Source organism: Phascolarctos cinereus, unplaced genomic scaffold, assembly GCF_003287225.1.
Source record: "Phascolarctos cinereus isolate Bilbo 61053 unplaced genomic scaffold, phaCin_HiC Scaffold_5;HRSCAF=322, whole genome shotgun sequence".
Classification (NCBI taxonomy): domain Eukaryota; kingdom Metazoa; phylum Chordata; class Mammalia; order Diprotodontia; family Phascolarctidae; genus Phascolarctos; species Phascolarctos cinereus.
Window position 1 is genome coordinate 298,782,486 of NW_027555958.1, and position 69,385 is coordinate 298,851,870.

The 69,385-nt window shown below is 45.7% G+C and overlaps 4 protein-coding genes across 11 annotated transcripts; 2 read left to right on the top strand and 2 right to left on the bottom strand.

The window, feature by feature from the left end:
* The first annotated feature begins 3,133 nt into the window (after window positions 1-3,133).
* On the top strand, window positions 3,134-10,100 carry PRR15L (proline rich 15 like). Of its 3 annotated transcripts, none has more exons than XM_020997765.2 (2): window positions 3,134-3,408; window positions 8,910-10,100. In XM_020997765.2, the coding sequence occupies exons 1-2, from the start codon at window positions 3,308-3,310 to the stop codon at window positions 9,244-9,246; spliced, it is 438 nt and encodes a 145-aa protein (XP_020853424.1). In that variant the 5' UTR covers window positions 3,134-3,307; the 3' UTR covers window positions 9,247-10,100. The 3 variants fall into 3 exon arrangements, with proteins under 3 accessions (XP_020853424.1, XP_020853425.1, XP_020853426.1); XM_020997766.2 differs by having other exon boundaries at window positions 3,319-3,626; XM_020997767.2 differs by lacking the exon at window positions 3,134-3,408 and adding an exon at window positions 4,172-4,261.
* A 2,028-nt stretch (window positions 10,101-12,128) lies between these two features.
* On the bottom strand, window positions 12,129-16,581 carry PNPO (pyridoxamine 5'-phosphate oxidase). Its single transcript, XM_020997723.2, has 7 exons — window positions 16,324-16,581; window positions 16,052-16,176; window positions 14,987-15,086; window positions 14,511-14,564; window positions 14,110-14,238; window positions 13,873-13,943; window positions 12,129-13,628 (listed from the first exon to the last, which is right to left on the bottom strand). Exons 1-7 carry the CDS (start codon window positions 16,480-16,482, stop codon window positions 13,463-13,465), a joined length of 804 nt encoding a protein of 267 aa, XP_020853382.1. The 5' UTR covers window positions 16,483-16,581; the 3' UTR covers window positions 12,129-13,462.
* A 230-nt stretch (window positions 16,582-16,811) lies between these two features.
* LOC110215683 (uncharacterized) lies at window positions 16,812-23,971 on the top strand. Of its 2 annotated transcripts, none has more exons than XM_020997317.2 (7): window positions 16,812-16,902; window positions 17,393-17,644; window positions 19,221-19,858; window positions 20,594-20,664; window positions 21,457-21,705; window positions 22,116-22,362; window positions 23,254-23,971. In XM_020997317.2, the coding sequence occupies exons 2-7, from the start codon at window positions 17,430-17,432 to the stop codon at window positions 23,361-23,363; spliced, it is 1,530 nt and encodes a 509-aa protein (XP_020852976.1). In that variant the 5' UTR covers window positions 16,812-16,902; window positions 17,393-17,429; the 3' UTR covers window positions 23,364-23,971. The 2 variants fall into 2 exon arrangements, with proteins under 2 accessions (XP_020852976.1, XP_020852977.1); XM_020997318.2 differs by lacking the exon at window positions 16,812-16,902 and adding an exon at window positions 17,196-17,258.
* Window positions 23,972-25,818: 1,847 nt separating this feature from the next.
* Window positions 25,819-48,689, bottom strand: SP2 (Sp2 transcription factor). Of its 5 annotated transcripts, none has more exons than XM_078156004.1 (9): window positions 48,616-48,683; window positions 47,224-47,333; window positions 37,841-37,917; window positions 35,099-35,178; window positions 33,102-34,076; window positions 30,196-30,508; window positions 28,691-28,865; window positions 28,181-28,374; window positions 25,819-27,181 (listed from the first exon to the last, which is right to left on the bottom strand). In XM_078156004.1, exons 2-9 carry the CDS (start codon window positions 47,289-47,291, stop codon window positions 27,081-27,083), a joined length of 1,983 nt encoding a protein of 660 aa, XP_078012130.1. In that variant the 5' UTR covers window positions 47,292-47,333; window positions 48,616-48,683; the 3' UTR covers window positions 25,819-27,080. The 5 variants fall into 5 exon arrangements, with proteins under 5 accessions (XP_078012130.1, XP_078012131.1, XP_078012129.1 ...); XM_078156005.1 differs by lacking the exon at window positions 48,616-48,683 and adding an exon at window positions 47,827-48,386; XM_078156003.1 differs by lacking the exon at window positions 48,616-48,683 and adding an exon at window positions 47,691-48,386.
* Window positions 48,690-69,385: the final 20,696 nt, after the last annotated feature.

Sequence of the window (69,385 nt, forward strand, 5' to 3'; positions counted from 1 at the left end):
GGCAGCCACCGGAGTTGACTAAAGTTGGGGGGGGAGGTGGGAATCTGAGTCAGATCTGAGCTTTAGGAAGATCAATTTGATAGCTCAGTGGAGGATAGACTGGAGTGGTGAGAGACTTGTGGCAGGAGAAACAACCATCTGGGCTATTGCAATAGTCCAGGCATGAAGGGATGAGGGCCTGCACCAAGATGGTGGCAGTGTCAGAGAAGGGGTAATGAATGAGAGGAGCTGTGTGAAGGTTGACTGACTCAAGGAGGAAATATGTTAAATGTGTCCAATAGGTGGTGCTACACACAAGCCATCATTCAAATAGTTTCTTCAGATTCTGGGGCACATTTATAATCTTACCACCTTTAGTTTCAAATGGCTTGGTCAGTGACAAATCCGTGCTGGCCAGGTTCTGGATTTTAGCCTAAAGGCTGATGTAAAATATTGTTCACAACTTTACAGTTGCAAATAGGAAAATTTTATGGCTCCAGCTCCCATGTTGCATTTACAGAATTTTCCCTTTTCAAACAGCAATCCTCTCTATAAGGGAGTCTGAACCCTTTTCTATTACAGACCTCTTTGGCAGTCTGGTGAAGCCTGTGGACCCCTTCTTAGAATCATGTTTTTAAAACCATAAAATAAAATGAATAGAATTATAAAGGAAATATTCTATGGAAGTATATTTATGAAAATGTTAAAAAACAAAGCCAAATCATGAGTTCATAGACCCCAGGTTAAGATCCCCTGCTCCATATTTATATCATGCAGCTAATCAACTTTCTGACGCCTCGAAGTTTATTTAACATAGTGAATATTCAAGAGGAAAAAAGCTTCCACGCTCCTGTCATCAGTTAAATCAACAAGCATTTGTCTCAGTTGTTTTCAGTCATGTCCAGCTCTTTGTGACCCCATTTGGGGTTTTCTTGGCAAAGATACTGAAGTGGTTTGCCATTTCCTTCTCCAGCTCATTTTACAGATGAGGAAACTGAGATAAATAGGGTTAAGTGACTTGCCCAGGGACATATAGTAAATGTCTGAGACTAGATTTTAACTCAGGAAGCAGAGTCTTCCTGACTCCAGGTCCAGCACTCTATCCACTGTGCCCCCTAGCTGCCCTAAGCATTTATTAAACACTTACTACATTCCAGACACCCTGTTAAACTCAGGGTATGCAAAGAAAGGCAAAAGACAACCCCTGCTTCCAAGGAGCTCACAGTCAATTGGAAGAGACAACATGCAAACAGTTATGTACAAACAAAATACATAGAGGGTGAAATGGAAATAAGCTCAAAGGGAAGGCGTTTTGTAGAAGGTAGGATTTGAAGTGGGGACTTGAAAGAAGCCAGGAGATGGAGATGAGGAGGAAAAGAATCCCACGTATAGGGGATAGCAAGTGAAAACGCCTGGACCTGGGAGATGGAGTGTCTTGTAGGAGGAATAATAAAGAAGCCAGCATCTTTGGACCACAGAGCAGGTGAGGGGAGTGAAGTATAAGAAGACTGGAAATGCCGAATGGGGCCAGGATGTGAAGGGCTTTGAAAGCCCAACAGAGGATTATGGAGATGAAAAGCAGCCACAGAATTTATTGGTTGGTCAGATGATTCCAGAACGTTCTTTCAAATGGGCACGCTATAGAAAGCGGAGCAGTGGTGTTCTGGGTCCATCTCTGGAAGCACAGGAGAAAGCCAGGCAAGTCCTGAGAGATGGATCAGTCTCCCGGTCTCATCAGTTGAAGAGACTTTTGGAAGTTGGTGCCCAGTGGGCTGTATTCCTCTGCTTGAGAAGCTTCATTCAGCTGGTCTAGAATCAGTCTTCCCTCCATTCATCCCAATTCAGACTGCTGGGGTCACTGCCTGGCAATCTCCCACTCCTCAAAAGTCTAAGTCTTAAAAGGCTAAAAGCTAAAACTAAAGAGGAGGAAGGCAGACCTGCATATGCCTCAGGGCAGATAAGTAGAGCAACACAGAATGAGCCACAGTTACAGAGGTTAAGGATTATTGTAATTTCCAAAGGGGTTTACCCAGGTTAAGCCCAGACCTTAATGTTTGTCCTAATAAAACAGGAATTGAGGGGATGAGAAAAAGAGGACTGGAGAAGAAATGCTGGTGTTGGGAGTTAGCAGCAAGTGCCAGACACAGGGCAGAAGGGCTTGGTATCAATTTAATTCCATTAGATTCAAGATTGATTAAGCACTTGTTATGGGCAGAGCTCTGTAGACCAAAGGTACAAAGGCCAAAGATGAAAAGATAAAAATAAAACAGTCCAAGTCAATAAGGAGGTTATAACCTAAGGGGGTGGGAGGCTGAAATTAAGGGCATAATCTCATTAAAAGAGATCAAGATATAAACTAGTAGGACCCAAGATAGACTGTGATGAGGAGCAATTCATAGTATCATAGTAGAATATGGAGAGAGACAAAGACAGAGACACAGAGAGGTGGACAGCACTGAGAGGTGGGGGTGAAGAGGAAATCAGTAAGGTTGGATCCAAACCAGGAAGAGTTTATTAAGTGCCTACTGTGTTTAAGATAGTATGCTAAGTGCTGGGGGTCATAACATTAGATAAGTCCCTGCCCTCTGGGAGTTTACAGTTTTTATGGGGATGTCATAGGCACTAATAACTACACAAAATAATGCATAGTAAGCACGTGAGATGGGTGTATGTGGAATTCGACCTGGGTAGGGTTGAGTAAGATATCAGAAGTTGAGGCTGGAGGAAAGATTGGCATGGAGAAGGGCCACCGCGTGCCCTTCCCATTTTACGGAAGGGAAAGCCAAGATGGGGGGGGGAGTGGCCAGGCAAAGTTGCTGGAGGGAGTGGTGGCTCTGGCTATCAGGGCACCTGCAATAAAGAGAACAGGGGAATTGGGGACAGCCTGGGAACCGGTCCGCTAACCAGTTTAACCAGGGACTGGTTTCGACTTTGTGAGTTCAAAGGCAGCAAGAGTACACCGCATGCAAAGGGAAGCAACAGACTTAACCCCTTCACAGCCTTGCTCTGGCCAGGCTTGGGTTGCCTGGTGGGGTGGGTGGAGAGTTCGGTTGAGCCAACTTGGTCCAGCCCCTTTTGTGTAGGGGGTGGGGTGGGGGTGGGGGTTAATAGGAGAGAGGTGATGTTAGGTCTTGGGGGGAATGCAGTTATGCTGTGGTGAAGCCAGGCACACCAAGGGTAGGGGCGGGGAGGCGGGGTTGAGACCTTTCTCCTGTTACTAGGAACCCCCTTTGGGATCCCTTCCTTCCCATTATGGATCACCAGCTCATCCCCATTTGCCCCTGGTTCCAGTGGGTGCAAGTAGCACAGGGATTGGGTTTCCTGTGTTATGAATATTCAGTGGTTTGCACCCAGCCTCGACTCCTGTTTACTTAGCCGGGAGGAGCTGAGTTTCAGTTCACCTTGGCTCAGAAGAAGCAGCTGGAGCAGGTACCTGGCTTTCGCACCTGTTTCTCCTGCACCTGACATGCAGCTGCTGCTCCTGTGGTCACTCCTGCTCCAGCCCACCTCTCCACTCAGCTCTCCTGCATTCTGGGTTCCAATCCTTGCCTGACAGCCTCAGACACACTGCTGCCTCCCCGTTCTCACTCTCCTGCCCTCATCCCCTCCCTGGGAAAGGTCTCCACCAGAGAACTCTGGATTAACAGGTACAGGTAGAAGACAGGTTGGTGGGCGGATCAGGGGAAACCAGGGACGTAACCCTTTCCCAGCCCAGAGTGCCCACTTTGGTTCCAAAAGGGACTCGGGCATCTCAGTTCTCCGTGGGCAGGTGGGCAGACACAGGGCTCAGTCTACTGGGTTCTTGGAGTTGTTCCAGGTCTCTGGCAGAGTTTTTTTCCCCTGGGAGTTTCATAGGAAGTGTTTCTCTTTTAACTCTTACTTTGCTTGGGTCTGTCAGACACGAGTGGATGAGATCACCATTCCCCTCTGTAGGACACCTCTGTTCATACTACCCATGGCAGGAAAGTGCAATCGGGCTGTTGCAGATTGGTGGTGCAGGAAGAATGCATGGGGCTCTTCTAACCCTGAAAAGTTATACATCCTGTCCCCAGCCCCACCCTTCACCTTCACTCTGAGGGCCCATTTTAGTCAATGGTTAACTTATTACTTATGGCCAGTAATATGTAAGAAGAGCTGGTGCCTAGGCTTGAGGGTGGGTGGACGGTATAAAGATTCGAGCAACTCAACTGGGTGGGGCAGAGCCTGGATTGAATCTGCCGGAGCATCTTGGTGGGCTGTGGGTCCTTTCCTGAAGTAATTTCTTCCATGAAGGCTTGTTTGGGTATGTGTTTTATGTGGCATTCTTGGCATGCTGTGGTAAGTGCTACCAGAAGAGGGTGGTGAGGACAGGGGCTCCTGCCTTCCCTAGCTCTTTATCTCTGGATAGGTTCCCTCATAGGTTATATTTCCCTGTAGGCTATGTCAGAGCCCCTGGGGCTTTGCAAATAGTGGTCTTAATGGGGATAATTTTTATCTCTGAGGTGGATTCCAGGGCCCTAGGGCAGGGGTCAAGTCTTTTGCTTTGCTCTGCACATTTCAGAAAAGGCCCCTCTGTGTTGCATAACATCTTAGACCCACAAACACAGGGCATTTGGGTCTTAGAGACACATAATACCTTCAATCCTCTGTATTATGCAGGTGCGTTAGATGTGAGCATATACGAAGGTGCAGTCTATAAAGTTGTCAGATTTTTGTAAACTGAATCCCAATCTAACTGCCCTTATGCAGCTTACTGCAATGCTGTAAGGAAATATGCTTTTATCATTGAGTCCTCCCTCCATGAAAAGCATATTGCAAAGCCCCTCTGCTTTAAAAGAGGATTTGCTTCAGTTATTGTGGTCAATAAGTTGATCATTCTACATTCATGGCTGCAGATGGACTTAGCTAGATTGGTCCTCAAATGATGGTCATACAATTTGCCAGAGCTTATGAACTTGCATAGCCTTCAAGAACCTGGGGTCACCTTCATGGCAGAAGGAGGCCTCAAAGGGCATTGGTGGAATCCCATCTACTGCACTAATGCCTACTGTTTAAAGGAATCTTGTGAATTGCTCTTATAATGTAAAGCATAGGGTTACCCCCTAAATCAGGCCTGCACAACCTGCAGGGAGTCAAAGGATTTCCTCTACATACAAATGATGTTTTCCTCTACATTTTTTGTAGGCAGCCTGAAATCCTATGGTGTCAGGTTGTGCAGGCCTACCCTAAATTTATCAATTTTGTAAATGTAGATTTTCTCACTTCAGGCTTGCTAAACCAAGACTCACTTGTATTATGGTGCTCAGATGTCACCCCCAAGACAGATGGGGCTGGGCGTAAGGGGGCATCTCCAGGAGGCATGCCAAGAAGTGATACCATAGGACAGTGGGCACTTAACTCATGGTGCCATCTTGATGAGCCCCAGGAAAACATCTGAGATGAGAGAATTTTCTTTCTTTCCTTCTTCCTTGCCAGGGATGAGACCGCATAAATATGAGCTATGCACTGATTACAAAGTATCAGCCAGGTGGTTATATTTTCACAGCAGCAGGAAGATGCTGCTGTCTCCAAGAGGAATGGGTGTAGGGACTGTTGAGTGAAAAAAGTCAATGCAGTGAGCTAGATCCTCCCTCTGTCGTCTGGGTTCTGTTTGACAATACTGGGACACTAGAATTTGTCCCTGGTCCCACAATGGCTGGGGAAGAAAAGGTATACAGGGGCAGCTAGGTGGCGCAGTGGATAGAGCTCCAGCCTTGGAGTCAGGAGCTTAACTAGCTGTGTGACCCTGAGCAGGTCACTTAACCCCATTGCCTAACAACAACAACAAAAGGAACAAAAGAAAAGGTATATGGTATATTGCCCTTCCTGCCTCTCAGGCCGCTTCTAGGAGTTGTTCTGCAACACCTAGTCCTGGTCAAGGCTGCACTATGCCCAGATTTTGGGGCAGTTTGCCAAAGTAAACCTCTCAGACTGTCCCCTTGGTCTCACCCTCCATCCTAGGTGGGCACTTACCTTTGAAAACATTAATTTGGCCACTCCCAAGGATAGGCTCTCTTTATTTCCTTCCCCCTTCCTCACTGCCCCCAAGCTGTCTGAGACTCAGATTACCTCCTGGTACCTGGGGTTGACTATAGTCTACAAATGGAGAGGGGAGGAGGCAGAATGGGGAACACTCACCCTGGACAAACAGGCCAAAGGGAACTATCGGTTGTGGGGAAGAGTGTGGGCATCATGGCTGGCTAGAGGGCTTCAGCACGGGCACACAGACAAGGGTCAGCTGATTCCCTAGCCCATACTTGGGTCTCCGGGTCTCAAGGGGAGAGGACCCATTAGCTTTCTTCACTCTGGCAGGCATCTTTCTGGTCTAACCATATGGCTTTCCTCCCAGTCGTTCCTCAGCTTTTCCCTGGTGTTTTCTGTATCAGACTCCCAATTTCTCCCTTTGGATCTTAGGGTTTCATGCTATGCTACATCTCTTACCTTTTTGCCTGTTCCCAGCTTGGCTGTTTCTCAATTTATTTTGTCTCCTTTTTCCTTTTCCCATCTCATCTTTCTCTGCCCCTCACCCCTCATCATCTCTGTTCAGGATAGCCTTATCCTAGCCAACACATCCTTTAAAGATGCCAAATTTGACAATCCTTTTCAAAGCCCTTTTGGAAAATCTAATAATCATCATTACCCATACTTACTTTTCATAGCTCTTTCAAATATAACAAATTTCTAGGGCACTGTGGCTCATCGAGGTTAACACAAGGTCACACAGCTAGAAGCCAGATCTCTTCTGATCACAAGCCTAGCATTCTCTCCCTTACATCCTCTTGGCCTTATCTAATTGTATCTTGTGAAAAAGGCTGGGCAAATAGGCTTTAAAAATAAACAAAAACCAAACCAAAACAAAAAAACAAAAAACCCTCTTTGACTATGTTTAAACCCCACCCCCAATAGTTTATCTAATGCTTTATTAAAATTAAATTGAAAACAATTCTGTTATTAATGCTGAAATTTCCACCAACAGGACTTGACTCCATTATAGTAGTCTGTAAAGCCTCAAATGATTCTCCTTCATTCAGCCTTCAGTCTAGCACCAACACTGCAATGTATTGGGGAAGATTTTAGAGAGAAATATTTTTATATCTTCCCCAGTGCCTACCATGGGGCATTTCAAGGGAAGAGAGAGAACGCACCCAAGAAATGTCTCCTGAAGGACTTAAGAGAATAGGACTTAAGCCAGCTCTAGTTGGCTTGGGCAATAGGGTTCATTTAGTTTGAGGCCCTTGTTTGACAGAAGAAGAAGCTGAGGCAAGGTCACTTAGAGTCAGGTGTGGGGTGGGGCTAAAGCCAGGGTCACCTGACTTCTGGCCTAGGGGTCAGACATCTTGGCCATGGGATCAGACACTGCCTTCCCTAGCTGAGGAGGTCACCACTGAAAGGCCTAAAGCTTAGACTTAGAGGAAAAGAAGGGAGAGAGAAGAGAAAGAGGTGTCATTGGGCAGGGAATGGTTGGAGGCCACCACTAATCCTCTTAGAAGGCATTTTTACAACACTTCTGCTAAAGGTTTCTTGCTTCTTTATTGCTCTAGGCGTCTTGGTTGCATAGCAGCAGAAGAGCTGTGTTGCTTATACAGGAATTAAAGTAAAACAAATTTATACAAAAAACAAGCCATGATACAAGCTGTAGCATCTATCTGTCTGGTGTCAGACTCTCTGAGCCCTGCTGGTACTGAGCCTCGATCACTGTGTGCCCGTCTCCAGCAGTTTATTACATTCAGAGCTTCTTAAAACTTTTTCTCCTAACTATCCCTTCAGCACTGTGGGTCTCGACCCCATATGGGGGTCTAATCCGCTAATAATGATTAGATAATGTGTTGGAAAGTCTTGAAAAGGAGACTGACACTCTAGATCAGGGGTGGGGAATCTGTGGCCTCAAGGCCACATGTGGCCCTCTAGGTCCTCAAGTGCGGCCCTTTGACTAAATCCAAACTTCACAGAACAAACCCCCTTAATAAAAGGATTTATTCTATAAAACTTGAACTCAGTCAAAAGGCCGCACCCAAGGACCTAGAAGGCCATATGTGGCTGTGAGGCCACAGGTTCCCCACCACTGCTCTAGACCCAACCCTGTCATTGACTGTCTATGTGATGTTAGGTCACTTTCTCAGAGAGAGAGTTGGACTCCATCAGAGATTCTTTTTTTTTTTTTTGCTTTTAGGCAATTGGGGTTAAGTGACTTGCCCAGGGTCACACAGCTAGTACGTGTCAAGTGTTTTGGTCTGAGGCTGGATTTGAACTCCGGTCCTCCTGACTTCAGGGCCGGTGCTCTATCCACTGCGCCACCTAGCTACCCCTACCATCAGAGATTCTTAACCTGGGGATCGTGAACTTATTTATAAGTATGTTGATAATATTTCAATATAATTGGTTTCCTTTGTAATCCTACGTATTTTGCTTTTGTGCATTTAAAAACAGTATCCATAGGTTTCACCAGACTGTGTCCTGGGAGCCTTTGTTACAAAAAAGGGATGAGAGTTCCAAAACTAGATAATTGCAACTTCCTTTCCAACTCTTATGTGAGTTGATTCTCTTTGTATGTCTTACTTCCAACTACTTTTCTACTTGCTTCCTTGTCTATACCTTCCTGTTTGCTTTGGCCAATTCTTTCAGCTGGCCAACATGTCACATCCTCAAATCACTGTGCTCACTGAAATCACCATGGCAATGGCTTTGTCCATTTGAAAAGCTTTCTGGAAATGTTTAGCATTTTCACTCAAACGCTTACTTCTCTGTATCCCAATTACACCCAGGTTGGCACGTTTTTTAGGCCCATGCTAAAATAGACTGAGATTCTGAGAATAGGCAGTTAGGCAAGGGGGAAGAGAGAGGAGACTTGGGATTCTGCTGCTCAATCTTGTCTCTTGACTGATGTTCGTATCTTTCCCTTACACTGGTGCCAGGAGGTCTCCTCTGAACATTCTGCACCAGGGAATCATGGCAGATGTTGTCTGGTGGAAGCTGACCTTTTTGCGCAAAAAGAAGTCAACTCCCAAGGTGCTGTATGAGAGCCCGGACACTTATGCCCACCTAGACGGAGGTACTGAGCCCACTCGGCCCGAGGGAGTGAGTCCCAACAGCAACTTTAATGCCCGGCTAGAGAAAATTGTGGACAAGAACACCAAAGGCAAACATGTCAACGTCTCCAATTCTGGCCGATTTAAGGAGAAGAAAAAGGTTCGAGCCACGCTAGTGGAAAATCCCAAACTTTTTGATGATGGAGATGGGAAAGGACAGTGAAGGGTGAGAAGGGGGATGCTAAGTACCTCCTCCTTTCCTACCATCAGCTGGATTCTGAAAAGGAAAACTGATACTCCAACCTCTCTGTACTGTCCTCCACACCTGTGGGCAAGGAAATGTCTCTATTATTTATAGATGCATGACTCTCTACTTGGGAAGGCTGGCCTTGGAGGTCTGGGCTTGTCTCCACTCCCACATGGAGGGTCCTCCTTAGTTCAAGGGTCGTATCTCTGGAAAGAGAAAGAATAATAACCCAGGAAGGGTCAATCCTCATTAAAACCCTAGGCAGTGCCTACTGGGAGGGAGGGAGGGATGAATGGATGGATGGGTGAAGGTGGGGTGCTATTCCTGTTCCCCAGGAACAAGGATCAGGATCAGGTTTGAATTGCTGCTCTTTCCTCCACGTTCACCCTAGCCTTTTCCCTGTGGGAACTTTTTCTAGAAGCTGCATGGAACAAGGATGGCATAGTCTTTTCCCCAAGAGTCAGGGGAGTAGGGAGACTCAATCCCTTATCTCACCTCCTTTTGCACTTCCTGGAACTTTGCTTAAAACATGTGGCCAGAGGAGGTTCCCTCCAACTTCCTGTAAGACTCCAAAGGGATAGACTGGCTGACATCGGATATCAGTTTCTGCTAGGGACACTCCCTTCTAGGTGTGTCAAGATAGACAGTGACAGTGGGGGAGCTACATGGCTCTAAGGATTCCTGCTCAGGGGAACCAAGATGGCCCACCTATCTACTCTCCCTGTCAGAACATGTAGTTAAGAGAAATGCCCCGGATGACATCCTGGGTCTTGAATTTTTAAGTTTGGTCATAAATTTCTTTTTGGTAATAAACATGAGTTGAAACTGGAGGGTCCTCATGATGGCAGTTACTACTATCACTAGAGGTTGGGCAGATTATCGTCTCTTCTATATGCCTGGACTGGGGTTTGGGGGCACTATCAGCTTTGGATGAAAAAGAGAGCGAAAACTGAGATGGAAGAACAAAGAAAGCTACCACAATCTGCACCACATTTTACCATATGTGGTGCTCTGGCTCTGACAGTGGCAGTGGCCTTAAGACCTACACTGTCCTTACCAGTCAAGAACATCTGCTGTTCCAGCATTTCTCACTTACCCCTCATGATCTTTTACTAAAGCGCTTTTTTAAAAAAAAAAGCTCTATGACCCATGGCCTGGGTCATCTGTGTGTATATGTATAGGATTGCTGGAGGTTTTTTCTCAGCTTTGTAAAGTGATAGCTCCTCTCATTTGCTCTAAAACTACCTCCTAGCTAGCATCAGGCTGTGAGGGGCCTAGTTCTAACGTCCTCCAATTTGGTGACCAAGGTCATCCCCTTTTATAACAAATATACCTGGGTCTGGAAAAGGAAGGCTAGATCTTGGGAGATGAGGTTCCCTTGAATAATAAATTCCACTTCTCACTTCCAATATCTCCAGGGGCAACTTCTCATCACTTTTTAACAAAGAAACATATTCAAAGACACTGCCCAGTGACATGTTCCAATCTCTCCCAACCAGGTCCTCAGGCCCAGGCTTCACCCATGTAAATGGAAAGGAGCCAAGGATAAGAAAGAATGAGCCATATCTCTGGAGCTTGAAAGGAAGGAACAGCAGGGAGGGTGACCAAACAATGACACCCTGCAGCTTCCACTCAAACCTCACTGCCTACAGGGCCACCCTACCCTGGGGAATAGCTGCTCAGAAGTCGTTTCCAGGGAATTTATTATCAAAACAAACTGGGATCTATGGTACAAGGAGACCTTTGTCATGGTGCCTCACCCTGGCCAGTGGGGAACTTGGGGGTGATGGGAGGCAGAGGGAGGGGTTAGGCACGGTAGCTTTAACATCCCCTTTTTTTTTATACCTTGGGGTTCTATAGCAACTCAAGCATGGGGCTTCCCTTGGAGGACTGCCAAACATTTCATTTGAATTCACATCTGAAAGCACTCATCCCATTGGCTTTACTATAAAAGGGGAAACCCCCCCATTTTTCTAGGGGGAAAATTTAAGAAGGAGAAGAAACTCATAAACTTAAATCATTTACCCAGGGGTGAGTGTTGGTAGCTTTTTTTGGGGGGAGGAGTGGAATTCTTGCACATGAGTTATCTCCTTCTGACTGAATGGGTCCTGTATGGGAACAGGTGACAGAAGCTCCATTTTTGGTTTCTTCTGGGGTGCTGGAAAAAAGCCAGGTTAGAAAGCAGAGGAGATGACTCCCGACAAGAGAAACCAGATCTACCCTTTACTGGTTCCCCAACCTGGAGCCCAGCAGCTGATTGTGACAGGGAAGGTAGAGATCCTGGGGTCAATCTAGCCCCACTACTAGCTTGAGCTCCTACTGAAATCTACAGCCCTCTACCTGTCCTACCATTCCTGCTCCCACAGAGAGTCACTGGGCCCCAGGAAGAATGGCACCATTTCTGGTGGAAGGTAACTGTGGCTATTCTGCCAGCCTGTCCTCTGTCAGGTGCCAGTTACACTGAGCCCTTCCTTGGGGACAGGGTGACAATCTGGATGGCCAAATCAGGCACAAGATTGGGGAGAAGGAGATGAAGAAGCAAGAGGAAGGAGGGGAGGAGGAGGAGGAACTGAGAGTGCAAATATGCACTGGAACTGGGAGAGGCCAGGGGTTATCTGGGCAGCAGTTTCACTGGGACAGGACCCAACCCTACTGGAGGGGAACCAGACAGAACTGGAATCCACCTGATATAGACCAATGCTGGGCAGCTGGCTCCCCCTGCTGGACAGGGAAGGAGGTTCCCTTAGCCTTGACCCTCCTCAACTCGACCAGGAAGGAGAAAAGAGGTGGGAGGACAATGACTCCCTGTATCCCCACCCACTACCACAGGGGCAGAGAGCAGGCCAGCCAGAACAAGGTGAACATTAAACACTGAAGATTTTATTAGAGGATTGGTACAAGAAGTAACAGGATACAAGAAGGGTACAGAGCGGTACCCAGGGACCTGGCCAGGGTGAGAAGGGATCAAACAGGCCCTGACAACCAGACCATATTGCACAGCTAGATAGATATACACTCACACACACCCAGCCCAGCTGGTAAACTACTCAACAAGACATAGTTCAAGCCCTAAAAGGAAGAGCAAGGGCAAGAGGACAGAGCAATCTCCTTCTCAGAGATTAGGCAACTATGCTCTGCCACCAGCCCCAACAATGAACTCGGAGCCCCTGCCCCCAGCACGCACACAGCCACCCAGGGTAGATGGAAACTCTGGGCTTTTGAGCAGGGGAGGGTCGAACTATGGCCTGAGGATCCAATCTGACCCCAAGGACCTGGAAGCTAGGAATATTTTTTACATTTTCTAAATACAATATGACTTTAAACTATTCTTAGCTCCTGGGGCCCTAATCATACCAGGCTCGAGTGGGTGTGGGCTGAAGTTTGCTGACTCCGGCTCCAGAAACTTGTAATCTAGGTGGGGAGACAGACCAAGGCAGGCTCGGCCATCAAGGAACACATACACATATTTACAAAGTAGTCAGGGCAACAACAATAGTTCAAGGGGCAATCAACTTTCTCTCACACAAGGCTGAGTCACAGTGAATGTTTAATCCCAAGCTGGATTCTTCCCAGCCCATTAGACCCACTCCCACCAGGATCTGGCCCGACAACCCAAACTGATTTCATCATTGTGCAATTCTTTAATTACTATTGGTTCAAGTCAGGCTTAGAAGGGGAAAAAATAGGTCTCCAGAGCACATCTAGTTGACTGTTTACTCCATTTTGGAATTCCCACTAAAAGATTCTTACAGAAGATCATTCACCTCCTTCTGACCTCTATCCACTGGCTCTAGGTCTGTCTTTTAGGGATACATTGAATACGTGTAATTTCCCTTCGTTGTGAGTGACAATCATTCAAATATCTGAAGTCAGTTACTGGGACGTACTTGTTCCCAAAAAATCTACACGAGTATATCTCATAGTTCTGAAAACACTCAAATTCAAATGGAAATGATTTTTGGATTATCCAATTTTGGGTTTTGGGGTGCTCTTTTCGTTACCCGTACACAAAACAGGGATAAATGAGAGTTGACTTAGTGCAAAGGGCTTAGGTGACAAAGTTGGCAAGGCCCTCAATGTAGGGTTGACTGGGCTAGGTTTAAAGCCTGATGGGAACTCCCCTACATTTCTCACCACTCTGTTCCAGGTTCCAGAGTGAGCTGAGAGGGTCCAATCACCAGCAGTCAGACAGTCATGGTGAGAGTCTCTCATACAGCCAGTCATTTGCCCCAGGGTGAGTCATAGGCCCTGATGCAGGCTCTCCAGGCTGCAGCCTCCGGAAGACAATCCGGTCATGCAGACGGTTGGTTTGACCCTGCCAGAACTCTACCACTTGTGGGTACAGGATATAGCCACCCCTAAAGGAGAGGGAGAGGTTTCATCGTTGTGGGGCTGCTTTCTACACACTTTGTTCAAAGCCACTGTCAGAAGTGGCTCGGTTGAGCATCTCAGGCCCGAGATACTGTTGGAAGGCCAGGTTTAAATCCTAGCTTTGCAACTTAACTGTGTGACTTTGGGCAAATCACCTCACCTCTTTGGGGTTACACTAGACAGTCTCTAAGGTTTTTTCCATCTCTGATCCAATGGAAGCTGTGCACTCACCAATATTTAGGCTTGGGCACATTTTGCTCTTGGTACAGCCCTTGTAACTCCTCATTCTTCTTCCTCAGGTACTGTTCAGGAGGAGGGGAAATGTAATGAGTACCAGGATCGCTAGGCAAAATCTCAGCCCAGGCATCTAAGAGAGGTGGGCCCTCTGCCTGATTAAGTATGCATGAGTAAATCTGGAAGAGGACAGGTACCCCTTCTCTCCTCCTTCTCTTTCCCCGGGTCACTCACCTCCCGATCTGGAATAACAGAGCTCTGGCGACTGACAACTGCACCGATTTGGCTGCTTTTAGGGCGGGAGTGGAAATACAGTTCAGCCTCCTCCTCTGGCAGCCTCTGCACTCGTCCTTCGACACGCACCTGCTCAGACAGCCACAGGTGGAGGGGAATGGAGCCTTTCAGACCAACTCTTCTAGCAGATGACCCAGTCCTCTTCATTTTCCTCATCTACCTCCAAAACACAACCTAGTCTGACCCAGGAGCTGGCTCCTCTGTCTTTCTATATTGGTGGACTGACACTAAAGACAAGGAGAGGTTTCCTGGGAAGGCTCTATCCAGGGTACCCACATTTTTACCATCTTTGCTCACAACTCCCTTGGTCCATCTCTGACCCTGTCCCAAACACTGCTCACCTGTCTATTGAGGGGCGCCCAGTAGAAGACGAGGGAGGCAAAAGGGTTAGAATCCTGAGGATAAGAAAACAGAAAAAGGCATGAGGACAGGTGAAAAATGGAGCCTCCTCCCAACGAGGGGGAATCCAACTTAGCTTCATGGGGCAGGAGGGAAGAAGAGAGATGACAATGATGCTTTCTGGGAAGAGCAGCTATCTGTGATATCTCACATTGCTCATTTGCTGACCACAAGGGCTCAGCAGAGTAGCCTCTTTCTACTCTGGCCTGGGAATCCAGACTTCTATGCCTGAAGAGTGAAGAAACTAATTGAGAGACTGTAAGAGGGTAAAAGGGGAGGAAGAACATACCAGAGTTTAGGATCTGGTCTTCTTTCTTCATTTTTATGGAAGGGCACAAGAAGGGAGATGTGAAATGGCTGTCATGTTGGCATGGATAGAGAGAGAGCTTTTGGCTTTTTTCTTTATAGAAACCCTCACCAGCTCTTTTCCTTTTCGGCTTTCAAAGTTAGTGAAGAAACGGAAGCCATCCTGGTCAAAGCCCTTTAGCAGCAACATTCGGGCAGAAGGCTTTCCATCCCTAGGAGACACAGGAATAGGAACAGGGGTCAGTACCCAATCCTGATGCCCTTATTTACCTCCTATAAAGGAAACATGAGGCTGAGAGGCTAAGTGACTTGTCCAGGGTCATAAAGGTAGTATCAAGATTTGAATTCAGGTCTTCCTTACTCCAACTCCAGTGCTCTAATCACTACGCCAAGTAAATTAGCCAAATGAAGCAATACATTCACTGTGAAGGAAATAGACCTAAGGCAGGTGGCTATGTAGTCAGATCTTGGTTTCCCCATCTATAAAAACTGGGTGTGAATAGAAATAGTAACTCATTGTGGTGACAAAGAACTGGAAATTGGGGGCAAGCCTGTCAATTGGGGAATGGCTGAACAAGCTGTGGTATGATTGTGATGAAACACGACTGTGCTGTAAGAAATGATGAGCTCCATCATCTTAGAAAAACACAGACTTGCATGAAATAATGAAGAGCGAAATGAGCAGAACCAAGAGGATGTTGTATACAGTAACAGCAATATTGTTTTAAGAACAACTTTGAACGACTAAGTCATTTGGACTTACAAATACCTTATGACTTATACATATTATAAATACCCAAATTAACTACAAAGGACATAGGAAGATGCTGTCTGCATCCTGAGAAAGAACTGATGAATAGAAGTATGTATAGAATGATTTTACATACACACACACACACACATATGTATGTCTAATGGTAGCCATTTCTAGAGTGGGCAGAGGGGAGGAAAAAGGAGGAAAAAAAGAAATTTACATAACTTTATTATATGTTTAAAAAGCATAGCAAGTTGTACACAACAGATATGCAGTTTCGTGTGCAATCATCTTTTTTTATTACACAAAAAATACATTAAAAAAAGCGAGTGTGAGGGTGGAAGGGCAGTGCCAACCCCTGTGCAGGTGACCAGGCCTCACTTTCCCCATCTGTAAAAAGCAGGGGAAGGGGGCGGTGCTAACCTGGTGCAGGTGGCCAGGCACATGGCATTGGCTTCATACACCTCCGGGCACCGGGAGGCTTCTTCGAACCAAGCAGAGAACTGCTGGATGGGGTCCAGCGAGGTCAGGTGCGCCTCCTCGAAGGCCTGGGCGAAGGTGAAGGGCACAGCCGGGGCCTGTCCCCGCACTCCCGGGCTCCCCCGGCCGCCCCCCTCCCGCCTTCCCTCCGGCTCCCCCTCCACCCCCGCAGGAGTCCCGGACACCCCTTCCCCCTGACGCCTCAGAGCCGGCACCTCGTGGTCCTTGAGGTAACTCTTCCTCATGTGTCCCAGGTCCATGACAGCTCGGAAGCACACTTGCCGCCCAAGGAGATCCGTCTGCGCCGCTCGCAGCCAGCTCCACGTCACGACGCCCAGCAGCACGCTGCCTGCCCCCACCCGTCGGGTAGTCATAGCGACCGCGAGGCCACGTGGTTCGCCTCTTCGCACGCACGCGAGAGTGGCTCGCCCCGCGTTCCCTCTATTTACTTATCCCCGTTCCTCTTCTTCCCCCCTCCCACCCCTCCCATCCCAGCACCTGCTCTGAATCAGCTTCCGAACCTTCGCTGCCTCCCAAGCTGGAAGGCCCTGCTACTCGGTCTAACCTCCCGCCCGGCCCCGCCCTCTCCACTGTGGAACCCAATGGGAGCCCAGGGTCGGGGGAGCGGGGGACAACACGGAAAGGTCATTGGCTTGAGTCTTCCGGGAACGGGACCAATCGGAACGGGAACAATAGAGCTTCAGCACCAATGGAGAGCGCCGACGGGGGCGGGAACAAAGAGACCAGGAAATGTAGTCACTGCCGTCAATACGCACATGGAGGTGTTGTTAAAGGTACAGGGGCTGCCAGACTCTGGGCTGGGGAGGGGAGGGGGGAGCGGATCGGAGATTTGGGGGGACACGGCTTGGTGGGGGGGATGCGGCAGTTTTCAGGACAGCTGGGATGATTAGGCGTCCCATGGAAGGGGAGGGGAAGAGGGAGCCGCAGAGCGCAGCTCAGCGGTCTGGGAAGGGGAGAACTGGGACAGGGGCAGGATAATGGGGTGAGCCGGGCGGGGGGAAGGGAGGGCCGGCGCCGGGAGGGCGCCGGGGATGAAGTTAGTTGTAGGACCGAGGATTGAGCCGGGGTTCGAGGAGGAGTCGGTGTGGGCTGCGGGGAGACTCCGGGGACGGGGGCATCCGTAAGCCAGGTAGGTGCTCGAGTTTGCCCCTCACTGACTCTGAGATCGCTCTCCTCAGAATGGGTTCTGTGCCGTGGTGCAGCAGACTCTCCTGCCTTGACCTCCCCACCTGGGCTGAGTCTCCTCGCTTCTCTCCTTCCCAGGTGCCTCGGGGGCTGGTCCCCCGGTCAGTGCCAGCAGATGGCTGAGGGGGCCGGGGAGAGGGTGGCACTGCAAGGCCACTTCCAGACAGTGGACCCAGGACTGGCTGATGGAGAGCCAGCTGATGCCCATCCCACCTTTGACCTGGCTGAAGCAGCCCTGGGTGGGGGCCCTCTGTGTAGTCCCAGTTTTCAGCAACATCAGGAACTGGAGCTGCAAGAGCCGCCAAGACAGGTGCCCCTGGAGTGTGCCAGGTAAGGGACCCCTTGCTGCTTCTTTGAGGCAGTGAATAGTCATAACATCAGCGTCATCTTATGCAGGTTCCTCTCAGCCATCATTGTGTGCTCGATATATTCACATCAAAGCCTCAGAGGGCCACAGAGCTGGAAGAGACCTTAGAAGCAATATAGTCTTACCCCTTCATTTTGCAGATGAGGAAACTGAGGCCCAGGGAGTTGTCCAAGGTCACATAGGCAATGTCAACACTGGGATATAAACCTGGGTTCTCTGACTTCAGTCAGTGCTCATTCCACTGGAAATAATGAATGGATTATATGCTATTTGGGATTCTCTGTGAAACAGCTCCCTGCCAGTGTGGTAAGGTGAGAGTTTACTGTACCAACTTTCTTGCTGTGTATATTTCCCCACCTGTAAAATCCACTGGCACTGATATAAGCAATATGTTGATGTCACACCTCAAGGTGACACACTTTTATATTCTTGTGGCCACATTGATCAGCCCCCCTTGGGCTGAGGTACATTCTGGGGTGAGAGGATCTTGAGAACTGAGGATTGTCTAGGAGAGAGAAAAATGTAACTGTTTGCTTAGAGGCCCAGAGCTCAGTGGGAAGATTAGTCGAGAGAGTTGAAGGGATAAGGACTGTTGTAAAATACAATACACAAAAGATGGTTATCAGAGAATGGGAAAAGAACTAGATTGCAGCCTTGAGTACTGAGAAGGTCTGGAGGATGTGTGGAGGTAGAATTGAGTCCAAAACCTTGGCAAACCATTTACATTCATTCCAAGGTCAATGGCATCAGTATAGTGGCAGGGCAAACTCTTATTTGGTATGCCTGGGCCCTGGTGATGGATGGAAGTTCTGAAGACTCAGGAATATGATTCTAGGTCTTGGCTTAGATGGGATTCAGGAAAGGCTAACACTAGTTGAGTGCCCTGTCCTTGGTGTTGGGATCCTTTATTCCTTCTCTCTTACTTTCATCTCCTTGTACACTGGTGACGTTATACCAAATGTAGCTCTTGGGTGGATTGCTTTCTAGATCTGTCTTGCTCTTTCTTACATACAGCTGTCTCCCTTGTTTGACTGAGAGGACCCTGAGGGCGGAGACCACACCTCCCTCTTCTGGTTCTTCTCTGCTGCCTGCTCTAGGCTTTGCCCACAAGGGTTATTCAAAAAATTGACTTTCCAAGAGGCACTATCTGTATGCAGCTTTTGTTAAGTGTTCCTTTGAGGTGGGCTCAGGGCTGGTGAAGGACAGAATTCTAGTGCTTAGGGCTTTCAGGCTTTATTTCTCTTGTTACTTGGGTCAAGCTTCTTAGCTGTATTGGGAAAGATTAGGCTTAGATATGTTTTCTGAGGGGTTGAGTCAGGGATATGGACATTCAGATACTAGATACCTGGGTCCCTGAAATCCTGGGGGAACTGCCTCAGGAGCTAGAAGTAGTATCTTTTTGGTACCTTATTTTAGCTTGGGTGAAATCAGGATGTGGAAATAGCCAGTGGAGGTGTTCCTGCCTTCCTATGCTTCTCTCCCTGGGCAGGGGCCTTTGCAAACAGCTACCAGTGGCTTAGGTTTCTGTTTTGCTTCTAGTGTGCAGGCACGGGGGATACTGAATCTGGGGAGGCCTGCCCCACCACTCCTGGCACCAGAAGAAGAAGCCAAGAACAGAAAGCGACCATGGCCCACCAACGGGCCAAACCTGGGTCCTCCCTTCCCACGGGGGCTAAGTGTCCCAGATCTGCCAGCTGCCCCTTTCTTGCCAAGTGGTGGCAACAGCAGCCTGGACATTCGAGCTGGGGGCCTCCAGGACACTCCCCGATTTCCAAGGACACAGGAACCCCTGCGGGCTGCCCGCCCCACTCCTACCCGCCTGTGCCACCCCACACCTGTTCTAAGCCGGTTGAACACAGAGCCAGTAGAGCCCCTAGCCTCAGAAGGAGCCTGCCCTTGGGCTGCAGGAGGGGGCAAAGTAACGGGGTTATATGCCGAACTAGTGAAAGAGCTGGAGTTACAGATGGCAGAGCTTCGGAGACTGCTAGTCTCCAGGGAAGAAGCAGCCCTACGGCAAGAGAGAAGGATCCGGGAGTTGGAACTGGAGAATCAGCAGCTTAAGGGTCAACTGCGGAGTCTAGAAGAACAGAATGATCTGCTGTCTAGCACCCGAGGTGGTGCAGGGCTCAAAGCATCCTCTCCCAACACCAGCCTCAGCTCTGGGACCGGTAGCCTTGGTAACGGGAGCTGTCCTCTTCTCTGGGATATGGACAGGAGGTGGATGGATGGGGATCCTTTGGGTTGGGCTGTCTGCTTCCCTCAGGCTCCCTCAGGGGTTGGGAGGGCAGGGTGTGTTCTGGCCCTTCCTCAATTGCCTTTGGAGATGACTTGTGATCTCCAGCCAGCTTTGCCTTTGATTGTATTTCAATCATTTCTCCTCTCTTTCTACTCAGGAGCTCTTTGGGCAGCAAACTTTTCTGTAGACCCATTTTTGTCCTACCAGTTCTGTATTTTCCTCTCACCCCAGGGTTTTGTTTCCTTTTGCTCAGGCTCTTGTTCATCACTCCACTTCCCCAGATTCAGTCTCTGTCCGTCCTTCCCAAGGAGCCTTTCATGCAAGAGTTGCCACTTTTTCCTATCCTCCTTCCCTACTCCATCATATATGATCCCTTTGTCATCCTGGCCTCAGGGGTCCTCTGTCCTGATGAACAGTCATTCCTTCTCTTCCCTAGAACCCACCATATCTCAGCAGTGAGCTCCCAGAGTGGGTCCAGGACCGATGACAAAAGGAACATCAGAAAGAGGGGATTAGACAAGGGGGAAGGATTTTATGGGTACTCATGCAGGGGAGTGGGGAGATTGTCCAGAGTCTAATAGGTCCTCATAGCCCCATCAAGATCCACCTGTAGCCTTCTGGAAACATGTCTGTCTACATTTAGCCATCCCCATGGGTATGGGCTCTCTCTCCTCAGATGTCAACGAAGGCAATATCCAGTTCCTCAAGGGCCTGGTGGGGCTACTGGAGAGCAACATGGCACTACAGGTGGGTCCCTGATGAGCTAGTAGCTCCTGGGGACCAAGGAAGAGGGACATGAATAGAGACTGGGCAGTGGGTGGGTGCTAAGATAGACTTCTGACAAAAACAGTTATCCAGATGCCTAGAATTCCCAAAGGCCACACCCAAATGAATAACATAATAAGAGCTAAATGTTAATATGCATTTCATTTCTGCGTGCTCATTGAATGTAGACTGTTGTCCATTCTGGTTTTTGAGTTGATGGAGATGGTATTATTCTTTAGGGGGACATAGCTCACACTTTCCCCAGAAGCCCTTGCTGACTTCAGATGCCCACATATGGAGGATATGGGGCATGGGCAGGGAGCAGAATCCAACCCTTTGGGAATGATTCAGCAACTCTTATGTTGGAAGCAAAGGGACCAGCTAGAATTAGCTTTGGGTGGGATACCCTCAGGGAAGTCAAGGGCATATTCCCAGGAGGGTAACCTGCCTGGTTTGTCCTTTTTTTTTTTCCTTTTTTTTTTGTTTTGGCGAGGCAGTCGGGGTTAAGTGACTTGCCCAGGGTCACACAGCTAATGAGTATCATGTGTCTTAGGCCAAATTTGAACTCAGGTCCTCCTGACTCCAGGGCTCTATCCACTGTACCACCTAGCTGCCTCCTGGTTTGTCCTTTAACAGGGGAGAGGGTCACCAGTGGCCTGGCACTAGTAGGAACGTTTCCAGCATCTCTGGGGGGAGGCTGCCAACCTTCACTGTAAGGAAAGCTGAGATGCTGCTGTTGCCCTTGCTTAGAGTTGCTCTCTTTTCCTTTTCCAGGTGAATGGCCTTCCTGCACCGCTTCCCACGTCACCACCTGTGGAACCCAAGGGAACTCCTGCTGAGGCCCCACGGTCCCCACCAGTTCGTAGGCTTCGAGCAGGACTCCCCAGTGGCTTTCCAGCCTGGTTGAACTCTGAGGATGGGGTGGGCAGTCCTGCTACACTGAGCGAGGCCACCTGTCTATGGGAGGAGAATGTTCAGGATACACTACCTGATGGAACCCCAGTATGGGCATCACCAGTGGAGGTGGGTGCTGCATATAACTCAGTGGGAGGGTTAGGTAAGTCTAGATTCCCTAATAATCGTGCAGCCTTCATGAATAGGTTGAGAGTGAGAGTAGTCAATGTCAACTAGTGCCCGTGGACTAGGTTCAGGATTAGGAGACTGTCCTTCCAAACCTGCCTCCAAGACATCTGAAAGGATAAGGAGGAGGGAATTTGGGGTGCAGTTTATAATTAAAGAAGTTATATCTGCTGCTCTGGTTCCCCAGGACTGAGAAAAGAACCCTGAGCCCTTGAAGAAGTTAATCATTCAGCATCTAGGACCAGACACCTTGGGGGTGCTGGTCCTGAAAAGATGCCAGCGAGACCATCAAGCTGGACAGGCAGGCTGATAAGGAAGCAAGCTAATGGCCAGTGCCTTTTCTCCTTCTACAGGAAAACGGGAGACCCAAACTGGAGCTGATCCCCAACTCGGGGGTCTACATTACTCACCACCAGCTAGATGACCTGTCTCAGGTGTCAACGGACAAGCCCAAGCTGATGACCAGGCGTATGCTGGATTACTTCTTCTCTCGGGAGACGCTGGCCCGCTCCTCTGCCACTGGTCAACGTATTGCCCATAATAACACCACCATGGAGAAGCCCATCCGGTTGCCTGTTGCTGTGGTCAACGCCATCAAAGGTACCCCAGGGGCAGATTCCCCCAAGGGCAGTGTTTTGTGACTGGGGCAAGAGGAGGGATGGAGTATTATGTACTGTTGGCTTCTCTGGCAGGGGGGCCATGCAGTAGTGGCCTGAAGTCCTAGGTTCTTAGTCAGTTTGCTTTGGGGAGGTTATTTTCTTGAGCCCTTTTTTTTGTTTTTTTGAAATGGTGACTCTTAGCATCTGTCCTTTGGCAGTAGGTGCAATTCTACTTTTGGAGTTGTTCTTGTTAAAACTGGAGAAGAGAAAGCTGAGGGACATTGTGGGTAGAGTTCTAGTTCAGTGATGAGTTGTTAAAAGGGTGGCATTGACTACATTGAGGGATGCACCAGCTGCAATGAGGTGGGCAGCAGGAAGGATTGAGGTGAAAGCTGAGGAATAGCTGATGGGAATATCTGGAATGACTGAAAGATGTAAATCCTTTGAGGATAGGAACCTGGTGATCCATATAGGATTATAAGGAAGGGGATGGGACCCTGTAGGGTTGAAGGGTTGCAAAGCATTCTTCAGTCTGTCCATTCATTCAGTCTGTCCAACATCCCTCTCTTCCCCTGTCCCCCTACCCCAATTCTCTTCTCCATCTGTGGTTCTAGTAGTGATGGAGAGAACTGGCCAGGGAGAGACACAGTTCTCCATTTCCATGCCAGCTCTCCCTCATCCTCAGCCTCCTTATAGTTCTAGCTTTTGGCGTGGCCGGGGGGCTCAAAGCATTTTGGTTTGATATGGGCAGTGACAAGAGTCTGGGAGACCGAATGCCATCTTTGCCTTGCAAACTCAGATCAGAACTGTACTGCTTGGGAGTGCACGCTTGCCCATCCCTCATTCCTGGCTTGGAGCCAGATCTGAGCAGCCCCCTTTCTGTCTTCCCCAGAATATGTCACCAAGGTGTGTGGCCGTGGCTGTAACTTTAATGCCGTCATCAACAGCAAGTGTGGGACCTCAAGGAGGGCAGTCAAGAAGATGATTGTTAAGATGGAGTGAGTGGGGTGAGGGGGAGTGGGTGGGCCAGGTCCTGCAATCTGCTGGCAGATACATACATATATATATTTTAAAAGCACCCCCCAAGCAAACACTGTACCATCAGGATCTGTCTTCAGGAGAGTGGCGGGAACGGATAATCATATTCTTGTTCTACTGAGGGCTATGGGATTGAATCCTAGTATCTAGGGTCTCATGTGAGCTCTGGGGTCCTGGGTCAGCTGGACAGAGAAGAAGCAAGGGAATGATTTCCTGGTCCCATTCCTTTTGGCACTGACGGCTTTGGGAAGGGCAACCAGAGGTGAGGACTGGGAGGCCACAGACTGTACTGTCCCCCCTTGAGGCCAGGGCTCTGGCTGTTTCCCAACTGCATACTCGTATATCCATGTATACTCTGTAAGCCAGGTAGAAAGCAGTGTCAAGCTGGGGTAGTGAAGGGTCCGCTCCATGCAGGTGTTGTGCTGGTCTCTCCTGCCAGAGGAGGGCTCCGACTGCAGAGCAGGCGGGGACTTCTGCAGTCATCTCGGAGGTCAGAATTCACGACCAAAACACTTCCTAGACTTTCTTGTACATAAGCCAGAACATTTCAAATAAAGGTTGGATTAAACCAAGCTTACTGATGCTGCTGATTGCCATCACATCTTTCCATTCTTTCTAGATCGTGGAATTTTAGAGCTAGAAAGGACTTTAGAAATCTAGTCCAAGCCCCTTATTTTGTAGATTGAGAAACTGAGGGCTATGCTAAATGAACGGTGAAGATATGGTGAAGATGCAAACTAGTGTGGCCTCTTGGCCATGACTGCTCTGTGTAGCTCAGGGTCTGTACCCTTTCAGAACACAGATGGAGGACATGCAGGGCTACTGTTAATCTTTGCCCCTTGATAAGAGTGCTTGTCTTAGGGGGAATGAAGAGGAAGATACTTGGTCATTGTCCACATTTAGAGCTTTGAAACATTCCCTAGAAACAGTTGCCAGGAAAGGGAAAGTCTTGCTACCTGGGAGAAAAACATGGGAGCAGGGGCCTTCTGCGAAGGCAGAGAAGAGGCTAATTTGTTATTTAATGCTAGAGTTTGGTAGTGTTTAAAACAAAATATTGTTTGCCAGCATAGCCTATTTGGGCTGGGGAAATGGCGTTCAGACTTTGTTATTTCATCAGTGTAGAGAGTTCCCAGTGAGGAAACTCTCTTTTTTAATACAGATGGGCCACTGTTTTGTAATCATCTTGAACTGCCAGTGGAAAAATCAGGTAGACACAACCTATGACTCTGTCATGTTTTCTATTATTTGGGCAACATCCTGTTCTTAACACCTGCGCTCCAGGTGACTGTAGTGTGGATTTCACTGCCATTGTAAAGCAGGCATTGAGACGAGGAACATGGAACCTGCCTTAGCCGGGGTCAGACCTCACGGCCAGTGCACTTGGAGCCTCTGCTTTCTGCCATCCAGAATGTTGTAGGTCGGGGCGCTGGCTCTAGCTCATGAGGACGTGGCCTTACGATAGGTGTTGGGGGCCACCTAGCTTTGTGCCCTAATGTTTAGAAAGCACTTTCCTTACAATAAGTCCTACAAGACATGTAGTGACAAGTGTTATCTTTATTTTACTGATAAGGACTCTGAGAGATAAGTGACTTGTCTATGGCTAGTGGGGTTGAGGCTGGGATTCAAGCCCAAGTCTGCTGACTCCTAAGTTTGGCAACTATATGCCATTCAGCCTCCATGCTATTAGGTAGAAAGCTGTCTAGTAAAAACTGGTGAGGAAGGGAATAGAGCAAGAGTGCGGATGGTTCAGAATAACCTGTCCCCATCCTCAGGGTTCATGTCCTTCTTCCAGCAAATTAGAATTCCTTATCAACAAGAAAAACATGTTGTATCTTGACCCTGAATCTAGCTCCTTAAGCACCTCCCAGTTCCATGATAAGAGCTGAATTCATTGATAGGAGCCCTCCTGGCCTCTGCCCAATGTCCCTCCCTTTCCTCTCTGTACCTAGGGAAGGAAATGCAGAGAGGCTTGCTCCTCATTTTCATAATCCTCCACACTATCACACAAGTACCCTTTAGAAATAAACCACCCCAGAGGAGACCTGTGCTCCTCAGAGGCCTGCTCCTGCTCCTGCCAGCACTGTGGCTGATGGGAGTGCTTGTGGAGAGTCTCATTCTCTGGTATCAATTTCTCCTCCGGGAAAACTGGCCCCAAGAGGAAAAACTGAGGGCATATACCCAAATGGGTCCCCCATGGGATTATGCCATTACTGGACAGGCATGAGTGGGAACACCCAACTTTCTGCAAGTTCAGCTGGCAATCCCTGCTAAGGGCAGGAAGGATAAGGGACCGCTGGGCCCTACTTTCTCCGAGGTCCTTCTCTAAGCTCCACATGCTCACGCCTCCATCCCCACCTTGCTTCCTCCCCATGAAAATTCTCCAGGGTAAAAGACAAAGGAAGCCTCATTGCCAAGCTGCTGACTTTGCCTCAGGCAACTAAATTTATTAGCAAGAAAAAAATTCTTTGTCAGCTCTGTGCTGACCAACAAAGTACATTGTTAATAAAGAATAACAAATCTGTCACTTAATTCAAAAAACATACCTCAAGCAGTTACAACTAAAAATAAAGTGGATTTTTGTTTTAATTTAAAAGCCTCAAAAATAACAAGCAATATGTTTTTAAACATGTAGTAGACACAATATTGTCTATTATACAATATACACTATACACAAATGGGATCTGAGTGGGGGTGTGGGATGAGAAAAAAGTGGAAAAGGGAGAGGGACAATATGTTTGTGTGTGTGTGTGTGTGTGTGTGTGTGTGTGTGTGTGTGTGAGAGGGTTCTTTAAAAAAAAAATCAAATTCCAGATTCAAACTGAAACTTTATGTTATTTAGAAGTGAAAAGTCTATGGAGAGGAAAAAAAAAGTTTTTCTGTTCATCATTGTCCAAAAAAACAAAACCCTAACCCCAAACTGAAAAAGAGGAATGGGGAAAGGGGGAAGATAAGGAAAGGAAAAGGAAGCAATTAAATAAAATTATTTAAAAGCGCACACAATACACAGTGTTCATTATCTGAAGTAGAGTATAAGGCAACGTTCTTCATAGAAAAACAGGGAAGATCAGAAGCAGTCTGTGGTTATATATACTTTTAAAATATAAAGTTGGAATGTGCTGGAAGAAAGTGTTTTGTTTGGGGGGGGGAAGGGGAGGCAGGTGTCCTTCCCACTTTCTCTGTGGGTGGCCCTTGGATGGGGGCTCTGGGACCCAAGTGTTGGCTATGTTGCTGCCATGCTGCCCTCAGGTGGGAGTAGGGTATGACAGGCCACAGGAGAGGGGACAGCACAGAGGATGCATCTGCTTTCTGGCTCCCCTGCTCTGGGCCACATCAATGCTATGGGAGGGGGAAAGAGAAAGGAAGGGGACTCACTTGGCTCCTCGACGGAGTGAAATTCATGTTTTTCCTTTGGAAATAAAGGTTCCCACTCGTCCTGGTTTAGAACGTGTCATTGTACATGGCCAATGTCCGGGATCTGGGCCAGGAGCTTATGGGGGAAGAGGGGCTGTTGTGGCAGCCAAATGGCTTAGGGAAGGAGGAAACATATGGTTATTGAAGCCCCTCTCTGCAGGGCCACAGTCAGGGAATAAGGGGGCAAGAAGTCAGCCATGGTGCCTCTGACTCTGGGGGCCCCAGGCTGAACTGGAGTTGAATCTGCAGGGCCTTCAACCACTGTAGGCTTTACAAATTCTTTGTGACCAGATGGGTCTTGTAATGCTTGGTTAGGTGGTCGCTCCTCATGAAGCGCTTCTGACACTGGGCACACTCGAAACGCTTGTCACCTGTGGAGAGGAGAGGCCTGTCATCCCTGCAGCCTATGTTCCAGACTCATCCCCCAAAGGCAGGAAGGAAGAGGGTTGAAGGGGTACAAACACCCAAATGAAGATGTCACTACTTTAAGCAGGTCCAAACTCAGGCCACATGTTAAACTAGCTTCAGAAACTGCATTTCCCTACTGCCTATCATAGCAAATCCAGACACCGAGGCCACTTCAATTCACCTCCTTTCTTATTAGTCCTCAACACAATTTTTTTGTGTCACTACATTCATCTGTTCCCTAATTGCTCATGTATGTTAGTTCATTTCTGTCTCCATGCTTTTGTATTATTGTCTACATCTGGGATGATGCCCTATTAACTGCTTCCTACCAGCCTACATCCCCTCCTTCCAAACAGAAGGAAAATGTTTCATGTTTGATTCCACCCCTTTCCAATCTCGTCAGCACTTAGATACTCAGCTATACTCCAATTCTAGCCATGGTGTTTTGCAGGTGGCTCTTTTAAGTTGTTTCATGAATGTGCATTTTTGTCTCTCCAACAATGACGGTGCCCACCCCTCCCCAATGGCCAGGACACTCTGTTTGCCCAAAAGATAACCAACTCCTTAGGGACTGGGCAGAAGAACTATACCATCCATTTTTTATGGTAGTTAGCACAGTGCTCTGCACAGAGGGATGAATTACAGAGTTTCTGCTGAAAATTCCAGCCCTGCTCAGGAAGTGAATCATAGGATCATAGATTAGAGTTGGAAGGGACCTTAGAGGTCATCAAATCCAACCCCTTCATTTTATAGATGAAGAAACTGAGGCCCAGGGGAAGGTAGGTGACTTGTCCAAGGTCACAAAGGCAGAGATCAGAGGTGGGACTAGACCCTGGATCCTGGACCCTTTCCACTGTCCTACCCTTCCTCCCAAGATTTTGGCTCTCATTTGATGTTGTCCTCACATACTAAGAACTGGGGTCGTATGGAAATGGTGGGCACTGGCTAGGCAGGGGTCTGACCTGTGTGGGTCCGGGCATGCCGCTGGAGTTCATCACTGCGCGTAAACCTCTTGCCGCAGTACACCCAGTTACAGACGAAGGGCCGCTCTCCAGTATGCAGGCGTACGTGGGCACGCAGCAGTGATGTCTTTCGGAAGGTCTTTCCACAGTCAGGGATATGGCACACATGCTTCTTTTTACCCTGCTCTCCAGACCTAGAGATGGATTTGGAGGGAGGCAGTAGAAAAAACGAAGGGAAGTTGAGAGAACAATAGGATGGGTTAGGAGAAACATGGAATGGGTAGAAGAAGATAAGACAGGAAAAATGGCAGGAAGAGGACAGAATGAGGGCAGAGATAAGGCAGAGGGCCCACACAGGGCAGAATGGAATAAGATAGAGAAAATGTAGTATAGGAGTCCGTGTTACCTACAACAAAGGCCAATGGGCCTACAGCCTTCCTGGACATAGAAGGTGAGGGGCTGGGGCCGAAGGGCCCAGGCTCGTGCCAGATCCTCTTATCTCAGAATTACCTTTTCTCCCCATCCTTGCAGTTGGGGCAAGTACAAGCCATCCGCCGCCGCTTCTCCCCTGGCTGCACCTCTCCTGCCAGTGCCTGTTCCATCTGCAGCTGAATCTGCGTAGGGCTTAGACCACTGATAGTTAGGTTGTTCCCAGAAACATTCTGAACAGTGAGCTGCTGCTGCCCTGAGAAAGGGAAGGGAAAAAAATTCAGGGTGAAGGAAATGGGAGGTGAGTACAGAGGCCTGGCTCAGAGAATGGTCCCCTCCCACAGGTGGAACCACTTCACTTGACTCCCCTCCATTTGGACCTAGAAAAGCACTCAATGTATGGTTTCCCAGGCGCTTCCATCCCAGAGATCCTTTGTAGCACCACCCCACCCCCAGCCCCAACCCCAAGTGCCAGGGAAGTCCTCAGGAATGTATATCCCTGGATGTAATTAAGAAACAAGCTATAATAATCGATCAGGGCACTTTGGAAGAATTTCTAAAGCAGAGGTATCACAATACTTCTGAATGCAGCTGGATCAGATTAAAATGTCAGTGGGAAATATTTAACAAAAGAAATAAAAATACAATAAAACACAGATACAACTACATTCTAAACTAAATTAATGTCACTGGCGTGGATCCTCATGTATGAATTAATGCTCCCCTACCCCATTTCTCTTTCAGTTTGACACCACAGTTCTAAAGTAGTGATGCAAGAGCTGACTGACCTTGTGGAAACTGTACCATCCTAGGCCTGGGGGGACAGAGCTTCTAATTGACCAGCGAAAGAATAGCCCCTTTTCTACCTTTTCACAGGCAGATGGGAAGACTAAAATGCACTAGCTAAACTTCTTAAAAAGAAGTAGGGAGATTGAAAAAGCTATCAATAGCCTGAAAGTAGTTCTTTGCTTAGTTACTGAATGCAAGTAAAAATGTCCTGGTCAGTGGGTCAACATGTAGCAGTTATTTATTTGCAAGGCTGATAACCTATCTGCAGTTGCCAGCACTAGGCCTTGCCCACACCCTGTCTGCTGAGTAAGGGTCCCCCTTCACCCTCAATGTCTTACTCATCTAATTAAGCTCACCACACTCTTTTATCCCAATTCTCCCCAGCACTTAGATCTTCACTTCGTAGCTTATTCATTTGGCTTAGTTGGTGTTACTGTGGAAGTGTTTCTGAAGATTTTCAAGTGTCCTATCTCCTCAATCCCTTAATTGCCACAGTACCTTAGGGGCCTTTTCCATTTGCCTTACAGCAGAAACCTTCCCTATGTGTTGTCTCTCCCATTAGAATGCGAGTTCCTCGAGAGGAGTGACTGACTGCCCTTTTCTCTTTGTATCTCTAGCGTTTAGCACAGTGCTCTGCACATAGTAAATGCTTAATAAATGCTTTTTCATTCATTCATCCCTTCCTCCATCAAAGGAGAAACTCATCATAGCAACTAGGACAGGACACATAAAGACCACCTAGTCAGTGTTGTTGGGAGGCAGACTGATGGACTGAAAGGCAGACAGAATCCTCTTACCTCCAGTGTTGGTGATAGTGACAGGCACACCTTGGACCTGGACACCATTGATATTAATGGTCTGCATAGCTTGGGCTGCCGCTGCCAGCTGGGCTGCATTCAGGCTGATGATGCCTCCCGCAGGAGCAATCTTTGGCAGGGGCCTTTCCTTTCGAGAAGCAGCAGCAGAGTGCTTTTTACTGGTGCCTCCCAAGTGGGGGCCCCGGGTTACAGGGCTACTACAAGACGTGGTGGAAGCAGCAGGCACCGTCACTGAAGAGGGTTCTTGTAGGAGGACTGTCTGCAGCTCCCCTGAAGGCATTCTGATATAGATCTGGTTGGGGGTGAGAGGAAAGGAGTTCAGCCATCCCAGTGTAGAACTGAGAATCAGAGGCATGGACAGTCCTTTTCTTGAACTAACTCAGATGGACACACACCTTAAAAGTTCCTCAGGCTAGCTGATGGTGGATGTTCAATGGAAACCAAACAGTTCCTGGCACACTGCCTTACATGTTGTAGTAGAACAATTTCTATGTTGATTTGAACAGTTTAACGTTCTTAATCAATACCAAAAAAGTAAACAAAGATCAAAGAATTACAATTTTTTTTGGTTGAAAGGGGCCTTATAGGTCCTTTAGTCAACTTATTCCTATTAAAGATGAGAAAACCGAGGCCAAAAGAGGTTACCAGGCTAATTCAAGACCACTCACTGCAAGTCAGTGACAGTATGAGAGCCATGTTCACACCTCAACGGGGCATTTTTTTGTGGTGTTCTTTTTTGTTTGGGGGGTGTGTGTGTATGTGTGTGTGTGTGTGTGAGAATTTATGGGAGGCTGATGTCTCACTGTCGAACATCAACCACACAGAGTAACAACAGATATACACATGGCACCTTACAGGGGACAGCTTATTTGGGCCTCCCCTAACCTGCCTTGAGGGGGTTACTATAGAAGAGGAAACTCCATGGTCATACAGCCAAGAAGGGTCAGAGGTGGGATTTAGATCAGTTCTTCCTTACTCCAGAGTTAGCACCTGCTTTACACGATAGCTGCTGGGCTCTCACAGATGGTCAGGGAATGGGGTGTTTGGATTAAATGCTATTTAGTGTAAAATACCAGCTATTATGATCACTAATCCTGATGTTCAAGAATTTAAAATAAAAACCCTCTTGATAATTTTTTTTAACGAAAGAATTAAAAGTCTGAGCTGAAATTTGCAAGTACAGATACTCTAAAATCTTGTCTTTCTCATTTTCAACTCAGAAATAAAACTAATTTTCTGTTCTGAAAAGGGAAGGGGGTATTTAAAACCTTGTTCTGAAGTACAGTCCAATTTTATGAGAAAATATCATCATTCCTTGGGTTTTTAGGAATAAGATCTGCTTGCCATGTTTGTGTTTTTATAACCACAGGTATAAATGGAAAAAGTAGTGGCTTATGTGAGGTCAAGGATCCATAGGTGGAATGCCCTGGAATTGATCAGGACCCAACCTGAGTAGCCAGGGAACCACTAAGTTCATTTATTAGTTGTTGGACTTGATATCTCAGAGTCTAAAAGTCATGCTTACACTTCTGTTGTCAAGGATAAACATGAGACTACAGCCTCTTTCCTGCAGTCAGTAGGAGCTGTCTGTTAGTTTTCCAAGTGTTTGTGTTAAATACCATCTTAAATCAGCAGGATCCTATCTCTCTGTCGATAACTTTACAGAATGAGAATTCTCACTAAGGTACAGGATCTTATTTAAACTGATAAAAGATAGTCTTTACAACTTCCCTGGCTTCTTTTATGACTCATCTCAAATCCCCCCTTCCACAAGAGCCTTTTTCTTCTCAGACCTCCTTCTAGTTACTCTGTCTGTATTTCATATGTACCTAATTATTTACATGTTGTCTCTGCCTTGTTAGAATGTAAGTTCCTTGAGGACAGGAACTGTTTTTGCCTTTGTTTTTTTAGAACTTTGTACATGTCTAGCACATAGTAAATGATTAATAAATGTTTGCTGACTATTTACTATAATTATTTCTTGTTCTCGGACATTAAGCCAACCTTTAATCTTGACATACATGGTCAACTCTTAATGATTATCTTACAGATTTTCCACTTTGTGAATTATTTGCATCAATTTTCAAATCCCCAGCATGTTTCAGGGCTGTTTCCCCCTTACCTCCCGTTCATTCATTCATTTCCTTGACTGTCAATCACTGGAATACAATTCCCCAAGTAAATGCACTTTAATGCTGGCTGCCAATTCTGCTACAAAAAATATAACGGAATGTAGTTTAAGGTGTAATAAAAATGAGCTTTAGGTTTTGATTCTCTGTACAACCCCTCTCTTCTTTTAATAAGTAAAGCAGAGACCCGCTCTGCTGCTTCCTGATAGAGACAGAGCGAGGGACAAAAGACATGGTGAATGTGCAGCAGCAGCAACAGTTTTGTTCAATTGTTTCAATGCCTCACCCTGTGATCCAGCTAGATTGTAAACTCCCTGAAGGTAAGAACTATGTATACTTTCTTTAACTAACCCTGCCAATACATACATACACAGTGCCCAGGAACATGCTGGACAGTGTAGATATTCAACACTTGTTGAGCTGAACCCAATTTAACCTCAAGTCCTCTCACTCTAAGGTCACGCCCCTTCTTCCTGTCTAGTTCTCTTCACTGACCAAGGACTAGGAAACTTCCTCTAAACTTTGCTGCCATTACAACAAAACCTCAAACCCTGACTGTTCTAAAACACATCCATCTGTTGCCTCACTTTCCAAAAGTCAAGCTGATGCTCTGTGCTTATAAAAGCCCAACTGGAAGGGGAAGTGCCCCATATTTTCAATCCCCAACTACAAAGTAACTTCAACATTCCCTAGGGAAGGGCAAAGGTGAGAAGGGCAGGAAGGGGGCTGAGAGATGGCCGCATGTCAGCAAAGTACCTGAGTCGGTGTTGGCTCAGGCGTTTGGATCTGAAAGTCTTGGGAGGGCTTCTGGGGGACAGTGGGGAGTGTAGCTGAGGCTGCCTGCACCACTCGAAGGGCTTGTTGGGGGATCTGCACCACTTGCTGCTGCTCTGCCTTGGGGGGAACCACTTGCACCTGCTGTACCATGGCAGGCTGGCCCCCTCCAGGACTCTGCACAATGAGGAGGTTGTTCCCTGCCTGGATGATGTTGTCTGCTGTCGTCTCAATCAGCACGGTCTCTACTTGTTCAGCTACTGCCACGGCCGGTTGGGAGGACGCGGGGAGACCTTTTTTCCTCATCTTCTTGTTCGGCTTGACGAGTGAGGCAGTGGTACTCTCAGTGAGCAGGTGAGTAGGGGTGCCCGTATCTGGGGCACTCACTAGGTTGTTGACGGGCAGAGTGAGGGTCACATTGCCACTGCCACCTGTCAGCTTCACCACACCCCCTGGACTCTGCAGAGGCGCCGCAGAGCCGGCCTTCTGGACGGGGGCGGGCTTGATGGGGACAGGCTTGTGGCTGGATGGGGAGGGAGTGATAATGGCTTGGTTGGTGCCAGGGATGATCTGGATCTGGTTGGTGAGGTTAGGCTGGACTTGAATGGTTTGCCCACTGCCTGCTTGAATCTGAGGAACTGCTTGGTACTGAATGTTGGCACTAGACCGGGCCCCTTTGTTGATCATCGTAGGGTTCTGGATAGCAAACACCAGCTGACTTCCCGGATAGGATGTGCCCAGTTGTGAACCTTGGACTTGGAGTATGTTTCCTTTGGAGGATAAGATCCCAAAACTGTTCTTGCCCGGGCTGAGGGGAAGTGGGGCAGGTTTGATGGGAACAAGTTTCCGTGGTGTGGGTTGCGGGGGAGCAGGAGGTGTTACAGCAGCTTCTACTGCAGGGGGACCAATTTTGCTACATGTTGCAGCAAGGAGGGCTAATGGTGATGGCTGGGAGTCCTGCAAAGACCCAAGAGGAGAAAAGGAGTAAGAATAAAGAGCTTACTGTTGCCCCCTTCTTCCCTCTACCCATTTTTTGTTTCTTGATCTTTGCCTCTCTATTACCTAGGCTCATGGGAGCTTAGGTCCTGGAAGGGACCTTAGGTCACCGGAAACTAGGACCTAGGGAGGTGAAGTGATTTGTCTTTTATTCCTCTTTGGTTGCTCTTTCTTTGCTATGGCAAGAGCCCTCTCTACTCTGGGTAGGCAGAGCCCACCAGGGCCCCTTTCTCCCTCTTCTCTGTTGGCTTTTCCCCAATCAGAACAGTGAAGGTTGTCCATCGGGAAGGAGGTGAGGATGGAAGCTCAAAACTATTGTTCTAGATTTCTCAACAGAGAAAATGCCTTTGGAGATCCAAGGGACCCTTCTGAAAGAATTCCTCGGAAGCACCACAGGGCTGTGATTATTCAGAACAAACTAACTTAGCTTCTCACCCCCCCCCCGTCTCCCCCATCTCTTGCTCCCTCCTGCCTTTGTCTCTAACGGGGGTCACTCATCACTCTTAGTATTTCAGCTCTGTTAGGGAGGACGGTAATATCCACCACAGGAGGGAACAGGTGAGAGTGGAGGGAAAAATCAACTCTTTCCTTCCTAGTGTCCAAGAGAGACCCTGTTCCCAAAGACCAGTGAGTAGAACTAGTTCTCCCACCTGCTGGGGCTGACTGCTCCAGGATCTATTCTCCCATAACAGGCAGCAGGGCTTGGTTTGAAGTAGACACAGGAGTTTTAATCCTGGTTCTACCCCTCACTCACCATATGGGCTATAACCTTAAGGGAGTCACTTAATCTTTCTGGGTCTCAACTGCTTTATCTAATAAACAGAGATAATTGTTCCTATTCCTGTCCTTATCTATGAATAAGGTGAAAATGGACCCTATTACATAGGGTGCTCCTTGGGATACCCTGTACAAGAGGAGCCCTTTGAGGTAGGATTTCATTTCATCATGCTAAGAACGCCTGGGCTCACGCAGAGGCCCCTCACCTGGGCAGTGGAGGCAGCGGGCTGCAGGTATTCACTGGGACTAACAGCAGCAGTGGCAGCCATATTGGTCTGTTGATCTTCTGCAAGGAACAGAAAGAAGAGTGAAAAAGAGGCCCCCAGAGATTTCTCACTGTGTGTTTCACTCATCGTGTATATCGACCACCCCAAAATCATGACAGTGTTTACCCTTTCACACGACACCCCCACTTTCAATTACTGAGAGGGTGAAACACCTCTCCTACCCATCCTGATGCTCCTCTAATCAAAATCTATATTTGTGTCTCCATGGACAGTTCCACCTCTGGGGGTTTCACAAGATTTCCAGGACAATGGAAAGACACCCAAGTGTTCTTTCTGTTAAGATCAGCTCTGCTACCCAGAGACATCACCTCCCTCTGCTGGACAACAGCAGAAGCACGGCTCCTGTCTAGGACGGAGACAGAATAATTTGGAGGAAACTAGCTTCTCTGCTAAACCTGACTTCAGCTCAAGCTGGGAGGCCAAGTGCCAGAGGACTATGCTGCCAAGATTCTTGCTGGGCAGAGCACACCAAGGGCCTTCAGCTGTCTCTGGTGTTGTGGCACCATGAAGGCAGAGTAGCCTCAGAGGTCTACAGCACAGGGCACAGAATACAGTTTATAAACAAAGTGAACAAAAAAGTGAATTTGTCATTTCGACACTAATTTTCCTAAGTGTCACCCAGGGGCTTGAGACTGGAATATAGCAATGGAAGAGTATAATTTGTTCAAAAAGAAACATCTAATAGTAAGGTGAGAGAATAGCATAAAATTACACATTTTGCAGAAGGAGGTATAGAATAAAAGTAGAAAAACATCAATGCTGTTGCCGCAGGAGTACATTAAAGGGCAGGTGTGAACAACATTTTCCTAAAACAGACTACAAAGCTGGATCATAGGATCACATATCTAAAATCAGAAGGAACTCTAGGGATCAGAGGTCCCCTCCCCAGGCCCCACATATAGTAAAAGGCAGAGTCAGGTTTCAAATTCTGGTCCTGTGCTTTAAGTTCAGCCCTCTTTCCAACATCCCATGAGGCCTCTGTGGTGCAGAAAACAAGACCAAGCAGTGATAGAGGACTTCAGCTAGACAGACATCACACGACCACCAAATATTTATTAAGTATCTACCACGTACAATGGGGACAGAAACAACAGGGCCCTTGACTTCAAAGACAACCTAATACCCAAGGCAGATGATCTGGTCTCTCCTGCTTCCTCATCACCACCAAGTCACCGTGCCAAGGATGGCGCTCACTCCTTGACCTCTGAGACGAGGTAGCCCCCATTCCTTTCTTAAACTCCACTCCAGGATCACCAACTGTTCAATGGACATCTCCATGTGGATGTCTCAGAGATATCTCAACTTCAACAGTATCCCATACAGTACTCACTATGTTTATAAAGCTCCGTTAGCTTGCTAACTTCTCTATTTTTATTGAGCGTGGCTCCATTCTTCCATTCTCAGTCCTCTGCTCTCACTTAACCTTTATCAGCCTATCTTTTCTCCACTCATACCACAAGCAGTACTATTTCAGGCTCATATCACCTCTCACCTGGACTATTGCTGCAACTAGCCCATCCCCCTCTCCAATCCACACAGATGTCAAATTGATACCTAAAGCATACTCCTGATCATGTCACTTCCCTGCTCAAGAAGCTTCGGTGGCTGCCTATTGCCTCAAGAATAAAATACCAAGTCCTCTGTCAGGCACTAAAAGCTCTTCATAGTTCAGACTTGCTTGCCCTTCCTCTCCCTCCTGAAGTCTGTGTTCCAGCTAAACTTGTCTCCCATACATGACAGTCCATATCCTTTGGAGCTTGCCATATACCTGCTCATTTGCAGCTCTTGGAATCCCCTACCTCAACCCAGGTGCTACCTTCTACAAGAGCCTTTCCAGATTCCCACAGCTGTTAGTGCTCCTTCCCCCCTCATTGTAATTTCTTGGCACTTCTTTTTAAATGATTTATTTGCATACATTTCCTCCCCAGGAAAAGTAAGCTCCTGAAGAGTTGGTACTGATTCCTTGTCTTTTCATCTCCAGCACCCGGAACAATACAGGGACACAGCAAGACCTTTAAGAAGTCATTTGAGACCCTAACCCTAAAGGGATTGGTGTAGACTGGAGGTTCTTTTCCATGGGGAGAAGAGGGATTTAGGCTACTGCTCTGCCCTGAGGTGGATAAGAGGTTAGGGTCTGCAGAGGACATATGACAAGCAACCCTTGGAAACAGGCAGGGCTGAGAAGGCAGAGGAAAAACGGCATGGCTTTGCTGGGAGAAGAAAAATGAAGGGATAAAAAGAGGATAGGAATGCCTTGGGGATAGCAAACGCAGCTATGGGCGGAGAGGTAGAGCTGGTATATTTTACAGCCAATTTTTAAGTTTCCTTTGTAGCAGGATAGGGATGAGGATACTAGAAGATTCTCCTCTCCCTCCAACTATACTTGTAGGGGCACGTCAGGTTTGTTTTAAGTACCATGGGATGTAACACCCTTTATTTTTTTTTATTTTTTTACTTTTAGGCAATTGGGGTTAAGTGACTTGCCCAGGGTCACACAGCTAGTGTCAAGTGTTTGGTCTGAGTCCAAATTTGAACTCAGGTCCTCCTGACTTCAGGGCCGGTGCTCTATCCACTGCGCCACCTAGCTGCCCCAAGACCCTCTATTATTAAACAGAAGCAAACAAAATATCAAGACAAAACAAAAAATAAACCGAAACCAACCTGGCAAAATTAATGATATGACCCCCTTCCTTCCCCGATGATCTTCACTGAGAACATTGCTGTTCCGAAGGCTGCTCCTAACCAGATGATGAGGAAAAGGTCCTTGTTTCCCAGCCAGCCTTGGTGGTGGCCAAACAAGTTGCCCTAGACGATTAAGACTACAGCAGACAACAGCATCCACTGGGGCTCCCCCTAAAAGTAGAATATCTAATAAAATGGTGAACAGAGAAAGTAAAGAATTTCTCTCTCAGCAAGCTACTACATTTGATTTAATTCCTACAAAGAAAAACTGAATGGAGAAACTGAAGTGGAAGAAACCTTCGAAGAAACTGACCATATCATTTTCTAAGTGTCAGAGCTAGGGATGATGGGCAGAGTCAGAATTATTTCAAAGAGTTCAAGAAAAAGACAGAAAGCTATGTTTTGTGGCCAAAGATCCTGAAAGGAAAAAGTTTAAGAGGGAACAGGTTCTTTAAAAAAAATTCTGACAGTACAAATTATCCTGATAAGGAAGAAAGGGATGGCAACTAAAGCACTTTCCAGAGAGCTTTCTGACAAGCTGAGATATTTATATGGCAAAAAAAAAATGCAAGATGGGCACCTGCCAAAAGTCATATCCAAGAGAGCTGCATGAACCGATGAGGAGTGTCAGGCTCATGAAAAGTGCTTCATATAATAAAAATGGATTGTTGAAGAAACATAAAGAACAAGTAAGGATTACACTGTTTGGGGGGAAGAAAGTACATTAATAATGACAGAGAAAACAACTGCTATTTTGCTTTCATCTTCTCCACCAAGGAGAATGATCAAACAAGGGTAAAACAAATATAATTACGACGGAATTAAAGCCCAAGGTGGGAAAGAAGATGGTAAAAGAGGATCAGGCTGCTTTAAGTAGGTTTAAGATTCCAAGCCCAAATGAATCACATCCCAGGGGACTGAAAAAATTTCTGGATGTGACCATGGAAACACTGTCAGTAATCTTTAAGGAATTATGGTGAAAAGAAGATATGCCAGAAAGCTGAAGATGAGCAGATGTTTTCAAAAAGGAAATACAGGTAGATTTCCCCAGAGTGCAGACTAATGACCTTTTTGTCAGTTCCCAAGAAAATGTTAGAACGAATTCTCTAAGAGATGGTTTGTAAGCCCTTTGAAGCATGAGTTTGTTTCATTAACAATGAGTCACGCCAAACTGGTATTATTTCCTCTCAAGCAAGTTTACTAGTCTGGTTAATCAGGAGAATACTATGGATATAGTATCTTAATTTTTTGCAAGGCATTTGACAAAAGTTTTTCATGATCTTATTATGGACAAGACAGAGGTTGAAGAGGAGGAGTACACTGGTTGGATTCACTGCGGAACGAACAGTTGTATTTGAGTACTATATGGATGTGAGTAATTATGATGCCCCAGGATGCAGTCCTGTCCTGTTTAAAATACGTTATCTACAACATGATCATAAAATTTAGAGGTGACACAAAATAGGAAGGAATAGCTGGAACGTCAGAGGACATAATCAAAGCTCAAATACATCTCAACAATCTGAATAACAGGCCAAGACAAAAAGAATCTTCAATAGGAATCTACAGAGTCCCATGCAGTCTGAGGTAGGTATATGAGCTAACAGTGCGACATGACCCAAAAACAGCGAATGCAATCTTAGTACATCAACATAAGTATAATGCCCATAAGGATACTATTAATTGTGCTCTATATATAGACCAGACCACATCTCAAGAGATTATGTGCAGAAATATTTTTAAAGAAACACTAACAAAGTAGAGCACACCCTAAGGCCTGTGACTAGGCTGGTGAAGGGGTCCTAAAACCATGTCACAGAAGGAACAGTTGAAAGAATTAAAGATGCTTAACCAAGAGAGGAGAAGACTTAGGAAGGATATGCTATGTCTTCAAATACACAATAGATGGCTATGTAAGAGAAGGATTCAGTTTATTCTGTGGAACTCCAGAGGGCAGAACTAGGGTTTGCGGGTAGAATTTATCAGGAGGCAGATTTTAACTTAGTAGGAGGGGAAACCTTTAAATATTAAGAGCTATCCAAAAATGGAATGAACAGCCTTGTGAGGTAGTGAGCACCCTGCAGTGAGAGGAAGCTGGATTAGATGAGGTCCCCTTCAACTCTAAACTTCTATGTCATTAATACACACACACACACACACACCACAACAGTATTACAGTATTGGAAGTTGTTGCTTTTTAAAAAAACGGTCCTTGGCTCAAGCTTGCTTTGTTAATAATGGGGAATTATTCAGCCTGGGCTTTTCCTATTCAGTGAAAGGAATGAAGAGGAGTGTGGGACTCAGGGCTCTTGGCACAGTGGAATGACTGCTGGGTGCTGGATTCAAATCCTCTCTCTGGCATGTACTACCTGTATGACCTAGGGTGAGTCACTTAACCTCCTTGGGTCTCAGTTTCCCCATCTGTAAAGTAAGGGGTTGGATGAGATGGTCTCTTGGGGTCCCGTCTATGACCCTATGAATATAAAAGACAATGAGAAGTGACCTTACTCACTGCAGTTACACTCTTCCTATTTTGCTCTTGCTTAGCTATCATTATTGGTTAGTGCACAAAAATGTTTGGAGATCAGGTTGAAATCAGTTAGCTGAATTTTCTTTGGATACCAAATGTGGACTGCTCACTCTTGAGGCTGTACTGTTTCACTGTGGTTTCATTTCTTCCTCAATTTGTTCTTGAAAGAGTTGATGCAAGTAGGTTGAAATAACCCCACAAATGTTTGTGAATGGATTTCACTGGGTCACCCAGAATTTTGGAGCCCCTAAGGCCACAAGCTGGGTCCAGGGAAACAGAACAATCTGAAATTCCACAGAAAGAAAATAAGGCATTCCCAGCAGATATTTGAAAAGGAACAAAGGTCTAAGAGAGACACGAGAAGTTAAAACTGCAATGCTATGACCCAAAGCATTTGAACAGATAATAAAATTTCAAATTGGAATTTAGAATAATTTGGACCTGAGGAGGGCTTAGGTTTATTTTATGCAAGCTTTGTTTTTCAAGAAGTGCTAATGACTACTGAAACAATCTTTGGCTTTTAAAAACTTTTTCAATAGCACCCTTTTTTTTGGCAGTGGGCAGGGGGAGGGGTCATATACCTGTGATTTCATTATCAGAGGCAACTTAGGATGAAGAAACTCCTCTTACCAATAATCCGCAATTTAAGAGTCTTACAGAGTTGTCTGGGGACAATGAGAGGTTAAGTGACTTCCTCAGGGTCACATAGACCTGTATGTGAACCCCAAGGCAGTATTTGAACCCAGGCCTTCCTATTTTCAGACAAACAATTAATATGCTGTTACCAATGTCTTATCTAGGTACTGAAACAGGTCCAGTAAGAAGTGTATTTAGCGGGGCAGTGAGGTGGTGCAGTGGATAGAGCACTGGTCCTGGATTCAGGAGGACCTGAGTTCAAATCCGGCCTCAGACAAATAATAACACTTACTAGCTGTGTGACCTTGGGCAAGTCACTTAACCCCATTGCCTAACCAAAAAAAAAACCCCAAAAACAACAAAACAAGAAGTTTATTTAGCAATGTTGATTAGTGATGCTAATACCTGTATCCTGAAATGACAAAAGTGACTTTCTTTTAGGATTCTGCAGCTGAGACTATTCACTGATTCACTATTGCATTTTCTCCATTGTTACATGTATACACTGCTATGTCTCCTACATTGTCTTCCATATTTAAATATTCCATATTTAAAGATGGAATCCCTAAGTACAGCACCTCACACATGGTAGCCGCTCAATATAGGTTTGTTGAATTGAACTGAGCAGGCAGAGGATCAATTAACAAGCACTTATTAAGTGCCTGATATGTGCCAGGGACTATGTCAAGTTCTAAATGTGGCAGCAGCCAAACTGGTGGCTATGGATACCTCCTAGGACTTCCCCCTAGAGTCTCCTTTCCTTGTGCTAGGCAATAATTTAATTCTCAATCCACCAAAGCTCCCTTTCTTTATGATTCCTGAAGATCCTAATGTTTAACTCCATGAACATGGTCTGGGATGATTCAGGCCACAGGTGTTAGGGGGAAAGAGCAGAGTCCAAGAGAAGGGCCCTAGATTCTGAGATTTTGCACGCAGGGTCTTCTTCTCTAGGTTTCAGTTCCATCAAACCACTCATGAGACCCTTTCTGGCACCAAATATAAAAATGTTTAAGAATAAGAGAGAAAGAAACATGAAGGAAACACTGGGAAACAAAAAAAAAGCATTATGTGAGAAAGGGCTTTTTCTGCCTTGAAAGGTAAGAAAATTTCTTGGGTTAACTAGGGGAAAAAAATCTTTGCAGCAAATTGCTCTGATAATGATCTACTCTCCAAGACAGATAAGGAATTGATACAAATATATGAAAACAAGAGTGATCCCTCAGCAGATAAAGGGCCAAAGGATATGAACAGATAGTTTTCAAAAGAAGAAATGTAATCAACAACTATATGAAAATATTATCTAAATCATTACTAATAAGAGAAATGCTAATTAAAATAATTCAGATTCTACCTCATATCCATCAACACAGCAAAGATTACAAAAGAAAGATGACAAAAGGCCATTGCTAGAGGGACTGTGAAGGGGTCCAACTATTCCAGAAAGCAAGTTGGAACTATATTCCCAAATTTACTAAAGTGTGATGCCCAGTGATATATCAATACTAAACACATACCCCAAAAAGGTTAAAACGGGTGAGGTCTCCCATACAAGAATATTAACAAAAGCACTTTTTTTTTGGTGGTAGGAAAGAACAGGAAGCAAAGCAGATGACCATCGGTGAATGTAGTTATTGTTCACAATGTTACAAATTCAGAGAAACCTGGGAAGGTTTGTGGAAACTGATGTAGAATCAAGTGAGCAAAAGTGGGGAATGATTTACAAAGTGATCACAGTGAGGTAAGAAGAAACTCTAAACAACTTCAGAATTTTGATCAATACAATGGTTGATCAGTCACAGTCTCAAAAGGCTGATGACACATGCTTTGTCACCTCTTGGAAGAGAGAATGAGACATATGTTTTCAAACATAGCCGATGTTTTTATTTGTTATACTGGACTACAATTATTTGTTAAATGGGAGGGGGCTTCTGTTGGAGAGGATTAGGCAGAAGGAACTGAGGGACAGTGATGGTGATGTTAAAAAGAAGAAGAAAAAAAAAGAACACTAATGAATTATTAAAAGTACACAGGAGAGAGAAGAGGGAAGTTCAGGAGACGCAAACAAACAGCAGTTTTGTTACTAACATGTTAAATTTAATACATATTTTTAAAAGTTTATGTAACAGAAGTTCAATATCTTATACAATTCTTTTTTCCTGTTTCTTGAATATTTGTACTTTACATGTTTGTAAAGTTCATAATAAAAAAGGAGAATTTTTTTAAAAATTCAAGTTGTGGATCTCAACTTTGCTTTTAAGAGTCAAATCAACGCCCAGACCCCTAAGGGATTTTCTCCCCTCACATATTTTGATCATCCTTGTGATGATCTGGGGGCCAGAGGAGAAGGCCTATGTATGACATTTCCTCTGGAGGAATTTCAACTGCTTGCAACATTCATTCTGCAGGATATTTTGGTCAGCTTGGCCAGGCTTGCTGCCAGCAGAGCAGCTTCTCAGTCCAGGCTTTCTTTGTGACTCCTACTGAAGGGATTCATGGCTGATGGGGGAGAACCAAGCTCTGGCTGGTTCTTTAGAATAAAGCTGGACTACCAAAGGCTGCTGGTTTAGATGGAAAGAACAGTTAGATCAGCTGTTAGATTCCAAAGCAAGCTTACATACCTCTTAGAGACAACTTTATAGTCAATCTAACAGTCAATTGAGAAGCTCTTCAACAAACAAATGCTAAAATGGGAGTGATTCTACAATACCAAACATAAGAATGCAGAGGCTGTGATCCTTCAGTGTAGCAGGCCAGAAAAGCACCGTAAATAAATAACAGAGATCTTGTCTTTGCAAAGATAAGGAACAGAACACCACTCTCCACATGACCATTTGTAAATGACACACATTTCAGCTCAAAGTCAAATTTTCCCACATAGAGTGAGGCAGGTTTCCTTTAAGAAAAAAACCTGATTGAAATAGATTTATCTAGCCATGCTCCTGTTAACTAAAGTGGTTGGCTCAGCTGGCTAGAGTATCTGGTGCTAATTCGAGGTTGTCTCCCCACACAGTTCAGTTAAACTGTGCTCTGTCCCTGTCCCAGAATGAATAACTCCCTTATTCCAACCAATGCATCTCACAAATGACATTGTTTGCAAACTCAACTGAATGATTCAATGCAACCCAACCCCACTGCTAGAGAAACAACATATGCCTCATTTTCACACAGCAGAAAACCTATTTCACTCTCCCCTGCCCCAGCTCCCCCATTTAATATATATTTTAGGAAAGCTGTTTTCCAGGTAAGTTAAGAGCAAGGAGTCTTGATAGGTGGTCTACCCAATACAAATAACTCACTTGTCTGTTCCCATCCCATTTATTTTTCTCTAGCTAATAAGTCTCCCGTTTGTGGATTTAAACAATGTCTGGGTTTTGTTCATAATGGAGAGGAGTCTGTAGAAACTGGGTCAGAGATGAGGGTTAGAACTCAAGCTCTTTAGATCTGACAGAAACATTCCCCTCACAGGGGTTAGGAAACTGCAAACTGTTTTCAACAAATGGTGAGCCTCCACTTCGTTTCTTCCTTGAGGGGCAGGAGTGAGTTCTTTCCTAAGGACCAGGATTACACAGGGACTTTCCAAGTCCATCTACCACACTCCCTTGATTTGTGATAATCACTCACCCAATTATCTATGGCAAGAATCAGTTTATGCTATGTGAAGGGTGACTCCTCAGGAAAGAGTGCTGGTTTACCACCTGCATTTTGATGAACTAGGAAAAGATCAAGTATCCACTAAGAACAATACTTCAACTCACACAGAAGCCTATAAAAAGGATGATACCTAGAGAACCAGTTGAGAAGCAAGAAAGGGGAGATGTGGAAAGGAAGAGTTAGTTAGGTGCATGCACACCCCTGAGCCATATAAATAACTCTGTGACTGAGATGCGATGAACACAGCCGTAGCAGCTGAAGCCAATGCACCATGGAAAATTAGAATCTCAGAGCCCAATGGCTCCTATTCACTGTCATAAAGAAGACAAGTCACCTGGGGTTAAGTCTGTGGCACAGTGTGTGCATTACAGCAGTGAAGCTTCTGCTTAGATAACACTGATGACTCTAACAAACGAAACAAAGTGAGAACAGGATATGAGATCAACTGAAAAGAGGATTTTAATAGCTATGTCTGCGTGATCTTCTCATGACTCAAACAATTTTGGCACCTCAACACTGCTTCCAGCTACTGTTTGGTTGTGAACTGAGAGGCAAATAAACTGGACACTCAGCAACTTCAAAACCCCTTGCCCTGAGCACAGCTCATCAGCCAATGGCAAACCTGCCCAGGGGCCTCTCGTGATGAGGGCCTTTTTAAACACCCATGTCAGAAGTATCTTGAGAGTCTCTTGGAAAGAATCCTTTATCAGGTCATTTTAGACAGAGGGCAGTAGGAGCTTGGCTGTGCCTGAACTGGGAAGGACAATCCTGTTGGCACCATAAAGATGGAAAGTGGGCTCTTTTTCAGTCTCCTGGGGAGGCAAAGGAAAGTCATTTTCTGCCCTGGGAGTCTGTCAACTGGAATAGACTACAATTCCCACTACGATCCCCATCCTTGAGAATACCTCCTAGAAAGAATCAGATTTTTTCATGCCATTTCTCATTCCCTATTTATACTGGTGAGGGCCAGGAACTAGAAACACCCATTCCCCCCCACTCACTCACTAGCCAGTCATAAAAGATCAGGGTTTGTAAGTTTTGCCCACAGGCAATGGCTGGCTTCCATAGGTCTGCTAAGGGAATACAGCAAGGAAAAAAGAGCTCTTGTTTGAGAGGAAAACTGAGGCTTCAAGGAAAAAAAGTGGTATAGGCTCTATGGAAGAAGATATAAAGGGAAAGAGAGATGCTACTTACACAGACTGGATGTAGAAACACTACAGGAAGATCCATGTCTTTTAGGATACACCATAATCTTTTTTGTTTCCCAACACTGCTTGTGTCTAGAGGCTGGGCTGTCCTAATTCATAGGTTGGTTGGAACAAATTCATTAACCAGCCAAAATAGAGGCCCCAGATTATGTCTCCTTATAAACTCCAAAGCAATTATTATTGGAATTATTGTGCACATATTTAACTTTAAGCCTGTAGCCCTTTGGGCTACAGAGGGCTTCAGAGTGTACAGTCTGACCTGCCTACCACCTACTCATACACAGATGGCTGACTACACTATCACTGTACACTATTAACTATACACTACAGAGACTTTAAAGCAATGCTTCCCAATCTTTTCCATTCTAGTCTTCTCCACCCATCAATAAAAAGGGTGGGGAGAGAGAAAAAGTTCTTAATTTTAACTTTCCATGACATCTTGTGGTTGGAAGAATCCCAATCATGGAAATCTGGTAGGGGTGTGTGCATTCCTGGAATAAGCAAGGAATTCTGTAGGCCTTTAAAAAGCAAAATGCTTGATTAGGGTGATTGTGACAGAACCAAAGAGAAAGGGAAAAAAAAAAGAATATAGCTGTGTCCAAGCTAAGGACGTTTCAGTTCACAGGTTTGCTGCAATATATTAGGACACTTTTATGACACTCTAAATTGTTGTGACATGCTGGTTGGGACACAATGCTTTAAAGCAAGTTTGCCAATAGCCACTTGTCCACGGGGAGGAACCATTTAGGCCAGGCAAGTAGGAAAAAAAACAGCTATTCAACTACCATTGACCCTGTAAGGAAGGGCAGGATGGCAAACTAGTTATCAGGAAGGCTACAGGAAAGTAAGAATGGAACTGAACACTTCACACAGGCCAAATGATGAAAGTGAATAGTTATTTCACCTATTACATTGTTGCCCTCATTAGGCACCCCATCCTTGTGTCTCTACATGGTTGCCTCACCTCATCATTCCTTCAGTTTCTACTGACAGATCTCCATAGGACCAAAACCTCCATAAAAGATTTTGTAGAAGAAAGAGCCAGTCTCTGGGCTGCCGGGAGAGATGCCAAACTTTTCCTCTTGGAGCCAATTTTTTATATGATTTGGCTTCTCTCCCCTGGGGGCAAATAGTCAGATGAGGTAACTGACGACCTAGCCAAACCGTATTTTTGGCAAGAAGTATGCCTTTAACAGTCAAATGGCCTGCTCTCCGAATCCAGAATTGGGTCAGACCAACCCAGTGGAAAAACAAAAACAGAAAATACAAAAACAAAAAAACCAAAAAGGATAAGCATCTGCACAACCAAGTGGAAGAACAAGAATTAGAAAACTTACCAATCGCCCCAGCCAATGAGAATCCATTTCCAACAGGTATTAACGCCTGTTAGAAGCGACTGGAACATTCACATCAGCCCAATTGGTAGGTTGTCTGACAGATTCGCCCCCTTCATTGCGCACAAGAATTTAAAAACAAAACAAGATACTGCAGTTATCTTCATTATTCCAGAAAAAGACCGTTTCTTTCTTTGCTTTTTCTATGCACAATTGTTCCCTTGGTCTGGGCTCTACTACCATGTCCTTCAAAGCCTCTCTTTGACAACCTAGGAAGAAGCCTTGCAATCAGCCAAAATACCAACTCAACGTTTGGCCCTCCACGGACATGCAGCCCCTTAAGGGGAACAACTCGGCTCCCATCAAACAGGGCACACTAGCACTCCCTAAGACCATCAATCGCCTCCCTTCATCCTTCAATAAAGCCCATCAAGAGGAAGAGGTGGGGGTATTGCTTATAACAGAACTACCTGTCTCTTTCACCGGGAAACAACCCTGCTGGAGCAAGCAGTGACCTCAGAAGAAAAGATGAGCTTAGGAAACACCAACTAAGTAAAGCCCGACTGTGCCCCCCTGGATAGTTAATTAAGAAACGATTCAACATGCCAGCACACTGAAATCGAATCCAAGGAATGCAATGAGGGCAGGTTCTCCAAAGGCCCGGAGAAGACACAGGTTTGGGGGGTTTTTTTGGTGGTGGTTTGTTTCGTAAACTAAAATGAGAAGGGAGTCGGGAAGGGAAGCCGAGGCCAGGGAAGGGAAGGCACCATCCGCTTTATCTTTATTTCTTCGGGGCCCCCTCGGGAGGGCCCCTACAGGGGGGCTTCCTTCCAGACTCCTCCCCTCCCCTCCCCCATCCCAGCTAACGCCCGAGGCTCTGGGCCGCCCCTGGGCCCCGACGCTCCCACAGCCGCGCTAGAAGCCTGGGGGGCCTTCGGGGAGCCAGGCGGGAGCCTCGGAGCCCCGGGGCGGCTCGGGTGCCCGACCCCGCCTCTCTAAAGGGGATGCATCCACCGGTGCCCACAGCCCCCGCGGGTGGGCTTCGACCGGGGTGCGGGGGGGGTCTGCCCCCCACGCCCCGAGGGGAGGCTCCGACCCCGCCCGGGGACCCGGGGGGGTGCCCGCTCCGGAAGCGCCGCCCTCCCGCCCAGCGGGCTCCGAGGGGGCGGGGAGTCGAACGCCCCCTTCCGGGTGCCTCCGCCCGGCCGGCCAGCCCCGCTCCTCCTCCGGGCGGGAATCCTCCCTCCCCCGTCCCCCCCCCTGCGGCCGGGCCCCGGCGTCTGGCCCAGCCCCTGGGGGGAGTCCCCAGCCCCGACCCGCCCTCCCCAAGGCCCTCGGCCGCTTCCTCAGGCCACAGGGGCCAGGAAGACCCCTCCGGCAGCGGCCGGGACCCACCGCTCATTACGACATCTTCCTCCCTGGCCTCCGCCGCCTCCGCCGCCGCCGAGAGCCTGACACCGCCCGCCCCAGGCCCGCCAATCCCAGTGCCCGCCACCGCCCGAGCGACGGCGGCCCCTACCAATGAGAACCCGACCTATAGGGACCGACAGCCTTCACAGCCAGTTGCCGAAAATCTTGGAGAGCGACGCTGAAATCTACCAATCGACGCATGAAATTTCACTGATGGACAGACTTGCCTACCTACCCGAAGTCAGGTCGAGAATGAGTGACAGAGAAGCTAACCAACGATCCACTAGGCAAAATCCCTCCCCTAAAGAGGTTGACGGACGGCGACAGGAAGCCTGAGGGAGGGTGGAGCTTATCTTCAAAGTGCTTTCCTATTGGTTATATTTGACCCTTCTCCTCGCTTCTAACCCCGTAGTTAAGAGGATTGACCTGTCCTAAAGCCAATCAGAAGCCCTATGGATAAACTACACGAATAAGCCAGGTAGTCTGGCTAAACACTGCACACACAAAGCAGATGTGTGTTGTGGTCCTAGGTTTGCTGGATGCGGTCGGTACTTGTGCTGCTACAGCCTGGCCGCTAATCCTTAGGCCTACCATGCCCTGTCGTCTTCCTGCCTCCTACTTGGGGGGAAATGTGAGCCCAACTAAAGCACTGCTCAGACCCCCCCCCCCGAATGGAGCAGCCCCCGGGGAGGAGGGCAACCGAGTGGAGCTGCATTGTAGACCCAGAGGCAGCTGAGGGGAGCAATGGATAGGGCGCTGGGTGTAGAGCCAGGAAGATTCAGACACTTCATAGCTGTGTGACCCTGGGAAAATCACCAAATCTGTCTTCCTCAGTTTCTCCATCTGTAAAACAGGGATAATAGCATCTACCTCCCAGGCTTATTTGTGAGAACCAAATGAGATATATTGTAGAGCTCTTTGCAATTCTCAAAGCACTATATAAATGCTAGCTATTATTTACCACTCCGAGCCCTGGGTTGTGGCACTGGTGGATATCCACCACTACAAACTGACATTTTAAAATTGTTCTCTTTTCCATCCTTCCTACCTTGTGTACTGTATGTACAGGACACACATAGGGAAGAAAGTTGAAAACTGAGGGCAGAAAGACCTTGCATTTTTTTTTGTAAAATGTAAACCCTCAGATTTCAGATACACACACACACACACACACACACACACACACACACACACACACACACACACACACACACACACACACACCCATACACACCCTTCCATGCAGTTTTTCCTTCTTGCAAAACTCCTCCAATAATTTATCTTCTAAGAACCTTCCCCTTATTAACGAAGGAGCAAGAACCTATGTTTTCCAAAAGATCCTTTTTTTCCTTCTCCAGCTTTATCCAGCCCTGCCCTCCCACTGGAGTGGCCCAAGACAAGGCTTTGCCAAAAGAGCAAACCTGAATTTCCCATCCCCTCAGTACCCCTTTTCTGCTTTCTCACCCAATCCTCACTCATCCACCTACCTGCTGCCATCTTCCTGGAGCCAAGGCTGGGAGGCTGGTGGGTCAATGCTCTTGTCTTTTCGACATCTGCCAGGGGTGACTCTTCCACTCTTGTGTCTCTTGTATTTGCTCCCAAAGGGCAGCCCCTTCTTATTTCTAACCCTATTCTGGTTCCCTGGGCTCTTTTCCCCCAATCTCATCCTTCCAAGTCCCCACTGTCTTCTCTGCTGGATCCCTATGTTCTCTTGAGGGTTCCCTTTCATGGCCTTGTCCCCCTCCTCTGCTTCTTTCTCTCCTGTTCACCCTTTTCATTTTAGATCCCTGCTACTCTGCCTCTCTAGCCCCTTCCCTTCACTTTCCCCTTCTCTTTGCCTGCTTCCCCAGGATCTCACCTACTGCCCCTTCTGCGTGTAGTTACTCTTTGCTTTGATTATGCCTTTGGCGTGTGTATAGGGAGCCCCCATTTCTGAGAGTGTTGAATTGGGGATCAGTGCATTCAGAGGAAGGGAGGAGAGAATCCTCAAGGAGAATCTTATCTAATGAGGGAGATCAGCCATCACCCACTATTGAGAAGGTTACAATCCTTTGGCTGCTTTTGTGATAAAGAGGGTGTGCCTTCTATTAGAAACAAAAGGTTTCTTGCCCAGCCTATGTTGTGTAGCCAAAGAAGAATCCCAGTCTGTTTGGATCCCTTGCATTCATCCACCTGTCTGTCTCTGTCTTACCTACACAGAGGCTGGTTTCCCTTAGAATCATTGCCTATTCTCAGCTCCCCAGGAGCTAGTGATCTAGCATGGGAATTAGGCCTTGAGGACACAGAGTTGGACAGGACCTCAGAAGATCATTTAGAGACCAACTCCCTAATTTTATAGAAGAGGAAACTAGAGAGGAAGTAACTTGTCCAAAGTCACACTGATGGTAACAGAACTGAGATTCAAACCCATGCCCTGTGATTGTAAATCTCTATAACTCTCACCCAATCCTCTTTGCCCTTTGGAGACTCACAGAATTTGAGTGCTGGAAGTTGACTTTATCTGACATCTAATCCAATCCTTACGTGAAAGGAATCCTCACTGTAACATATCCAAAAAGTCCAGCTTCTGCTTGAAGACCTCCAAGGAGGGAGGACCCACCATCTCTTTTACACAGCTCTGTTAGGAAGTTTTTCCTGACATGGAACCTCAGTTTGCCCTTTGGCATGTTCATCTGTCCTCTAGGGGCAAAAAGAACAAGTCTAATCTCTCTTCTGAATGACAACTCGTTAAATAATTGAAAATAGCTATGATATCTTCCCTGAATCTTCCATTTTCCAGGTTAAACATGCCCTGTTCATTCAACAGATCCTCCTGCTATGACATTCTTTCCTACTATCTCCCCTACCTTTGAGCATTTTCTCTGCTAAATAGCTACTCTACCCCATGGGGAAAAAAAGGAGCTAACATTTCCTACCATCCCCAGTGCTCTTCTTGAGCAAATGCTGAAAAGGATTTGGACATGTGGCTAGTTCATGAATAGTTGGTGGGTTTGGGAATTTTTTTTTACTCCACCCTCAGCAATCATCCAGGATTTCATCCTTGTCTTCTACCGGCATGGGAAATGGAGAAATGAAGTACTCCCCACTCTCTCTCTAAACATCCAGCTATTCTTCCCCCCTTCCCCTCATCCTTTCCTTTAATGCCCTCTGATTCATTCACAGCTTGTGACCCTCAGCCCTGTTCCCCCAGCTCTGGCTAATGGCCCCCTACAAACTGCCACAGAACCTTCAGACAGGGACATTCCAGCAACCCCTCCCCCTACCTGCCCTATAGTGTAGTGGGAGGAGAGTTGGGTTTGAAACTAGAGGACCAGGGTTCAAATCCTGACTTTTCTACTTATTACCTGTGGGACATCAGCTGTGTAGACAAGCGTGAGCTTCTATATTTATAAAAGTTACTCTCAGCTGAGTGGAAGGACTTCTGTTTCCTTATTTGTAAAATAAGGGAAGGAGGTCAAATTTAATGATGTCCAAGGTCTTTTTCCCTCTCAATCCCAAGATACTATAAATTTCATAGAGCATCAGAGACTCAATTTAGTTATACGAGCATTTATTAGGCTTTTATCAGGTTCCAAGCACTGTGCTAGATGAAAATAAAACAATCCTTTCCTTTTTTTTTTTAAACTAGATCTGTAATTTCCTCCTTGTGGGGAGCTCCCACTTAGAACTTTTCTCTTGCCAATGCAGATCAATAACTTCTCTGTGATTTATAACACTGAGAAGTTAAACTCTTTGCCCAGGGTCATGCAATCACTATGTGTCAGAGGCAGGATTTGAATTTAGATCTTCCTGCCTCAGAATCCATCTCTTTATCCATGAGGACACATGACCTCTTTTCCATTCTCCTTGAGGGAAAGCAATCTCTAGAGAATTGACAAAAATATATAAAATTAAGAGCCATTTTCTTCCAGACAAATGGTGAAAAAAAAGAACAAATTGTTTTTTTTTAACAAATAGTTTTCAAAAGAAGAAAGGGAGATTAGAAACAATCATTCAGGAATCATTAATAGAGGAATGCAAATTAAAATAAGTTCAAAGTCTCATCTCACTCATCAAATTGGCAAAGATGGGAAAATTTAGTGTTGGTGGCATTGTGAGAAGAGAGGCATAAAAAACATTGTTGATTGAGCTGTGAGGACAATTCCAATCTTATCATTTTATAGTCTAAGAAACTGAGGCTCAGAGGGCAGAAGTGATTTACCCAGGAGCAGTAATTACTTGATTATGTACATCCCACCAAGGAGGTTGAACTCAGATGCTTCATCATTTAGAATCAGAAGACCTAGGTTCGAATCCTATAGCTTCTTAGCTGTGTGACCTTGGACAAGTCTGCTCTCAGTTGCCTTATGAGAAATTTGAACTAGGTGATCTCTTAGGTTCCTTTGCCAGGGGTGGGGAACCTGAAGCCTCAAGGCTGCATGTGGCCCTCTAGGTCCTCAAGTTTGGCCCTTTGACTGAATACAAACTTCACAGAACAAATACCCTTAAAAAAAGGATTTATTTTGTAAAACTTGGGCTTAGTCAAAAGGCTGCACCCGAGGACCTAGAAGGCCACATATGGCCTTGAGGCATCAGGTTCCCCACCCCTGTGTCTAAGCTCTAAATCTTGTGCTGCTGTGGCTTACCACATCCATAACACTGTGGAGTATTACAGTGAAGTTGAGGGCAGCAGATAACTATTCTCATGGTATAATGGATAGGGTGCTCTTTGAGGAATGAGGAAAACCTGGGTTCATAATCCTCCCTCCAATACTTACTAGCAAAAAAATAATAATAAAAAAATAAAAAATACTTACTAGCTCTTTTGGCTGTAGGCAAGTTACTCAACTTGTCGAGCCTCAGTTTCCTCAGCTGTTAAATTTTGACATTGTTCAATTATTTCCGACTCTTTATGACCTCATTTGGGGCTTTCTTAGTACAGATGCTGGAGTGGTTTGCCATTTCCTTCTCCAACTCATTTTACAGATGAGGAAACTGAGGCAAACAGGGCTAAGTGAGTTGCCCAGGGTCACATAGCTAATGAGTATCCAAGGTATTCTATCCACTGCACCACCTAGCTGCCATATAGGGATTAAAAATACCTGTAGTCCCCACCACCCAGGGTTGTTGTGAGGCTGAAGTGGAATCATGTAGATAAAATTCTTCACAAACCTTTACTACATAAATGTCAGTTGTTATTACTACTATTTCTATTATTACTAATAAATAATCTGATGCCTGGTATGGAGGTAATCCTGGAGTTTTGAAGGTTGTGTTAAGGCAGTCCAAGCTCCAGTAGGCCCTAGAAAGGCTTTGAGTAGGAGACTAGAGATGTACTGTTCCGTGTGTTGTTCAAGGACTAGCCTAGCAATGGTCAGAGAGGCGCTTTACTAGATTTACCACAGGGTAATTTAAAAAAATGTTTTTGCCCACAGCAGCTCTCAAAAATAATTTACTGAGTAGAAGAGGGATTGAAATCTGCCTTGATAGAGGGAACACCTCCATTTAGAAAACCATCATAGAAATGCCAAAGGTATGACATCTATCAGTGTCAGCTGCTGGAGTGTATGAGTGGAAGAGGGTGACCAGGTTGTAGGGGACTGGGAACCACACCCAGTGAGGACAGCTTCAAGCCCTGGGGCTGTTGAGACTAGAGAAGAGAAAACCTAGGTTTGACCATGATCATTGTGTTTAACTATTTAAAGCACTTTCTTTTTCTTTTCTTTTTTTAAAAATTAATTTATTTTAATTTATCAACAATCACTTCCATAAGCTTTTGAGTTTTAAATTTTTCTCCCCCTTCCTTCCCACCTCCCTCCCCAAGAGGGCGGACAATCTGATATAGGCTGTACATATACATACATTGCTATTAAACGTATTTTCACATTAGTGATGTTGTAAGGAAGAATTAGAACCAATAGGAGGCACCACCAGAAAGAGAAAACAAAACAAAACAGAAGAAAAGAAATAGCAAATAGTATGCTTCGATCTGCATTCAAACTCCATAGTTCTTTCTTTGGATGTGGATAGCATTTTCCATCATTAGACCTTTGGAGATGTCTTAGATCCTTGTATTGCTGGCTAAGTCTATCAATATTAGTCATCGAACAATGTGGCTGTTACTGTGTACAACGTTCTCCTGGTTCTGCTCCCTTCACTCAGCATCAGTCCATACAAGTCTTTCCAAGTTTTTCTGAAGTCCATCTGTTCATCATTTCTTATAGCACAATAGTATTCCATTAAATTCATATGCCACAACTTGTTCAGCCATTCCCCAGTTGATGGGCATTCCCTCCATTTCCAATTCTTTGCTACCACTCAAGCACTTTCTAATGGAATGGGAATCTTGCTCTGCTCAGCCAGAGAGCAGAACTAAAAACCATTCGGTGGAAATTGAAGAGAAGCAGCTTTCAGAAGGATATCAGGATACTAACAATTATTGTTGTCTAAAGGTGGAAGTGACTCCCTGGGGAGATGATGGAAAGCCCCAGTCACTGGAGGTTTTCAAATGGAAACTGGATAAGCACTTTCTTAGTGGCAACTGGGTGGCTTGAAGTCAGGAAGACCTGAGTTCAAATCCAGACCCAGACATTAACTGTGTGTGACCCTGGCTAAGTCACTTTACATGTTGCCTTCAGTTTCCCATATGTAAAATGAGATGGTAATTATTAGCACCTTCCTGCCCGGGTTGTTGGGAGGATCCAAATGAGACAATGTTTTAAAGCGTCTGGCAAATAACAGGTTATTAATAAATACTTATTTCCTTCCTTGTCTGGAGTGTTGTAAAAGGATTCAGGCTAGGGTTGGACTGGATGATCTGAGTCTCTTCCATTTTCTTTCACCAATCTCACAATCAGGGATTCTTTCTTAAGGTCTCAGACTTAATCCCTTTTATTGAATTTTAAACTACTCTAAAGGATTAAGCATTCTTCCTTATTTTCTTTTTCATTACTACTGGTAATCTGGGATATGTAAACCCTAGAGCAACTAACTGATAGTCTTAGAAAATTTCCTGGAGTACTTCCAGGTAAAGTACTTGCCCATGGTAACACAGTCAGTGTATGTTAGAGGCAGACCCTGAACCCAAATCTTTCTAACTCCAAAGCTCCACTATTCTCCAATGCTTCTTGTGCTTCCTGATTTTTGTTGTTGTCAGGCTGTTCCAGTCATGTCCTACTCTTTGTGACCCCATTTGGGGTTTTCTTGGCAGAGATACTGGAGTGGTTTGCCATTTCCTTCTCCAGATCATTTTACAGATGAGGAAACTGAGGCAAATGGGGTTAAGTGACTTGCCTAGGGTCACACAGTAAGTATCTGAGGTCAGGTTTGCACTCAGGAAGATGAGTCTTCCTGACTCTGTACCCAATGTTCTATCTACTGCACCACCTAGATTCCCACCTTGCATATAGTAGATGCTGAATAAAATGTTGAATTGGATTTAAAAAAGCAAAACAAAACAAAACTATAAATTGTGGTTTTAAAGTCTAAAGTTACCTGATTGGTCAGTTACACAAATTCTTTTGTGTTGTTTTGCTTAATAATTTTCAAAGAATATACTTTGTGGGTTTTTTTTCCCTGGGTTTGTTTATGTTAGTCTGTTTTGTTGAAACAAAAGTTAGCTTTTTTTTTTTTTAACCTCCATACACTTCCTACAGTGGAATGGGCTGTCTTGGAAGGGCTCCATCTCTTTCACCAGAGGCCTTCATACAAAAGCTGTGGGAATCCTTGCCAGGCATGTTAGAGAAGAGATTATCATTTCAGGTATGGGTTGGCTTAAATGATCTCTATAGTCCTTTGAATTCCAAGATTCTGTGATTCTTCTGTAGGATGGAGGGAGCTGTTGACATCACAGCCATTCCCATCTTTTGTCACCAGGGGGAGCTCATGCTATTTACAAATGGCAGACTGGCCAAAGTGTCCAGGCTGGGGTGATATGGACTGGAGAGTTTCTGCTGATGATAAGAGAAAAATCCCAGGGAGAGGGGATGGGATCGCAAGCCTCTCTCTGAAAGCCCTGCCTCTCTATTTATTCTCTTTAGTTACCCAGCCAGCCGCTTTTTCCATAAACATTTCTAAAAAACCTGCTCTTTTGCAAGGAGTTGTACTGGCTGATCAGGAGACTGAAAATGAAATAAAACAGAGCTTTTTTGCCCTCATACAGCCAGCAATTCCTCTTTGTGACTTCTTGACTGCCCCCTACCCCAAATCCTCTAGTATATACTTAACACCACTGCCCTCTTTTGGCCTTTCACAGTACTGATGTCTACAGCTGCATACAGTTAGGTCAGGTGTTGTATCCTTTTTCTCTAAAAGTTCCTCTAGGGAGGGGATTATATCTCCTTTCCTCTCCAGATCCATCTCATTTTCCTCAGTACTTCTTCTATCTTCTCCGTAGTGCTGTGTGATCCCCTAACTAAGGCACTGTAAGGGATCCTTTTGTCCTCCAATCTCTCAAATGACTGTTTAGAGACCACTCTTATGTGCTTGGCAGATTCCATCTTGAATTATGGTTCTTTTGGTAACAAATGTCCCTCCCACCCTAGACGATATAAGCTCCTTCAGAGCTGGGTCTGGATGCTATTTCATTTTTGGTATGCCTCATGGTGCATCGTATGTAGTGAGTGTTTAATAAATGTTGGTTGAATTGAATTACCTTACCTCAGTCTCTGCCCCTCTTTTATTGGTGTTGCCAGAACTCTTGCCTTTCTCTGTCCCTCATGCTAACCCCAAGCTCCTGCCCCTTTTCCCATGAGAAGCCCCATGACCTAGAGAGTAGAGACAAGAGCAGTGGAAACTTTGTCATGTCACTCTATCGTTGTGATGAATGCTGCATTTTGGAATTAAAGGACTGTGGTTGAGTTCCTGGCTCTTCTACTTACTACTTTGAGTAAATCACCGTGGCTCAGTTTCCTTATCTATAAAGTGAGTATGTTGGACTAGATGCCCTCTACATTTCCTTTGAGGTCACAGATGTTAGTTACCTACTTCACTCTGTAAACCCAAGTGACCCAAGACAACCAATTCAACACCTCAGACACAGTTTATACTCAGGAAATAGGAGATGGTATTGGTGACAACAACAATAAATATTAATGACAACACTGAAGCCAACAGAAGGGCGTGAGATAGACTCTAATGATCCCTTTCCTTTATAGATTCCCTTCTCTCCCTAGACACTTCAGAGACATTACCCAATTAGCCCTTCTAATCTCCCTAGAGGGAATAATTAACCCCATTTTGCAGATGGGGAAACTGAGGTTCAGATAAGGTGAGAAAGCTGGAGCCAGAATTTGAATTAATGTCTCCTAGAACACTTTTTCTCTTCTCCCATTCCCCTAACACACACACACACACACACACACACACACACACACACACACACACACACACACCCATATACCTGAACCCTGGATTGCTAGGGACTTTAAAAGGAGAAATTCCCATTGTCTCAGAGAATAGTTTATTGGACAACTAGTACCTTCTCCTAGGTAGGATATATCATGTTCACTAGTGAGTATGTTGTCTTGGAGTCTAGCATAGGACCAATTGTGAAGATGTTTAGACTTTTTGGAAAATTTCTCTTCCATTCTGTCAAAAGCACCCAGGCCTCAGAGGCGAAGCCTTCAATACTTAACATGTTCAGGCTTCAGGATTCATTTGGGGTTCAGCAAGGAAATACTAGACCCTAACTAGGAGTATTCAACAGTAACTGAAAGTTGTAAAGAGTAGTAGAAATGACTAATGAGTTGACATTTGACAGTAGTGCACCCGAGTCAGTCAAATAATACTGAAGACTGAGAAACTGTACCCCATCTCACCTCTCCCAACAATGTCTCTCTCCTGAACTACATTCTTTCCCCCCCCCCATTACCAACTGCCTATTGATACCTTAAAATGACATCTCAAGCAGAATTCATTATCTTTTCCCCATATCAACCCTTCTGAACAGCTCTATTTCTGTCAAAATTACTACTACTCTTTCAGTAACCCAGATTTGAAAATGTGGTGTCGTCCTTCATTTGTCACTCTCCCTCCTTGGCCAACATATTCATCCACTTGAGAGATCTTGTCAAGTCTATCCACACAACTTTGCTCAAATCCATCCCTTTCTCTCTACTCAACTGACCACCATTTTTTCACCTAGACTATTGCCGTAGACTTCTAATGGGCTCCCAGTCTCCAGGTCCTCTACCTACCTACCAAAGCATAGCTCTGACCTGTCTCTCCCCTGTTCAAGAAGTAACTCCCTATTACCTCTAGAATCAAATACCAACTCCTCTGTTTTGTATCTGAAAGCCCTTCCCAACCCGGCTCCCAAGGTTCCCAGTCTCATTATATATCACTCCTCTTCACTTACTCTCCAGTCCAACCAGCCTGGCCCATGTGACATTGCTCGTGCAGGACATAACTTTCCATCTCTGTGCCCACATTTGCAATGCATTCCCTTCTCACTTAGAATCCTTAATGTCTTTCAAAGTTCATCTCAAGCATTGTCTTCTAAATGAAGCCATTCCTGATCCCCGCCCCCACCCCCAAATGCTGTGCCTTGTCTGCCACCCTCCCAAACTACCTTGATTTATTTTGTATGACATTTGTAGAGATTGTGCCTCAGATTCAGGAACTCCTGGATTCAAAGCCTGTCTCTAACAGAAATTGGCTGTGTAACCCAGGCCAGGTTGCTTAACCTCTCGGTGCTTTAGGCAACTCTCCTAAGGCAGAAAAGTCACCAATCTGCATTGGGAAAAGGTGTTTCTTCATTCAGGATGTCTCTACATTGAAACTCTACAAGACATTCATTCCATTGCTTTTTGTTCCCAGAAACTGTAGCTCCAGTCTTTATCTCTTTTGTGCATACTGTTTTCCCCCCAGTAGAATACAAACTCTTTCAAAACACTGTGAAGGACTGTTTAATTTTGCCTTTGTATTGCCTAGCCAGGGGTGGGGAACTTGTGGCCTTCTAGGTCCTCGGGTGCGGCTTTTTGACTGAGCCCAAGTTTTACAGAACAAATCCTTTTATTAAGGAGATTTGTTCTGTGAGGTTTAGATTTAGTCAGAGGGTTCACCTGAGGACCTAGAGGGCCATAGGTGGCCTCCAGGCCACAGGTTCCCCGCCCCTAGCACAATCTCTGCCACAGAAAAAATGTTGTTTGATTAACTGATAAAAACCTTAGGGACAAGGGATTTTGCTATCTCATCACCATGTCCTCCCCATTTAAAACTAAGGCCTTCCTTAAAGTGACAGGCACACATCTTTTTTCCATTAATAAAATTCAGAGGGAGAGTCAATAATGGATAGAGATAGGGAAAAAGAAGAAGAGCTTCCATGCCACACCTTAACTAAAGAGGCATTTTTAAGTACCTACCAAATGTAAGACCCTGTGCTAGGCACTGGGAATACAGAGATAAAAACAAAACAGATCTTGTCCTCAAGGAACTTACAGTCTGCTGACAGATATAACCTGTACCCACATAAATATATACAAAATCATTTGAGGGAGAAGAGAGACATCTGCAGGGAGTGGGGAGAAGTAGGGTTAGGAAAAGCTTCCATTAGGAGATGATCCCTGACCTGAGCCTTGAATGAAGCTAAAGATTCTAAGGGGCAAGGTCAAAAGGGAAGGGGTTCCAAGCACAAAGGTGCCAATGTGGGAGAAAGAACATTGAGTTCAAGAAATGGCAAGTCATCCATTTTGGCCTGACCATAGAATGTGAAGAGAAGTTATATGAAAAACACAACTAATGTGGAAATATACTTACACGACTGCACATGTGTAACCAATATCAGATTCCTTGCTGTATTGGGGAGGGAGGAGAGAAGAGAGGGAGGGATTTTGGAACTCAAAAACTTACTAAAAAATGAATGTTGAAAACTATCTTTACATGTAATTGGAAAAAATAAAATACTATTTATCAAAATGAAAGAAAGAAAGAATTAGGAGGAAAGTGAGGGTAGGGTTGATGATTTCTTTCAAAGTTAGAAAGGTGCAATACTTCAGGTGGAAGAAAAGACTCTGGAACACATTAGTGAGTCCTTGCCAGCCAGCCAGCATCATTGTGGAAGGTCATCAAATATCACAAGAGTATATATTGAGGAAATGTGTGATTTGGGAAAGAATCTTCTAGTTTCCCCTGTCTGTATTCAAAATAAAGGCTAAGGAAAATATCCTTATTAAACTCCCCTAACAACAGGAAAAAAAAGAAGTTATGTGAAATAAGTCTAGAAAGTCAGATTGAGGTCAGATGTGAAGGTCTTTAAATGCCAGACTCAGTAGATTGTATTTTGTCATAGGTGCAACTGGGAGCAATTAAAGATTTGGGAGCAGAGAAGTGACATAGACCTGTGCCTTAGGAAGATTATTTTGACAACTCTGTGGAAGAAGAGAAATGTGGACCTCATCTCTCTAGAGAAGGGGTTCTTTAAAATATATATACATTAGGTTTTTTCCTAATTACTGGTAAAAAAACATTTTAAACATTTTTTAGTAAATTTTTTATTTTAGGGAAGGGGTTCTTAACCTTTTTTGTGTCATGGACTTTTGGCATTCTGTAAATCAATCAACAAACATTTGTTAAGCATTTATTGTGTCCCAGACACTGTGCTAAACGTTAAGCGTACAAAGAAAGATTAAAAACACAGTCTCTGCTTTTAAAGAGCTCACAGTCTAATAGAGGAGTCAATATATAAGCAACTTTGTACATATAAGATATATACAGTGTAAATAGCAGGTAATCCTAGAGCAAAGGCACTAATGGTGGGGTAGACCAATAGGGAGACACATCGAGAAAAACTTTTTGCAGAGTGACATTTAAGCTGAGTCTCGAAGGAAGCCAGAGAAACATAGAGGAAGAAATGAAGAGGAAAAGAATTCCTGGCACGTTACTGGACATCCCCTTCCTACCAGGTTGTAAAGGGCTTTAAAAGACTAACAGAAGATTTTATATTTGGTCCTGGAGGTAACTGGGAACAAGTGGAATTTATTGGGTAAAGGGGATGACATGGTCAGACCTGCACTTTACCAGACCCCTTTGGCAGCTGAATGGAGGATAGAGTGGAGTGGGGAAAGATTTGAGGTGAGGAGACCAGCCAGAAGGCTATTAAAAAAAGTCCAAGTGAGAGGAGATAGGGGTCTGATTGGAGACAAGGAAACATACATGAGAGGTGGTACTGAAGGTAGAAACTACGACTCGGCAACATGAATATGTGGAATGAGTGTGAGAGAGGAGCTAAAGATGATAACAGTGAAGTTATTTAGTCTGGGTGACTGGGAGGGTAGTGTTGCCCTCAACAACAGTATAGAAGTTGAAAAGAGATGTTTTTGACATCTCTGTGGAAGAAGAGAAACAGAATGTTGGGTGGAAAGGGGAAAAGGTGATAAAGTCAGTTTTGAGCATGTTGAGATTGAGATAACTATGGGAATCCAGTTCAAGATGCCCAAAAGGTAGAATAATGTTTTTAAGTACCTGAAATAAAATACACAGGGTTACAAAGGAAACTAAATGTATTGAAATGAAGATGGAATTTCTTCCATCATATTACCACTTTTATTGGAATAAAGATTTAACTTTTTCCCACCTGAGTACATGGACCCACTGAAGAACTCCTGCTTTAGAGGGAAGAGAGATGACAGGCTTGGAAAAGAAAGGAATGATGGAAGAGAGAGGTGAGTTTCTTGTTCTGGCTCTGTTCCCTTCCTATAAGATGTCCAAGACCAATGGGAATGTTTTCCTGGAAAGGCAACTGTAATTATTTGGCCTGAACAAGACAGAGGTTGGGGGAGGGGGATGGCATCAGGGTGGGGAAAGAAAACAGGTAGAAGAACAGGGTAGCATTGCCCATGTGAGGCAGGGTCATGACTAAATTCTGACTTTAAGTCTCTACAGGGAAACGATTAAAAACAAACAAACAACAAACACAAAACCAGAGGGGAGAAAGCTTTTTCCGTGTCTCCACTGAGGCCAGGCAAGATGGGAGTGGGCTTCACCAAAGAGGAATAAGTCAAGATTAGACAACCTGAGAACTCTCTGATGGCACTCAGTCACCACATACACTGTCACAGGTGACCAAACGGAGCCGTGGGGTCAGCAGAGGTTAAGGAAAAAGCAACATGGCTCCCTGGTTGGTTTGATGGCAGGCCTCCTGGGAAATTATTTTTCTATTTCCTTTCCAACCTGAGGATTCTTGAGTTTGGGGAGTTGTGTATGTTAGGGGATGGTGGTGGTAAGGGAGGACCTTGCTACCAAGAGGAGAGCCATGGGGGAACCGAGGTGATGCCCAAGCTGGCCCAGATTCCCCACACATTCCCCACTCCCACTCCTGCTCCCCTCCCTCTTCCCCAGACAAGGCCTGATACAGCCCCTCCCCAGCTCCAGGTCTTGCCTCCGAAACTCCAAGTCTCTACATTGCTGAGATTTTACTAGAGCTCCCAGCTGGGTCCCACCTTTGATCTGGCTTCAAAAAATAAAAAGCAGTAACAGGCAAGTAATTTTCCCCCAACCTGCTGGGGAAGAGGGCGGGCCAGAGGCAGGTCCAGACAGGTCCAGCCCTACTCTTCCTGGGCCTGCAGTTAGGGGTTGGTGGCTGGTGGCTGGTGGTATGAGGAGGTGGGGATGGGGGAAGGCTGATCTGAGGGAGCAAAACCATCTATTCAAATCAGCCATACCCATCTTCTCTTCCCAGGCTGCCCATTCTGTGCCTGCCTCTGCCCTATCTTCACCCTCCAGTCATCTGGACTCAAGATAGAATGAATTGAGTGGTACCATGCCAGTTCTCCCCTTCTTAACCCCAGGGGGTTTTGTCCTTATTCTGGCACCTTGCCAACTGAGTTGACATGTGGCCTATAGTGGCATAGCTGAACCACTTATCAGAACCTTTCCCCCTACCTTTCCCCTACCTAGCCAGGCTCTGACTCTAGGGAGCTCTGAGCAGCCAAGGTAGGGCCTTGTAGCTGGGAGACTTGTGCCCACCTTGCTGGTCACAAAGAGATATCACTTTGCTCAGCAATGGGAGCAGGAGGGCGGGGTAGAGAAGAACAGGAGCAGAGGGGATCGCTCTTCAGTGTTTCCCTTGCCTCATCCTCTCTCTCAAGGCTGAAAGCCCAACCTCAGGATTTCCATCTTCCGGCACCACCCCCACCTCCTTCCCAGTTCAAAGACTCCGAGCTCCTCACTTGTTTTGGGGATGCTTTCTAGAGCCTTTAAAGTGGTTAAAATAGAACCCCTGAACATCCCTGCCCCCTCTCTTTGGGACTGGGGCTTCTCCATGTAGGTGCAAGGGAGGCTGAGACAGAGGTCATTCTGGTGCAGGGAGGAGAGGGGTCCTTCTCAGAATGAGGACGAGGAGGCAAGGCCAGGACATCCCCAGGGACAATTATCTAGGAACTCAAGCTTCTGCTGTTCTCTCTGCCCGTAGAAAAGAGCTATTAGAATTTTTTGTGGTATTGATGCCACCCCCTCTAAAAAAACCAACAAATAAATAATAAAATAAAAATAAAGTGGGTGCCCAAGTTGTGGCATATGAATATAATGAGAATTGGACCAAAAGGCATGAAAAAAATGAGGAATTCAGAAAAAAATAAAAACCGTGGGAATATTTGCAGGGACAGCTGAAAATAAAGTGAGCAGAACCAGGAGCATAATAGACACCATGCCTACAGCAATATAAATGAAAAGAACAGGAAAATGAAGTTGAATTGAGCAATCGTTATGACCAATTGTGGCTCTGGGAAGAGATGAGGAAATGTACCTCTCTACTTTTAATAGAGTAATGGGGAACTATAGGTATGGAATGTTGCATGCATACAGTGTTAGACAAGGTCATTAAACAATGATTTTCTTGCCTTTTTTTTTTTTACTAGAAGGGTTGGCAGGCTCACTGGGCAAGTGAGTTGGTGGGTTTATCCAGAAATGACTGTAATGTAAAAACAAAAAGGCATCTATATATAAAAGGGCTAATAATCAGGTTCCCAATGCCCCTGGAGAATCTCTATGGATGGAGGTAGAGGGGGTGGGAACAGAGAGACAATCCAAAGAAAAATTGGCAGCAATTTTGTGCAGTGTGAGAGCCGAAGATCCTCTAACCCTTAGGGGATCCTTAGCTTCCCTTTAAGGTGCCACCCTATGCAGCCGGGGGTAAAAGGACCCACCCTTATTTCAACCTTTTGGTGCATCTGTTGGGACATGATGGAAGGAGAGGAGGAACTTTCCACATCTCAATCTTCCCATCTTCCTCCAGTCTTCCCATTTCAGGCTGCCCCCAAGACCCTTCTACCACCCCACCTTCTACACATACTCTCTGAAGGCATTCTCTGACCCAACTTCCAGGATGATCCACCCTCCTCTTCCCTGATGCCAGGTCAGAAGGCAGAGTGTTCAGGGTCTCAGATTGAGGAAAATCCCCACCCCCCCATCTTCAAAAAAGAGTGCCTCTACTGACAGTTGTGACTGGGCCTCTGCTCCCGGTCCTGGGGCAAAAAGGTGAGTTCAGGGAGGGGGAGGAAGTCAGGAGACGCCTAGTCTCAGGTCCCCAGTGGGGTGGGGTCGCTGCCTTGATAACCATCTTCCTGGCAGCTTCAACCTGTTCTATTGGTGAGTAATTTTTTTTTCCTGGAGGAGAAAGGTAAAAGCTTTGGTGGGGAGTTACTCCTAGCCCCCTTGCCTCTCCCCCCAGCTCCCCAACCCCCCAACAGGCCTTGTGTAAGAACTATAAATCTCTCACCACTCACAAGCCTGGGGAAGCAGAGAAGGGGGTTGGGGATATATGCTGCTGTGACTTTCATGTCAGATAGTTTAATATGTTTGCACTGTCGGGCTCAGGAGCTCAAGCCCACCTGGGGCTTCTCCCCACCTATGAAAACACAGCCCTATAAATCTGCCCTTCCCCCTTGCCCCAGGAGCCAGCATTGAGTATAGGCCACCATAAACAGTGATGTACACTATTCCCTGACTCCTAGAGAGGACAGAGCAGGGGACTGAGGTGAAGGTGGTAGAAAATCCTCCAGGGATGGGAGAATTGGTGCTCTGTACCTGCCCCCCCCAAGCTGGATTTGGCCCCTGGAACTGATCTGGTCTCCCTGTTTAAAGGATGATCCCCAAACTGAAAGGGTCTTCCTCCTGTCATCTGGTCCAGTCTCCTGCTTTTATGCCAGGATACGCCTGCATCATCTGAGACAACTGGTTGTCCCTCTGCCAAGCCCCTAGGGTGGAGTTGGGAGGGAGGAGGCAGTCCATCTGATGTATATACTCTCAATTAAAATGAAGAACCGGAGGGATGGGAAAAGAGCCTGGGACTTTGGGCATAACCATTTTCAAGTGACCCCATCTTTCCCCAGCTTGAATAGTGCTGTGGCACATCAACAATGGAATGAGATCTAGAGAAAGGGGACACAGTCCCTGTCATTGGGGAAATTCTCATTCTAATGGGGGAGACACTGGGCTTGAAGTCATAGGCTCATACAAATGTGGAATGTAAGAATCCTGGAAGTCACTTGTCCAACTTCCCCATTTTACAGATCAAACTGGGGACGCTTGTCTGCTTATTAGCTATGCAACCTTGTATACGTTATCTAATCAGTCAATCAACAAGTATTGATCAAATGCCTGGCACTGATCTAGGCGCTGGGGATACAAGTCTGAAGAAGGAAACCATCCCTCTGAACCTCAAATCCCTTATCTGTAATGCCGGAATAATGCCTCCACTACCTCATTTATTCATTCATTCAACTAACATTGATAAGAGGTAAGGTGGCGTAGGGGAAAGCTTGGTCCAGATCTGGCCTTTGATACTTATGGGCTGTGCAACATGGGCAAGTCACTTCACTTTCCTTGGTTACTGTTTTTTCACTTGTAAAACAGAGATAGTAGTATTCCCTATTTCAGAGGGTTGCTATGAGACTCAAATGAGATAGTGGATGTAAAAGCCCTTTATCAACTCTCAGTTGCTTTGGAGATGTTAGCTATCTGACTCCAGAGAGTTGCTGGGAGTAGAGTGTTTGGGTTTTTTTAAAAATAAATTTATTTATTTTTAGTTTTCAACATTCACTTCCATAGGATTTTGAGTTCCAAATTTTCTCCCCATCTCATCCCTCCCCCCAGCCCAAAATGGCACGCATGCTGAATACCCCTAATCTGCCCTCCCTTCTATCTCTTTCCCCCTTTTCTTATCCCTTTCCCCTTCAATTTTCCTGTAGGGTAGGATAGATTTCTATACCAAATTTCCCATATATCTTATTTCCCAGTTGCATGTGAAAATGAGTAGAGTGTTTTGTAAACACGTGCTATAGACATCCTTATTGTTCTTTACCGGCCACTGCAGCAAATTGTGGTAATTTGTCCTTCATTCTCAAAGGGGACCAATGACATCACAAGGGCGATGTCTTCATTTGGGGGAATGCTGTGCCAGTCATACACAGACTCTTCTGAGCTGGTCTGGACCAGACTGCCCTATCTTTAGCTGAGGTGGGAAAGGTCTCAGTGATTTGGAAAGGAGACCATGAAGCCCACCTCCTTCACATTCTAGAAGGGAAAACTGAGGTCCCAGGTAGGTGATCTCAGGGGAGGTCAAGCATTCAAATGAGGATGAGAGAAGCCCCAAGGAGGGGCTAAGGAAGCAGATAGAGGCAACATAGTGTTACAGATAGAGTTCAGGGCTTAAAAGAGGGAAAACCTGGAAGCTCTAATGGGATGAATCAGGTCTCTGGCCATGATGAGTTCCCAGTCTGATGTGGAGGAGAAATGAAATACAGTCCTCTCTTTTAGGGAGCTCCCATTATGTTGGATAGAGACAGGACGCATAGTCAAGATACAGAAAGACTTTGGAATGAGTGGGGGATAAACACATTGCAAGCTCTTACCTCTTGCATTAGGGATATAGAAAAGAAGTAGAACCAATTGTCTCACTGGACAGTGTATCATTTTGTACCCAAAGTTCCAATCCCCCTTCTGTTAAAAGAAGGGAGGGGGAGAGAGGTGGAACCAAGATGGTAGAGTAAAGGCAGGGACTTTCCTGAGCTCTCTCCAAACCCCTCCAAATACCTTTAAATAATGACTCTAATAAAATTCTAGTGTGGTAGAACCAACAAAAAGACAAAGTGAAACAATTTTTCCAGCCCAAGACAACTTAAAAGGTCAGCAGGAGAGGTCTGTTTCACCAGGATCAGAGAGGAGTGCAGTCCATCACAGGCTGACCCAGCATAGACCAGATCCCAGCAAACCAAGAGCAAGCCTTGGGGAGACTGAATCAGTGGCAGCAGTGGTGGTTATCAAACCTCTCAGCCCACAGATGGTAAGGGGATCAGACAATGAGTCAGAAGGAAATTTACAGGGGTCCCCTTGCTTGCACCAGGGGTAGGACTCTGTTGCATTGCCTATACTTGGATTTGGGTCTTAATTCCAGTTTGAAGAGGAGCACTATCACAGCAGAGTTTGTGGCCATAGGGGAGCAGGGACCCTGGTCACAGTTCCAGGGTTGAAAAGAGTGCTTGTGGTCACTCACGAACCAGTGCATAGGCCAGGAGAGTAGTGAACACACCTCTCCCTAGATCATTACTCCTTGGAAGAGCCCAAAACTTACAGGTCCCCAGAATTACCTCTGGAAACATCTACACAAAAAACCTGAAGCTTGGGACAATACCCCCTCTGCTTGGGCCAGTGCCCCCCAGTTGGGAAGCGGAGCCCCACTTTAGCATAGAGTTAAAAGTCAAGAAATAGGCTGGAAAATGAGCAAACAAAAAAAAAGTCTGACTATAGAAAGTTACTATGATGACAAGGAAGATAAAAACACACACTCAGAAGAAGACAACAAAGTCAAAATTCTTGCATCCAAAACTTCAAAGAAATATATGAGTTGGGCTCAGGCCATGGAAAAACTCAAAAAGGATTTTAAAAATCAAGTAAGACAGGTAGAGAAAAAATTGGGAAGAGAAGTGAGAGTGATGCAAGGAAATCATGAAAAAAGAGTCATCAACTTGGTAAAGGAGGCCCCAAAAAATACTGAAGAAATAACACCTTAAAAAACAGAATATGCCAAATGGAAAAAGAGGCACAAAAATTCACTGAAGAGAAGAACCCCTTAAAAAGGTAGAATTGGCCAAATGGAAAAGAAGGTACAAAAGCTCACTGAAGAAAATAATTCCTTAAAAGTTAGAACTGGGCAAGTGGGAGGTGCTAATGACATTATGAGACATCAAGAAACAATCAAACAAAACCAAAGGAATGAAAAATAGAAGAAAATGTGAAATATCTCATTGGTAAAACAACTGACCTGGAAAATAGATCCAGGAGAGATAATTTAAGAACTATTGGGCTACCTGAAATTCATGATCAGAAAAAGAGCTTAGACCTCATCTTTTAAGAAATTATTGCTCTGATATTCTAGAACCAAAGGGCAAAATAGAAATTGAAAGAACCCACGGATCACCTCCTGAAAGAGATCCCAAAATGAAAACTCCCAGGAATATTATAGCCAAATTCCACACCTCACAGATCAAGGAGAAAATGCTGCAAGCAGCCAAAAAGAAATAATTCAAGCATCATGGAGCCACAGTCAGAATGGCACAAGATTTAGCAGCTTTTACATTAAAGGATCAAAGGGCTTGGAATATGATATTCCAGAGGGCAAAAGAGCTAGGATTACAACCAAGAATCACCTACCCAGCAAAACTCAGTATAATCCTTCAGGGGGAAAATTGATATTCAATGAAATAGAGGACTTTCAAGCATTCCTGATGAAAAGACCAGAGATGAATAGAAAATTTGACTTTCAAATACAAGACACAAAAGA

Excerpts from the sequence above, each read along its gene's own strand:
- SP2 (XM_078156004.1), bottom strand. The coding sequence starts at position 47,291 with ATGTTCCAGTCGCTTCTAACAGGCGTTAATACCTGTTGGAAATGGATT. Across the intron at positions 37,918-47,223 it reads CTCATTGGCTGGGGCGATTG|GAGCAGCCTTCGGAACAGCA; the intron begins GTAAGTTTTCTA and ends TCATCTGGTTAG. Across the intron at positions 28,375-28,690 it reads TGCAAGGATGGGGAGAAAAG|GTCTGGAGAGCAGGGTAAAA; the intron begins GTAATTCTGAGA and ends ATCCATCTCTAG.
- PNPO (XM_020997723.2), bottom strand. The coding sequence starts at position 16,482 with ATGACTACCCGACGGGTGGGGGCAGGCAGCGTGCTGCTGGGCGTCGTG. Across the intron at positions 15,087-16,051 it reads TGCCTGGCCACCTGCACCAG|GGATGGAAAGCCTTCTGCCC; the intron begins GTTAGCACCGCC and ends TGTGTCTCCTAG. Across the intron at positions 14,239-14,510 it reads GGGCGCCCCTCAATAGACAG|GTGCGTGTCGAAGGACGAGT; the intron begins GTGAGCAGTGTT and ends CTGTCTGAGCAG.
- LOC110215683 (XM_020997317.2), top strand. The coding sequence starts at position 17,430 with ATGGCTGAGGGGGCCGGGGAGAGGGTGGCACTGCAAGGCCACTTCCAG. Across the intron at positions 21,706-22,115 it reads TATGGGCATCACCAGTGGAG|GAAAACGGGAGACCCAAACT; the intron begins GTGGGTGCTGCA and ends CTCCTTCTACAG. Across the intron at positions 22,363-23,253 it reads TGTGGTCAACGCCATCAAAG|AATATGTCACCAAGGTGTGT; the intron begins GTACCCCAGGGG and ends TGTCTTCCCCAG.
- PRR15L (XM_020997765.2), top strand. The coding sequence starts at position 3,308 with ATGAATATTCAGTGGTTTGCACCCAGCCTCGACTCCTGTTTACTTAGC. Across the intron at positions 3,409-8,909 it reads AGAAGAAGCAGCTGGAGCAG|GAGGTCTCCTCTGAACATTC; the intron begins GTACCTGGCTTT and ends CACTGGTGCCAG.